The sequence below is a fragment of the Pinus tabuliformis genome, chromosome Q, assembly GCF_031772625.1.
Source record: "Pinus tabuliformis cultivar Carrire ecotype Pingquan chromosome Q, CPIR1, whole genome shotgun sequence".
NCBI lineage: Eukaryota > Viridiplantae > Streptophyta > Pinopsida > Pinales > Pinaceae > Pinus > Pinus tabuliformis.
The window spans coordinates 1,069,301,472-1,069,363,920 of NC_142296.1; the positions used below are offsets into that span (position 1 = coordinate 1,069,301,472).

At 37.2% G+C, this 62,449-nt stretch overlaps 2 protein-coding genes and 2 pseudogenes across 2 annotated transcripts; all 4 read left to right on the plus strand.

Moving 5' to 3' along the window:
• The first annotated feature begins 7,386 nt into the window (after positions 1 to 7,386).
• On the plus strand, positions 7,387 to 9,578 carry LOC149223220 (boron transporter 1-like; annotated as a pseudogene).
• A 21,990-nt stretch (positions 9,579 to 31,568) lies between these two features.
• LOC149223221 (proline-rich receptor-like protein kinase PERK1) lies at positions 31,569 to 32,599 on the plus strand. The gene is made up of 2 exons (XM_089385785.1): positions 31,569 to 32,160; positions 32,289 to 32,599. The coding sequence occupies exons 1-2, from the start codon at positions 31,938 to 31,940 to the stop codon at positions 32,582 to 32,584; spliced, it is 519 nt and encodes a 172-aa protein (XP_089241911.1). The 5' UTR covers positions 31,569 to 31,937; the 3' UTR covers positions 32,585 to 32,599.
• Positions 32,600 to 32,623: 24 nt separating this feature from the next.
• On the plus strand, positions 32,624 to 34,192 carry LOC149223222 (protein kinase STUNTED-like). The gene is made up of 6 exons (XM_089387836.1): positions 32,624 to 32,630; positions 32,754 to 32,869; positions 33,022 to 33,098; positions 33,190 to 33,337; positions 33,440 to 33,589; positions 33,796 to 34,192. Exons 1-6 carry the CDS (start codon positions 32,624 to 32,626, stop codon positions 34,066 to 34,068), a joined length of 771 nt encoding a protein of 256 aa, XP_089243962.1. The 3' UTR covers positions 34,069 to 34,192.
• LOC149223223 (boron transporter 1-like) lies at positions 34,165 to 60,604 on the plus strand (annotated as a pseudogene).
• Positions 60,605 to 62,449: the final 1,845 nt, after the last annotated feature.

A 62,449-nucleotide genomic window follows, 5' to 3' on the forward strand; every position in this document is an offset into this window, starting at 1 on the left:
AAAGTTGGACTAAGATCATCAATATAGAAAATACTGAAATTTTTTTGACGTTTGATGAAAAAGGGATACTATGTATCACAGTGCGTGGGTATATGGTTCCCTTTCATTATATTAGTAAGACAGGACGAATCACCAAAGATTGCCCCATGTCAAGAGACCAATTTGATAATATTGTGATTTCAGTGAGACAAAATTTGATAGAAATTGCAAGATCATTATCATTAGAGATAAGAGAACGATTTCCTCGAGATGAATTGTTGGAGGCCATGTGTGTGGTATACCCTCAGTATTGGAACAATTGTCAATGTCCAAGAACTTTAAAAGCTGATTTAAAAAAAAAAAAAAAATGTTTAGTAGACCATTTTTGCAAGAAAGTCTCAATACATGGAGAACAAATTGAAGGTATTTTAGATTCATCAAAATTGTATCAACAAGGTGGACGCTTTGCTGAAACAATGTGGAAGCAATATCCTTTTTTGGAGAATCCTAATGAAAATGGTACTATAACAAGATTATGGACTACTTTAAGTGCTAGCCAATACCTGCAAGAAAACATATTATAATATTTCAAATTAGCAGATTTGTGTCAAACCATGATTTTGGGATTAGTGGAGGATGAGAGAATGTTTAGTGCATTATCATTCTTGAAGTCAAAGTTAAGGAACAAGCTTGATAAACATGTGGATACATGTTTAAGATTATATGTAACAAAGTATGACATTGAAAATTTTCCATATGAAAAAGCGCTAACTCTTTGGCGATCAGATTGTGATAGAAGGGGAGAAAACAATATAACAAATTTCTCTAATGAACTTGATATAGAACATAATGTTTTGGAGGCTCATAATGACAGTTCATTTAGAGAAGATCATGTTCACAAATTAGAAAATGAGGACCAAGATGAGAACTGGGAAATTGAAATACGCTAGGACTCTTATTTTGGTAACATGTTCCATTGATCATGCAAGATTACTATATGTCAACTTCAGGTAAAAATAGGTTCTATATTTGTATTTTTCATTGTAACATTGCAGCGATATTACTTTGATGTGTGTTATTTTAAGATTGATGTTTCATATTTAATCATTACATTGTTTGTTTCTTATTTGTGACAAGAAATAAAGCTAGATTTGGTGAGGTTGGGACCTATTTATTTTCACATAGATAGTGTCTGAATATTATTAAATGATAAATAACAAATTTAACAAGACTTTCAAGTCATTTGTTAGCCTTGTTTTCAAGTCTTTCAGGTACTAAGTTGTTCGGGTCCCCACATGTCCTTAGGACCACTAAGGGATGAGATAACATGAGTCAGTCCAACTCATGCCCCGAATTTACTTTTTACCTATTGATGTAAGTGTTTTGTTACCACTTATCACCAACAAAATTCTACCATAACATAAACCAACTTGAAGACAACACTTCTCGTCTTCCTTTTACATAAATGCTCTATGGATCTCCCTACTATACTTTCCCGAGACCAACGTCCCTACTTGGTAGGTCTCTCCACCATACCACTAATCGCACAATAGACACACAGTAGTAACTACCGCCTTCTATAAATCTCTCTAGTCTCAATTATTGGTGTCCCTGTCACACTTGACCAATGCAATCTTGCAGGTCTATTTTTTATCATATATTTATTTTCTGTTATTTTGTGTATTTAACTTTAGCATCATTCAAGAGTAACGAGTTAGTGTCCTTTGGATTTGATCTTTGATTGGAAATGAAATCGGATTTGATGAAGCTGGGACCTATTTCTTTTCACATAGACAGTGTCCTAGTATTAAATGATAAATAACTAATTTAAGAAGTCTAACGCTAAGCAACAATGGGCTTATTCAAGTACATGAAATTGCGTTGATGTCTAACTCTGATATCTTAGAAAATTTTAGTGATTTGTTTACTCGTTGTTTAAAGGATTTTGTCAAGTTTGAAATTTTTGGTTTGTTTTGGTCAGATTTTTTTAGTTGCTTGACTCATTTCATGCATAGATCGATAGATCTAGTTTTATTTTATAATTATTGTTGTTTTCTTTATATATTTGGTGGTTTGAGGAAAGATATTTGATTTCCTTTCACTTTGTGGCATGATTTCAACATCTTCACCTTTTAGAATATAGTAAAATATTATTCTTATTTTATTTTTTCTTGGAAAATAATTATTGATATTTGGAAAGGGAAATAAGCCCTAGGTAGCTAAGTGAAGAGAAAAATGGTCTATATACTAGGTTCCTACGCATTCATCGTAGGAGACCTATTGGCATGAGACCGACATTCCTTTTATGCAATTACACTTTGTCAAGGCGGAGCTGAGTTCACTGACTTGGGAAGAACACTGACAGCTGATCATAATGCTAAGGAGATTATAATGTTGGTTTCAAAAGCAGGATTGTGAAAACTGTTTGCACTAGTTCTTCTTTTGGTCATATTTACTACCAAATTTGTGCCTTGCTGATTTTTTACATTTGTAATGACCTTTGTGCAGAGTTGGTTTGAAGAGCCCGATGTTAGAGTGAGAAGACCCTCTACAAACCACAAGGACTACATTGTCTTGGAGGGCACTCAATGTTCTTGGTGTTGCTGAGTCTCTTCGCTCGAAGCATAAATTGATACAATGGTATGGCCATAACATCACTTAATTTGATCCTCTTTACTAATCTCCTAATATCATTTCAATACATCAAATTGTTTTGTTTTCATGGAATTCAGAGATACATCAGGAATGTTATTTTGTCTTGGAAATACTAAATTATTTCGTTTTGATATCACCCAGTTTGAGTTGTTCTTTGCAACTACCACTTGATCATTTAACAAGCATTTGAAATTCAAAGCGTAATAAAGCTCTTTTAGTTTTTTCCTAGAAGAAGATTGCTACAAGCCAATGAATATTATTGTGATTAAACTAGATGTTGCACTTGGTACCATAGGCCTTGTAAAAGGGTTGTACTCCATTTCAGTCAATGGAAGTAGATTGATTTATAACTGCTCCATGTACCCACATATGATATAATATTTTTCATTTTTGGCTCGCTGAATATACAAAGAGAAAATTGCTTAACAATATTGCTTAATTTGACAACAGTTTTACTTTTATCTGATACAAGAGTGGAGGTAGTCTTAGATTTTACCTATTTCTTAGTAGTTGTTCTCCTTCGGCAACAACATCATCCTTCAACAAATACATTCCAGCTTGTACAGAGGAAAGTTGATGTTTAGTAGAGGGCCCATAAGAGATCCTCTAATGGAGGCGCAGTAGTTTAGTAGGATCACTGGATGAGGCACATGTATGAATGTATTGTCTTCAATTAGGAAGGCACAGTTACCCATCCAGGGGAGGGCATGCATGAATGTCTATTTTGTGAATGGTGTAGTTTTCTAAGTGTGTTGGGTGCATGAGTTCATGCATTTAGTCTACCCTACTGAGTCTTGTATTTGAAGTAGTGTTATCCACACGTGATGGTGATATCCACTAGGTTCATTAGGGTTAGGGATATCCGATGAAGCCATATTCAATGGTTCAAGTCCTATAAAAGCTAGATTGAGGAATTACAAAGAAATGATTGGACACACATCTTACTCAAAAACGACGACTCAAAATCCCTATGGAACCTTGCGATATGTTGTTATGGATAGTGCTTACCTGTGACTTTATACCTCTACAACTTCAGCCGACTTCTGTAGGGGGGAATTATAATTTCCCTTAGTGCTAATTCCCCCTACTACTTGACCTCATGGAAGATCTTCTCAGATAGTGGAGCGCGAGGCTTGAGGTGGGGTGAGGTGCTTTTTATGCACACATGTGAACCCTTAAAAATGTCATTCCTAGGCTAGGGCAGAACACTGTATCTAGAATAGGTTTCTTGCTAGTTTCACACACTTACCTCATGCTATTCTCAGCTCGAGCTGCCATTCTAATCCAAACAAGAATCTCCCACATATATTTCACTGCATGTATATCCTAATATTGGAAGGTTAACACTCCTCACAACCACCCAGTCTAGCCCCAATTTACAATTTTTTTTTTCGGAATATATATCCTGGCGCTTCCTCTCATTCTGAGGATGGTATCTAGGGTAAACCCAAATTATTTGGGGTACGGGGCAATCAACAATAAATTCATTAAGAGGTCAACATGTCAGTTGTGAGAATTGGTCCCGGGTGTGGAGGGATAACATTCCCCTCAATTTCTTGGGCTAGACCCAATTGACTAACATGCTTTTTGCAAAATATATCCTGAGAAAACCCAGGGAACTTTGCCTCATTCTGAGGATGGCACCCAGGCTTAAGAAAACTCCTTAGGGCCAAAGGCCGTATCAACATGTCATTGGTGGGAATAGAACCATTGTAGGGAGGATAACAATAATTCCACCTAACCAGTGGAGCTAGACCCAATTGACATCAGATGTGTTTGCAGTTAGACAAAGTCGTAGGAATTTTGGAAGTGAGTTTTTTGGTGTTTTTGGATGCATCACTGCTTGTAGTGCTCAGGAGCACAAGTATTTCAAAGATCTAGGTTTTGTACCCTGACCTGTATATTAGTTGTGGGAATAAAAATATTATTGGCCTGTTGTAGTGTAGCCTGCATCATCTCACCAGTGAGTTTCTCTTTGGATACTGGTAAAATAGATGGAAACCTGTATAAGTAACATGATCAAGTATACCATGTTTTAAAAAAAAATATTTTGCCACATTTGCTAAGGATTTGCACCATTGGTGTAGCTGGATTGTGGTGGTTCTAGTTCTTCAAGACTATTGAACAAAACTTTATTTGGAAATTAATTTGTTTACGATTGTCAAATATGACTGATCATTTGAAATTCTTTGCCATCTGTTGTTACTGATAGGGTATTTCATAATATTGTGCAATATGGTTTTCTATGCTTTATAGCGCGAGTATTTACTTGTTATGTTGATGTGTAGAGGATATGATATTCAAGTTGTTTTTGTGTTGGTTTTGATGATAACATCTCAATGGTGATGGAACCCTTGCTTTGAATCATGCAAGGTTCTAATGGTGAACTGTGAAAGAGAACGCTTATTTTGGATTCTAACCACGAAAATTTTCTCAAAAGTCCAACCCATAGAAAAAGGTGAAATGTTGTATATAAATGATGTTTGTTTCTGAGCAAGAAGTCTTGTTAAAATTTGCAATATGATATATACTAGTGACTCTGTTTTTGAAGCACGTTTTTTGATTGTGAGGCATAGTTTTTTTCCAGTTATATTTCAAAATTTAAACCTGCTTGTTCTTGATGGTTTTACAAAGGCTTTTAGTGACATTGTATCCTTTTTGAATTAATGCTAGGGGTGCCTTGTTGAGAATAAGGGTATATTCTATGATATTGATGTCTTTTCTTCAATGGATTTCATGCACCATATGTTTGCATTGATGATGAAGTAACTCTGTGATTATCTTGATCTACATGGATAGCTCATTGTTGGTGTTGTTTGCTCATGGGTAGCACTGCATTTTTGAACTCTTTGGATTAATGATGGAGATGATCCCTGCTCATTGCTTCATGTGATCCTGTGCTTCTTCAGAAGAGGTTGGCTAAGTAGTTGATCATTGTTTTGCCACCATAGATGTAGCATTCTCTTGTTTGTGTAAGAAATTATGCCTGAATTTAGGTTCTTACATTGTTTCATTGGTGATTGACATGTCTTCTTGCTAAAGTTGTTTTGGTTATGATCAAGTTTTGTGAAGTTTTAACAGCGTTGACCCTCTTAGTTGCTTTGTGGTTAGGTGCATGTTCTAGGTCTTGAGCCAACAGGAATTGATCTTCTCTCGGTGAGGACAAACATTATCTTTTTTCTTTGGAATATGATCAAAGGATGTCTGGTAACAATTTTTCTTAATGCTGACAACTTTGCTGTTTGTTTCTTTGTTTTTATGCCACCATGTTCCCTCCCAGAAAATGCTGTGCCTGGAGCCCAGTAGATGCATCACTGCTCGTAGTGCTCAGGAGCACGAGTATTTCAAAGATCTAGGTTTTGTACCTTGACCCGTATATTGGCTGTGGGGATAAAAAGATTATTGGCCTGTTGTAGCGTAGCCTGCATCATCTCACTAGTGAGTTTCTCTTTGGAGACTGGTAAAATAGATGGAAACCTGTATAAGTAACATGATCAAGTATACCATGTTTAAAAAAAAAATTGCCACTTTTGCTAAGGATTTGCACCATTGGTGTAGCTGGATTGTGGTGGTTCTAGTTCTTCAAGACTATTGAACAAAACTTTATTTGGAAATTAAGTTGTTTACGATTGTCAAATATGACTGATCATTTGAAATTCTTTTCCATCTGTTGTTAGTAAACATCAATGTAACAAAGAATAGATCCAAGCAAAAACAAGAGAGCACTTACTTTTTAAATCATTCCATCTGCCCACATCACTTCAATATCCCCATTTTTGAGACCTATAATATTCTCAATCGAGGATAAATCTGATTCTTCGGTATCCATACCTACTTTAGCCTTACACCTTCTTGAAGACCCTTGTTGGAAAATTTGCTCTGTAATTTTGGTCTCATTTACACATTTTGGCTTCAGTTCAATTTCTTTATCATCACTAGATTGATCCTCAAAGGCCAGACTAGCCTTAGCTTTTTGTCTTTTTCTCAAAGATCTCTATTCTGAAGATAGCTCTATTCTAATACAATACTCAGGTTTTGGCTCCATTTCACAATCTTTCTCAATGTTTGAATCAATTTCTGTTTTCATAAAATTCTCAAGCGATGAGATGTTTTGACACACCTTATCATCAATTGATGATTCAACAACACCAGACACTTCTAGTAGCTTTGCAACAGATGCCAGTCGATTAACAATGTCCCCAATACAATAATTGTAATTTGGGTGCTCAATTAGCTCAATTGTAATCACAATGCTAAGTTTTTATCTAAATTCAGTGACTGCAAAAAAATAGAATGGGTGTGGATGGTTTCTAAGGTTGAAAAGGAGATGTCAATATGGTGTAATAGATGGTTATCATCAAGGGGGGTAAGTTAGTGCTGGTGAAATCCCTACTTGAAGCCATTCCTGTGTACTGAGAGTTTTTTTCCTTTATTCCCAAACGGGTCCTGGAACAGGTAAGAAGACTTGGTTTCAGATTCCTATGGGCTGGGGACAAAAAAAAAGAAGAAGAGAATATTCCTCGGGTCACATGGAAAAAAACTATTGTTCCTAAAGAGCTGTGGGCATGGGACATTTAAAATCTCCATTGCTTGGAAAGAGCCCTGGCTGCTAAATATGTCTAGAGAATTATAGAAGGGAAGGGCTTATTGAGAAAGGTGGTGAGTTGGAAGTACATACAGCCTCTGTCTACTGAGGATTGTATAAGATCTCCAAATAAATCATACAATAAATCTTCGGTGATTTGGAAGGCGATGGTGTTGGCCTTTCCGCTAATTGGAAGACAGTTGGTTTGAACTTTGGAAGGTTGGGGGTGGCAACAACACAAGGCAGGGGGATGATCCTTGGCTGCTTATAACCCATAATCCTTCTTTATATTCTCCCTTTGACATAAAATGCGTGCTCCCATAGCCCAAACATGATAAGGCACTGATCTTGCCTTTCATCCACCACCTCAAAACATAGAATCCATTTTTTTTTCCTTTTTTGTTTTCGTTTCCATGCAATAACAGTACTTATTTTTCCACACAGGAAATGCTTGATGTGCCATTGTTATACATTTTTGGAGCTTTCATTCCGGAAACAATGATTGCAGTGCTTTATTATTTTGATCACAACGTTGCATCCCAACTTGCCCAACAAAAGGAATTCAACTTAAGAAAACCTTCTTCATACCATTATGACTTACTTCTCTTAGGATTTTTGGTATGCAAATTACCTCAGTATATATATATATATATATATTATTTAGAACTATGTTGTAATTTTTGTCAGAGTTCATGTTTAGGTTCAACTGTCACTGGCTACCCTATTCTGGAAGAGCTCTTGCTCTCCTGAAGACATCTTGATCTAACTCTTCATTCTTTGTTTTCACCTCCATAAAAAATATCTAGTGGATTCATAAATTTTCCTTTTATTGTGGCAGACTATTTTATGTGGTCGTGTTGGCATACCTCCTTCAAATGGTGTTGTTCCTCAATTTTCCATGCACACGAAAAGTTTAGCTACCCTCAAACATCAGGTACCAATATATTGGAATTATCAATTGCAACTTCTCAAGGCAAAGACACAATTCAAACATTTTATAGATGAGTAACTTACAAGTACTTTTGTTACAGTTGTTGCTTAGCAAGTTAGTGACAACAGCCTGGAAAAGTATGCTGAAAAATTCAACCTTAGGGCAATTATACATAAACATGCAAGAAGCCTATGAGCAAATGCAGACCCCACTAGTTTATCAGCCTCCACCTGCCTTGGTAATGGTCTTATTTTTGAGTTTGGGTGTTTCATTTTATCTAATTTTCCTCTCCCTTTATTTATTTTTCTTGTCATGTCCCAACCATTTGTGCAGGCACTTAAGGAATTGAAAGAGACCACAATTCAGTTGGCCGCAAGTACTGGGAATATGGATGCCCCAGTTGATGAATCAATTTTTAATGTTGACAAGGATGTGGATGACCTGCTTCTTGTTGAGGTGAAAGAACAGAGATTGAGTAATTTGTTGCAATCTTTGATGGTGGTTGGCTGCCTTGCAGCAATGCCCATCATTAGAAACATCCCAACTTCTGTGCTTTGGGGTTACTTTGCCTTCATGGCCATAGAGAGTTTGCCAGGAAATCAATTTTGGGAAAGGATATTGTTTCTTTTCACTGCTCCAAGCTGTAGATACAAGTATGAACTTTATTCAAACTATAATGTGATTGACTTTAATGCTTGTAATATAGTTTTCAAAGTTGATCAATGTTGAATTGATGGTTACAGAGTACTTCAGGAGTATCATGCTACATTTTTTGAAACGGTGCCTTTCAAGACAATTTCCACTTTCACCATTTTCCAGACATGTTATTTGCTGGCATGTTTTGGTATCACATGGGTGCCTATAGATGGTGTTCTCTTCCCACTACTGATCATGTTGTAACTTGTTAGTCCCAGCGAGGCAGCATATCCTTCCCAAGTTTTTCAAAGGAGCGCATCTTCATGAATTGGATGCAGCAGAGTATGAAGAAGCCCCTAGAATGCTATGCAATATAACAGTGAGTGCAAGACACATATCAAACAAATTTTAAAAATATTACTCAATTCTATTTCATAATACTTCAAGCTCGATTTCCATTACATTTTTTTACTAGGAAGCATGGGGACAGGTGCAAATGATGGCGAAGTTTTGGATGAGATGATTACATGAAGTCACGGTGAGGTCAAACACACATATAGTCCACAGATAACTAGCTCAAGTGATTGCACACCAATTCATGGATCCGAGTCTGCATTAAGTCCCCAAATTGCAGAAGCTAAACAAATATATAGCCCCCGTATAAGTGAGATCAGAAAGACACATATCCCTCACAGAGGGGAAAAGCATTCTGGCATTCCCTTGGTTAGTCAAGGAAAAAATATGAGTCCAATTGCATCTGGTTTGAGGCCACATAAACCAACTTCCAATTAGGTGTTTGGAGTCTAAATCCTCGGCTAGTAATCTTTCCCTTCAGTGAGCATATCTTATGTTGAATAGTACATATTTTGTTGGCTTATCATTATTTAATCATTGTGCCATAAATCACTCAGTTGTATTTGGTGTGTCTTCACAAAGAACCTCTGTCCATCTCAGAGGACAGGGTAGACCATATAGTGCGTGTAAAAAAATGTAATGGAAGTCGAGCTTGAAGTATTTCTGTTTTCTTGTAGCATGAAATCTATTATGTCAGTCTTGTGGTTCTGTAGACCCTGGGCATGCCAAATAAGCATGGTGGTATTAAAGGGTCCTGTGAGTGGTTTGAGCTTCATAGAAAGTCATCCTTCTTCTACCAGTTGGATCTTAACCACAAAGTTTGCAGCCTTTAATGTTTCATTGAAATAAAAAATGTGGAAATTAAACTTGACAAATGAAAGGGAAATGGTAAGGCTTACAATATTAGAACTTCTGTAAATGTTTAGCCATTACCTTTAAAAACTAACGAAGGGCAATGTCAAATGATCAAGGATATGTTGAGATGGAAATATCTATTTTTCATGACAGTAAAACATTTGGATAATGGAAATAAAGAATATGTGCATTCAAGTTAAATCAGATTTATCTTGAATGGTTGGGAAGATTTGTTATTATCTTTAATAATTTAAGTCTTGTAAAGCAAATTCAGATTCCACATTTTATTTTGACATATTTAATTTTCTTTGCAATCGTAAAACATTACAAATTTTATTCAAAATATGTGCAGTTACTATTTCAATGTTATATATCCATGCTTTCAATGAAGTTCCTCCATGATTTATCTCTGGTCTATGTGGTCGATGGCAACAAACTTGAAGAAAAACAAGGAATATGAACCCTGTGTGTTACATTAATTTATGAGTAGTTTTATGCTTTGCAGTATAATCTGTGAGAAAATTGGCTACAATATTCAACACACAAGACATTATGAGTTTCTCAATTTGTGCTATTATATGCTATGGATTTTCTAACCGATATCTTGAAAACGTGGTCTGCACTTGCCATCTATGCCTGTGTTCTGCTGCGGTTTGTTACTTTCAAGCCATGCCTAATGTCATATTGTTTGTTGCAACTTTAACATAGAGAGCTAACCAGGAAGGCATTGGGTCATTCATAGAGGATGCTTAGGCATGATTCCAGGCTTTTGAAAATAATTGTGATTTCCATCACTAGTCATAGCACTTGATAGAAAGTTGGGATATTCATGAGTGTGAATTTATGTTTGTATGTTTACATACTTTCTTATGAATTAACTAGTCCTCAGTAGCAGTAGACATTGGACAAGTATATTTGTATACTTCTGTTTTAAACTGAAACAAATCCAAGGCTAAAAGGAATGGATTGATTGCACTAGTTATCCTTCTATAACTTTCCAACATAGGCTGGAGTAAACAGATTGTAATTTGGGTAATTTTTCTAACTGCAAATAGGAACATACTTGTGTATTGGCAGGGTGGTTACGAGGTCCCTAGAAGTGATGAATTTGAATTTTTTAGGTTTTTTTCTCATGCTTTCTGTGAATGACACGGGTGAATTTTATCCTACACCCACTAGGTTATCGATATGTAATTTCGGTAATTTTGATTTCAAAAGATATTTTAAAGAAATGCAATGATTTCATTTGTGTATTCAATAAACACAATATTCTAATGGAATTTTTCATTTGTGGTTTACCTATACAGATTCCATGGAGAAGTATTAGTGGTGTGACATCAATTGTCTTCAAGCAGAGGCTTTAGTTTTACTCTTTTCTGGAAGCAAATACTTTCTTCCAGTATTTTTGAGTTCCATGAAAAATTTGGAAGTCCTAATAGTATTCAATTATGGGTTCAAGAGAGACATAGTATTCAATTATGGGTTAAAGAGATCCACACTGAATGATCTATCGGCCTTATCTTCACTTAGTTTAAGACTATTCACTTGGAGAGGCTGCATGTGCCCCCACTTCAAGAGCATAGTAAAGTCATGTAGAACTTAGAGATGCTATCTTTAAGATTTTAGTGAAGATTGGAAAAATGTCTGGGTTCAATAACACCCAGTCGAGCATTAAGCTTCCAATAATGCTAGATTTTAACCTGGAGCACTTTTGTGATTTGGAGGAGATGCCCCCTTGTATTTGTGACACATCTTCAGTTATGAATTGGACTATTACTAACTGTCATTCTGATGACTTGGGGAGCCTCAACTCTTTAAGAATGTTAAGGAAGGAAAGAAAGTACATTATGCTAAGTTCTCTTATGCTTTTCAAGCTTTTCTTGGATATCTACAATGTTTCAGGTAGGAAAGTACATTCTGTTAATGAAAATTTGTCTTGATAGAAAGTCCCAATTTCAAATTCTAATGCTTTCAAAAAACGTTGTATAACTGTAATGTTTCTAAAAGGAAAGCATATTTTTTCAATTTTAAGTATCATGATCCCATATTCCAACTTATTTTTCAGTAACCCATTAGGCTTTGTAGATTTGAATAAATCCATGTCTTTTGATAAGATCCTCTTCCAAATTAGAATGCAGTTTCCTTTTGGCAATAACCACATACAGTGTCTTGATTTTGTTATTGAGAAAACAGAGGTTGTGAAACAAGCTCGTGCCATACAAGGACTTGATTCATTGATTATGTATCAATTATGGCTCTTGATGTAACAATGTCTTGATTTTGTTGCTTGAAAATAGAGGTTATGCTTTACTATTTCACAGAATTTCTTACAATCTTTCCATAAGTATTGATTTGTAATCTCAGTAACTGAGGGATGACAGTAATGACAAAGGTAATATTCCATGGTTTGAAGTTCCCATCTTACTAAATATTTAAATATATCACCACAATTTAATTGTTAATTAAAGGAATTGTATTTGATTTGTAAACAATTCATTGCTTGATTTATAGATTTTTATTTTTTCCCATTTTTATTTTTTTCTCAGATTTGGTATGAGATATCTTCCAAGAATTGGGTTCCCTAGTTTCCCCACCATACCTACGAGGTTCAGATGCTATCATTAAATATTCTCGGAACGTTACAACTTACAACTTTTCTAGTAAGTGTGCTTTGAAACATTGTTGTTGCTTTTCCATGGTGTTAATGCAAATAAGCACTGCAACTAGTGCCATTATTTAGATTAAGTGCCGAAATCTAGGTGGTCTTGTAATGACACAGTGATTGTTTTCTAGCTACTAAGGCCATATGCATTTTTATCTCTTATGTTGTCCTGAGATATTCAAATTCAGAATAAGAATTGAGGTCTTGTTTCCACTGTAGATTACAGTCAGTTTCTTGAACATAATATATAGTAGATTATCTTTTATTAATCAACTGTGGATGTGATCCCTCGTAGGAAAGGAAATTCAAAGTGACTTTGATTTCACATTGATTTTTCAAAACATCCACACATGAAAGGAGATTCAAAGTGACACTGATTTCACACTGATTTGTCAAAATGGAGGCAAGAGAAAAGGAAACTTTGTATTCAACAATGCTCTTAATTTCATATGTACATGCATAGACATATTAGTAGAAATTATTGAAGGGTTGCCTAAGGAATATTTTCCATTCCACTACATTCTTTACAGCTTGTAATTAAATAACTCGGAACAATTCATTACACTACTTGTTATTCTTTATTAATCAGTGGTTAAGATTTTGATATTGAACTGGCTAAGATTTTTCTTCCTTCTATGAAATTGTGTGTTCTATAATGCTTCTTTTCCATTCACTATGTATAGCATATAAAGTGTGTCTAATGGAGTAGGAAGATTGGAAAGTCTTGTGATCCTTGAACTATGTTACAAGGCAGGGTAGGTGCATCCCGCAAAGGGGTCACAAATACCAAAGTTGGTATTGGCTAGTGCCTTGAGCTAGAAAATTTCCTTTACCCTTATATTAACAGTGAGTCTGGAGAGGATTCTAATATTATCTTTATAAGATTTATATCAGTTAATATTGATGAATAAAATTCATGAGACATGAAATAGGATGTCCTTGCAAGATGGTTATTGATTATTGGAAGCTATGATGGCCATTATGTCAAGCCAGGTGGTCGCACTCCCTTGATGGTGAGCACGATTGTGATCAAGATGGAAGACTTCATAGTCTAGATTGATTGTTTAGCAGTGATAGTTAGTGGGCTCATTCACAAAAGCTTCTATTTCACTAATCCTTTTTATAGAGTTGTCAAATTCAATTTCCAAAGGTTTTAATTACACTATAGAGTTGAGTTCTAAGAGAGTTGTGATTCACAGTGTTAAGTATAGCAGCTATGACACTTGAATGAAGACAAGCATAGTAGAGGTATCAGACTCTGGTATAAGCTTACTTGCATATTATAAGGGACTTGGTTGGCTTTTTAATAATTTTATAAACAAGTTCCATTTCATGGAAATGTGAAAAAAACAGTGATATTGCTACCATGTGGCTCTTGTCATATATGGTTTTAGCCACGAGGATCAATACCCCTCCAGGCCCAACCACACTAGCACTGCATGGTGCTCTACCTAGTTGTCACACGCAGCCAACCAGAACCCCAACTGCCAAGAGGGATGAATTTCCCACAAACCCAAGGCACCACACTAACAAGCCAACCAAATGCCCTCCTGGTCACTCAAATTCCAAAATTCCCACTTCCGCAAAGACGACCACCCTTCGACCTCCAATTAGTACTAATCCAACTACCCCACTCTACAAACCTATACCACCTACAACAACACCCCAAGCTCACACTATGACAAACACCCCTCTCTAGCAGTAGACATCCAAACCTCTCCCTATGAAATGAAATACCAAGAGCTCCCAATACACTTATGCTCTGCCACTCCAAGGGCTAATGACAATATTGAAGAGGAGTGTGAGCCAAGATTGTGCTTCTGCCAATTTCAATGGCTACCCTATCCAAACCCCAAAACACTTCGAACACCACCATAGAGACCCAACCACAACAAAGAAAGAAGAACACACAAGGAACTATTACCTATCTCAAAGAAAACAATAATATCTCTCTCATCATTGTGAAGGCAACCCTGACACCAGAGAAACCCACAGGCTCCAGCACAAGAAGCCTCCCTACGACCAGCACTGTCCACAACTAACTAGGGTCCCAAATGGTTATGAATGAAACCTTCTCACTTATGCAATTAGCAACATTGATCCCTGAATTTTAGCTCAATTTTGACCTTGCAACACAAAGGGCATGGTATATATGTAATATATAGCCCCCCCTATTCTTCAAGAACACAACTCTCCTCTAAAGACTTGCCTCCCATCCTCTGAACCAATCGTCAAGGTCCTCTGTCCACCAAACTACACAAATAACTAGCTTTGCTTTCAAAAAATTCTTATCCTACTTACCAGTAGAGGTTTTACCAACATGCCACCCCATTCAATTTCCACTTGTGCAGGGAGTAAATTCCCCCTCTTTAACCCTTTTCACATTAGTTAACACCCCCATTGGGGACACATTTGATGGATTTTAGATTGATTTAAAAAAAAATTATGCTTATGTTCAAGTAGTATATTTATTTTTTTAAAAATTATGCTTAGTGTTACAGTTCTATTTGGGCACATCACTCCCATCATTCAGATCGGTATTTTTAGGGCTCATCAAACCCTAATTCAGTTGCTACATTCCCTAGACAAGTCATCACATTGAATGCTATCATTCCTGAGAGTTTCCTGGCCTGAAGACATCCTGAAATGACTCCTTGAGGGACCAACGCAGCCTTGATCAGGGGTAACTGCGCTTCAGAGCACTTAGGCCCATTCAAGCCTGCTCTACAGAGCACCTAGGCCCACTTTGACCTGTGCTGGGCGAGATTGAGCGAAATCTTCATAGGGTTCTAGGAATATTCCTTCATTCTAGATCATTCTAGAAGATTCCCACCTCTTATCCTCTCCTATGAGCTCGAAATTGGATAGGGAATGAATCAAATAACCTCCTATCCTCTCATCCCTTCCTCCATGGAAACTAACTCCCAAATTGGAAAGCCATTCAATGCCCAATTTATGACAAAACCACCTCCATTTCCTTATAAATTGAGCACTCATCATAGTTATCAAGGGCTGGACTTTGATAATTTGTAAGGAGATACTGTTGGTTTGAGGTTTGAGATTGTAACCAAGTATTGTTATGCCGCGAGAGTGTTGTGCTTTTGGTGTGATGAAGGATGGAACTCAAGTTGGATGAGTGACATGGGATCAGACTTCTTTGGTTGTAACTCTTCCTTCTACTTAATAAAGTTGTTTACACCTTTTCCCATATTCTTGTCTTTATGTATGATGATTATATGTGTAAATGCTTTCGATTCCATTTGCTTATTGTTAGCATTATGATACAGGTATTGTCCTTGATGGAAACTCACTCAGATGAAAGATCATAGTATAGCAGGTAAACAACAAATAATTACAGATCAGTCTTCACATAATGAAGAAAGAGAGGTATACGCAGGTTCATCATTGACCAAGTTGTGTATATATGCAGGGTCACTGTATACAAGTCGCGTATACGTACATACACACTTTCACAGAAGGAAAAGCGTGTATACCTTGGAAAACTAAGTTTTTGGTTCGAAGTATTTGGTCCATGGTATTTTGATCCATGGTATTGGTCCAAGGTATCTGGTCCGAGGTATTGACCCTAGGTATTTGGTCCAAGGTATTGGTCCTAAGTGGTTTTGGTCCATGGTATTGAGAAAGGCCTAAAACTATAAAAGGAGGAGAAGATCATTAGGCCAAAATGTGTAAGTATCGAATATCTGATGAAGTGTGAGATCTAGTATGCAGGTTATTGGGTTATGGTGCATTGCTGGATCTGAACCAAGGATGAACCTTAGCGGATGATTAGATCTAATGATGGATCGGGATCTTAAGGTGTAAAATGAACTATCATTATGTGTTTTTGCTCATGTATATTCTAGATCTGAATACTGACGCATATATTATTCTATAAATGATATGATCTGGGTATAACTGAAGTCTAGAATAGCTGCAGAATTCTAAATTAATATTTGCAGATGTATACGATGGTTGGCTTTGAGAAAAGCGCGTATACATGTAGGTTCGACACATGGAAGTAGCGTATACCTTATAAAATATGTTTTAGTTGCTTCTGTTTGCTGTTGCAGAGTTCTGGGTTCTGGTTTGGGTTCTGGTTACTATATTCTGGTGACAGTATTCTGAATGATCAGATTGATGGGTTGTCAAAGTGATTGATTGATTTGGTTGTGGTTGGTTCAAAAAGTGATTGGTTGATGCAGATGTATTTGATGATTGAATTACAGTTATGATGTTGTTGATGGATCCAGTCTGAAAATTTATGAAACGTGGTCCCTGGAGGAAGAGAGAAGGTCGTAGCCTTCTGTAGGTTGGCGCCTACGTACCAGCAAACATATCAGCTAGTACAAGAGCTAGGGGGTTGTAGCTCCCTTCCAGTAGTAGCTGGAAAACGAGAGAAGGTTGCAGCCTTCTACAGGTAGAAGCCTGCGTACTGGTATAAGTCTGCACCAGTACAAAATTGTAAACAGATTTTTCTTATTATTAAAAGAAGACAGAGACGACAGCAGCAGGTGGTTTTTACCCACATTGGGTTTCCACCTTATATCTTGGTGTTCATGTGTGATGCTTATGTGTAATGCTTTATTCTGCTTTTACTGCACTGTCTAATTAATATCTGACATACTGGTTAAAGTTCAATGCATGATAAATTGGGTAAATCAAAAGTTCTCTGCATATACATTGGTTTCTTTAATAACAGTTGCGTGTACACGTTGGTTCACTTAGCTAAAGTAGTGTATACAAATCTGCCTATGGAAATGAAATATTATTGAGTTACAAATACTGATTCACCCCCCCTCTCAGTATTATTTCCAACAATTGGTATCAGAGCAGGTCCTTCAGAAGAAGCTTGATCGCTTGAAGGAAGATCCATCATCATGAGTAATCAAGAAAGCGGGGGATCCATCAGACCGCCAATATTTGATGGGAGAAACTTTGTTTATTGGAAGATAAGAACCACAACCTATCTTCAATCACTTGGAACAGATGTATGGGAAATCGTGGAAGGAGGATATACATTTCCATCAGCAATTCCTACAGATACGACAGGTAAAAAGCAATATGAAACCAATGCCAGGGCTGTCAATACATTATTGGGAAGTCTGTCACAATCAGAGTTTGTCAAAGTTATGCAGCTCAAATCAGCCAAAGAAATATGGGACAAAATCATTCTAAGCTACAAAGGAGACTCTCAGGTAAAACGTGCTAAACTGCAAACTCTCAAAATTCAATATGAAACTCTTAAGATGCACAATGATGAAAGTATAGCTAGTTACTTCTTACGTATATATGAGGTTGTTAATTGCATGAAGAATCTGGGTGAAGAGATAAAGGAAGTTACCTTAGTTGAGAAAGTTTTAAGATCCTTGTCTGCTAAATTTGAATCAAAAGTATCTGCCATAGAAGAAAAACAGGATCTACAAACTATTACTATGACACAGCTTCACAGAATCTTAACTACCTTTGAGATGAGAAAAGGAGGTCCATCAGATATGAGAGAAGCCGCATTTAAAGCTTCAGCAAAAGGAAAAGAAGAACTCAATGAATCAGGACATATTTCAGAAGAAGAAGATGAAGTAAACTTTGTCAAGAAGCTTCAACAAGGTTTCGGAAGATTTAGAGGTAAACTACCTTTCAAATGTTTTGCCTGTGGTAGAGTCAGTCATTATGCTGCCAAATGTCCTCATAAAGATAAATATGATAAAGGGAAGGAATATGCAAAATGGAATAGAAAACAAAGTGTAAGTAAAAAGAGTTACTATACTCATGAAGATAGCGATGGATTATCAAATAGTGATGAAGATGAAAATAGTAATGACTATAGACTTCTAATGGCTTATGAAGATGATAAATTTTTGGATGCTTTAGAAGAAGATGACCTTCATGAAGAAATCTCTAAACTCAAAATCTGTTTAGAAGAAAATAATATGATTATAGATACCTTGACATATCAACTTGCTGAAAGAGAAAAACACAATGAAAAACTAGAATGTGAAATTGTGGGTCTAAGAAAGGATCTTGAGAAAACAAAATCTCTCAATCTTAGATTTGCTAAAGGATTAGAAACCTTAAATGAAATTATCAAAGTGTAGCGTTCTCCTCTGATAAAGATAGGTCTTGGATATACTGAAGAAGCACCTCAATCACAGAAGCTGTCAACCTCCACTAAAAGCTATCTTGATGCAGCAAAGAACAGTGAACAATATGACAATCGTCAACAAAGGCATAAAGCAGATCACCAGGTAAATTAGGCTCAATTTGCTTCAAGGATGAACAGAAGTCACAACCAACCTCAGGTAAATCATACTCAATTTGCTTCAAAGATGAATAGAAACTACAATCACCAGGTCAATAGATTCGATAATCGCAGGAACTTCTTCAATGGTCAATGTTTCTCATGTCATAATTTTGGACACAAAGTTGCTCAATGTGTTGCTTACAAAACCATCATGACTAGAGAAGCACGAAATCAAAGGAATGTGATAGGGATCAAGAAAAGTTCCTATAATAACTTTTCTCTTCTTGAAAATGAAATAGAATGCTCAATCTGTAACAACTTTGGCCATGAAGAATCTGAATGCAAGAGTAAATTTCGGCAAATATCTCAAAAGGAGAAAACTACATTAAATCCCTAAATATGGAGAAAGAAAGAACCGCAAATAGAAAGATGTGGTATAGCTTTGTATGCAGAAGGACAAGAAAACCAGTGGTACATCAACTGTGGATGCTCAAAACACATGACAGGTGATAAAGAAAAACTACACTCATATAATGCCTTAGAAAAGGAAAAGAATGCCTCATTTGGAAACGACACTCATGCTGTCATAAAAGGTAAAGGCTCTGTTTTCTTGAAAGAAAAAGTTAAAGCTGGGAATGTTATGTATGTTGATGGACTAAAGCATAACCTGTTGAGTGTCAGTCAAATGTGTGATTAAGGAAATGAAGTGGTGTTTCGCTCAAACGGATGTGTTGTTCGTGAGCTTGATACAGGAGAAATCGTGATCAAAGGTACAAGAACTCCAAACAACTTATACATAATCAAGGGAGGAAAACAACAGTGCTATCTAAGCAAAAATCATGAAAATTGGCTATGGCATAGAAGATTGGGACATCTAAGCTTTTCTCAAATAAGAAAAGCATGCAGATTCCAAGTTGTTCATGATCTTCTAGATATCAGCATTCCTGAAAATACAATATGCAAACCATGTCATTTCAGTAAGCAAACCAGATCTCACTTCATTGAAAAAGAAGGGTCAGCTAGTAAGCCTCTTGAACTTGTTCATACTGATTTATGTGGACCATCAAGGAAAAAGTCACCTCGTGGAGAAGAATACTTTATATTGTTCATTGATGATTTTCCCAGAATGTATTCGATAGGTCTTCTAAAGCATAAAGATGAAGCATTTGAAAAGTTAAAAGCCTTCAAAGCTTTGGTTGAAAATGAATCAGATCGTAAAATCAAATGTCTCAGATCTAATCAAAGAGGGGAATTTACCTCGAATGAATTCTTTGACTTTTGTGAACAACATGGAATAAAAAGGCAGTTCTCCACTGCAAGGAATCCTCAGCAAAATGGAGTGGTAGAAAGGATGAATAGAACTGTTCAACAAATGGCTCAATCTATGCTAGATGAATCTGGAACTCCTGCAACCTTCTGGGGTGAAGTTGCATTCGCCGCCGTCACTATTCTCAACCAAGAAAATGTTCAGGTAAACAACACTCAAACTCCACATGAAACTTTGGTATGGTAAGACTCCTACTGTAAAATACTTCAAAGTTTTTGGAAGCAAATGTTACATCAAAAGGACTGATGAAAAACTTGTTAAGTTTGAACCCAGAGCAGATGAAGGTATTCTTCTTAGTTACTCTTCCCAAAGTAAAGGATATAAATGTTATAATCAAAGACTTCAGAAAATTATTGAAAGTATTGATGTTGTGGTTGATGAAGCATGCAAAAATCCAAAACAGATAAAAACCGAAGATTATGACAATGAAGAAGATGAGGATTATTTTCCCACATCAAATCCTGATGATTCTGAAGAAGAAACCAATGAAGCACCAGAAGAAGAGATAACGGTAGAAGAAAAGACTTCGTCCAGGTATGTTCAGAAAAATCATCCAGAAACTCAAATTTTAGGAGAAAAAGAGGCAGGTGTGCAGACAAGAAGAACTATTACAGAAGCCTCAAGCTATCTAGCATTACTATCTTCCACCGAACCTAAAAATGTAAATGAAGCATGCAAAGATGAATGTTGGGTCAAGGCCATGAATGAAGAACTTGAGCAAATTGAAAAGAATAATACTTGGGAATTAGTTCCTAGACCTCATGATAAGAATATCATAGGAACTAAATGGATATTCAAAAACAAGCTGAATGAAAATGGACAAGTTATTAGAAACAAGGCCAGACTTGTTTGTAAAGGATATGCTCAACAAGAAGGTATAGCTTTTGAAGAAACTTTTGCACCTGTTGCTAGACTTGAAGCCATAAGGACGTTTCTTGCTCTTTCTAGTTTTCAGAAATTCAAAGTATACCAAATGAATGTAAAATCCGCCTTTCTTAATGGAGACTTAGAAGAATAAGTCTATATTGAACAACCAGAAGGATTCATTCTTGGAACTGATGCAAAACTTGTATGCAAACTCATAAAGGCTCTCTATGGTCTAAAACAGGCTCCAAGGGCCTAGTATTACCGTCTTGACAAATATCTCCACCAACAGGGTTTTTCAAAGGCGTCAGCAAATAGCAATCTATATACAAAGATTAACACTGATAAATTGCTAATAATTGTTGTTTATGTTGATGATATCATTTTTGGTAGCAATGAAGAATCCTTGAGTCAAAATTTTGCTTCAGTAATGCAGCAAGAATTTGAAATGTCCTTGCTTGGTGAGCTTACCTATTTTCTTGGTATACAAGTTCAACAAAATAAAGATGGTATTTTTCTTTCACAAACCAAATATCTCAAACAGATCTTGAAAAAGCACGACATGGAATATTTTAAACCAGTATGTACCCCAATGGTAAAAAGATGCAGTCTCAGCTCAAATGATGAATCAGCAGCATTACATCAACCAACTTACAGATCCATGATTAGCAGTCTACTTTATCTAACAGGTACCCGACCTGAAATCATGCATGCAGTAGGAATAGTTGGAAGATTCCAAGCAAATCCAAAGGAATCACACCTTCAGACAGTCAAAAGGATTTTCAAATATCTTCAAGGAACATAAAACTTTGGTTTATGGTATCCTAGAGATACAGATCTTACACTTCATGCATATACAGATGCAATTGGGCAGGAAGTGTTGATGGTAGAAAAAGCAGTAGTGGTGGTGCATTCTATATGGGTTCCAGGTTAGTGTCTTGGTTCAGCAAGAAAAAAAGTTCAATTGCATTATCTACAGCTGAAGCAGAATATGTGGTTGCTGCATCTTGCTGCACACAACTACTTTGGATGATGAAAACTTTGCAAGACATTTAGATCACATGTACTCCACCCATCTCCATTCTATGTGATAATACAAGTGCCATCAATATTTCAAAGAATCCAGTGATGCACTCCAAGACCAAGCACATACCCATCAAATATCATTTTCTACGTGAACATGTGCTTGAACAAAAGGTCAAATTGGAGTATGTTCCCTCCAAAGATAGGTTGCTGATATATTCACTAAACCACTGCCCAGAGAGACATTTGAATATCTCAGACAAAAGCTGGGAGTAGTTGCTGCATCATCCTGCTGTTAAATCCTATTTTTTCAGAGAAAGGTTGTTATACACAAGTTTCATGAAGCGTAGTTGCGTACATATGCGGGTTTCTGTGGGTACAGTCGCGTATATGTTGGTTTGAAGAAAAGCAGTGGGACAGACTAAAAGAAAAAGGGGTCTGCTGTGGTTCTGTCAATTATCTGCTCTGTTTGATGATGCTTACAATTTTTTGATAACATGTGGAAATATATTGGTCCTCATAAAGTTGTTGATAACTTGCTGTATATCTGATTGATGATGATGTTTTGATATCTCTTACTATCATATGCAATGATCAGATCTGACAATGAACAGGTGGAACAGGTTCAGAGGGAGAGCATGGTATGCTTCTAATAAAGCATTGTTGGCATTATGTCTAGAAGTCTTTGGTACCTAATCAATGATGATGAGTTCTTACTTTATGATGATAGGTTGATACTCACATATGTTGATTATCATGGTTGATGATATGGGATGTTCCCTAGTGATGATATAATGAAGGTTCTTGTGGAAAGATCATGCAGTTCTTGATAATGATGTCTATGGTGTTTTCACATACATATGATATGATGTGCATGATTTTGTGCTACTGCTTGGAGATATGACATATGCTTAATTGATTCATGGAAGGTTATGATAAGGGAATGAAGCAAGTTGATCTTGATGAGATCAAGTGGATGAGTTGATATATGTCGACATACTTTGACACAGGTTGATGATATTTTGGGAACTAATGATGGACATATATAGGTTGTTGGTCTGGATGTTGTTGACATATGCTGTTGATGATACAGATCATATGATAGTTGCTGATGACTATCATGGTCTTGTTTAAGATATTTGGTCTCTGTTATATATGTCATTTAATGTAAAGGTCATGAAAAGACCTAATTTGTAACCCCACTATGCATGGGATGGATGATGTAATGTTTCTTGTTTTTTTCATGTATAAACAATTGGTATATCCCCACTTGGTTGGGTGGATGAGTCAAATTTGGTATATCCCCACTTGGTTGGGAGATGGATGTATGTATGAGTCATTGGTGTTAGGAAGGTCATTGGTATAGAGTCATGTCCTTCTTTTAGAAAATCTTTTTGCAGACTTTGCTTGTGCTCAGGGGGAGCATGGACTCAATCACAGGAGCTCAATTAGTACACTTCAGCATATCAGAGAATTCAACATGTACTTAGGGGGAGCATGACCCTTTGCCCTTGATGTCAAAGGGGGAGAGTGACTTGGTGTGGTTGTTGCCATCAAGTCCAAAGGGGGAGATTGTTGGCATTATGATATAGGTATTGTCCTTGATGGAAACTCACTTAGATGAAAGATCACAGTATAGTAGGTAAACAACAAAGAATTACAGATCAGTCTTCACAGAATGAAGAAAGAGAGGTATACGCAGGTTCATTGTATATAAGTTGCGTATACGTACACACGCACTTTCACAGAAGGAAAAACGTGTATGCCTTGGAAAACTAAGTTTTTGGTCCGAAGTATTTTGATCCATGGTATTGGTCCAAGGTATCTGGTCTGAGGTATTGACCCTAGGTATTTGGTCCAAGGTATTGGTCCTAAGTGGTTTTGGTCCATGGTATTGAGAAAGGCCTAAAACTATAAAAGGAGGAGAAGATCATTAGGCCAAAATGTGCAAGTATCGAATATCTGATGAAATGTGAGATCTAGTATGTAGGTTATTGGGTTATGGTGCATTGCTAGATCTAAACCAAGGATGAACCTTAGCAGATGATGAGGGATTAGATCTAATGATGAATCGAGATCTTAAGGCGTAAAATGAACTATAATTATGTGTTTTTTCTCATGTATATTCTAGATCTGAATACTGACGCATATATTATTCTGTAAATGATATGATTTGGGTATAACTAAAGTCTGGGATAGTTGCAGAATTCTGAATTAATATTTGCAGATGTATACGCTGGTTGGCTTTGAGAAAAGCGTGTATACATGCAGGTTCGACACATGGAAGTAGCATATACCTTATAAAATATGTTTTAGTTTCTTCTGTTTGCTGTTGCAGAGATCTGGGTTCTGGTTTGGGTTTTGGTTACTATATTCTGGTGACAGTATTCTGAATGATCAAATTGATGGGTTGTCAAAGTGATTGATTGATTTTGTTGTGGTTGGTTCAAAAAGTGATTGGTTGATCCAGATGTATTTGATGATTTAATTACAGTTATGATGTTGTTGATGGATCCAGTCTGAAAATTTATGAAACGTGGTCCTTGGAGGAAAAGAGAAGGTCGTAGCCTTCTGTAGGTCAGCGCCTACGTACCAGCAAATATATCGGCTAGTACAAGAGCTAGGGTGTTGTAGCTCCCTTCCAGTAGTAGCTGGAAAACGAGAGAAGGTTGCAACCTTCTATAGGTAGAAGCCTGCGTACTGGTATAAGTCTGCACCAGTACAAAATTGTAAGCAGATTTTTCTTATTATTAAAAGAGGACAAAGACGACAACAGCAGTTGCTTTTTAACCAAATTGGGTTTCCACCTTATATCTTGGTGTTCATGTGCGATGCTTATGTGTAATGTTTTATTCTTCTTTTACTGCACTGTCTAATTAATATCTGACATACTGGTTAAAGTTCAATGCATGATAAATTGGGTAAATCAAAAGTTCTTTGCATATACGCTGATTGCTTTAATAACAGTTGCGTGTACACACTGGTTCACTTAGCTAAAGTAGCATATACAAATATGCCTATGGAAATGAAATATCATTGAGTTACAAAAAATGATTCACCTCCCCCCCGCTCTTAGTATTATTTCCAACAAGTAGATAGATTTATTGCTTTGATTGGTTTTTTGTCCTCTATTTATGATTGCAGGTACTTATCGAGCGGATTCAGTTCGAGAAGGAGTGACGGTAGCTATTCAAAGGAGACAAAGGGAAGAAAAAGATAACAAGTAGGTCCCTTGTCTTACTTATCTTCTATAGAAAAAGGTTAAACTCTTTAAATCTGTTGTTCTAGGTGTAGCTACCAACCTAGGGAAGTTGTGTTTATCCGTAGATGCAAAATTCCACATAACAAATTGGAGACTCTGTTGGGGAATTATCATCATTCCGGGTAGTTTATATTCATCCTATTACACCCTAGTAGGCTTTACTTGCCTCCATTGATCTTATTTCAGCCTTTTTGGTAAAAAATTGTGCTTGAAAGCCCCTAGAATGGCCTCTCTGGCACCAACGCAGGCTTGGTCAGGGCACAGAGCGCTGCAGAGCACCATTGGCTTGAGGACAGTGCTCTGAAGCCACATTTTCTCCCATTCAGGGCTGTGTTGATCCTCCTTAGGTAAAAAATCTCACCTTTGACTTGATTTTTCCCAAATTTCCTTCTTTTTTTGCTTGCTGAAAGATCAATGATTGTTGTGTCTCTGAAATCAATTTGTATTTCTCTTCCTAGCCCTACTTTGGCCTTGATTTTTTAGTGTTTCTCAAATGATTTCTTTATCATTATCAGTTCATTGTCAAAGTTAGATTATAGTCGATTAATCTTTGCTGAAAAGAAAGTGTCGTAAAAGTCTTCACTTCTTTCGAAAAGGAATTGTCGTAAAGTCTTCGTTCTTGCAAAAAGATTGATTGATTGTATGTGCATTAGTTTCCTTTTGTTCATCTTAGCATTAAGGGAATTGAAAAGAAAAGCTTGCATCGTGCATTGAAAAAGTTTGTGTGTGCTTATAGGAATAGTTTAGGGAAATTGCATTAGATGTGCTCTTTGTTCTTTGATTAAAAGAATCTGATTTCTCTATCCCTATTAGCTAAGGTTTTCAATGTTCAAATTGAATGAAAATAATGCTTATCATATTAGTTTCATTCTAAGAATTTCAAAGCCATCACGTGGTGAACCTTGAAAGGAAAATTCTTAATCAAGATCAACTTAAAATTAATCTCAATTAACCTAATGGAGCATTGTCACCTAACGCAAAACATTTAGAGGTTCTAGCCTAGAGAAGTGTTCCAGCATCGTAAAACATAGCAATTGTCACTAACTTATCTACGATACATTCTGAGTGTGATACCTCATTCCACATACGTCAGTATATCATAGCTCATCCACGTACCTTCAGGTATATAGGGCGGCGTTACAGTACGTAAAGTATAAAGGAATGTTCTCAGTATGCGGTTTCGCATTAGACAGCGCTAACATGGATTGGGCCTCCATGTACTTTCAGGTATATATGAGACGACTACATTAGGTTGATATCCATCCTTAGGTAACTGAGTCGGCCGCCTTGTACACTGTGATACACCAAACACAACATTCGGGGAGATTGCCTGCACGTATGTTAAGTCCTTGGTTTACTGAGACAGTACATTGTTGTTCACAGTTGCTTGGTAATCCTTTTGCCCAGATTATCTCTCTTTTGTTTTGTTATGTTATTTTGATTAAAATAAAATTAATTGACCATGGATAACATCCTCCACGCTCACTCCTTAGTTGATCTTATGTTGAGACATATGGCAACAACTCCGGAGTCCACCGATCAGGGAATTCCTTTTGATGGGAATCCTAGTCCTTTTCCTCCTTTCGAAAATATTGGTGCTCCTTATATGGCTACATTGTCCCTTCCGAGATTTACCATTGGCTTGCTAGTATGGTTGCAAGGTTAATTTTAGGGGCGAATAATCGCCCAAAGGCGAAATTTAAGGCTTTTTATATTTTAATGGGGCGAATTTTTAATTAAAATAATAATTTTTTTTTTATATAATTAGCCCATATTTTATTTAAAAATTAATTTATTTTTTTATTTTAGCCCAGGGCGGATAAACTAACCTAATGGTATTTGATCAAAATCGCCCCATTTTGATATTTGCGGAATCGTATTTGATCAAAATCGCCCCCATTTTGATTTACAGTTTGGATTTTCTGGTTTGGGAGTGGTTTGTGAGGGTCGATTTGGTCCCGGGAGTGGTTTGTGAGGGTCGATTTGGTCATGGGATGTTAAATTTATTTTGAAATGGAGGGCGGAGCGAGGGCGGCTCCCTCTTTTGACGGATTCAGCCCGCTGTTTTGGTGTATATGGCTCCCTGGGTCCCTGTATAAAAATGGTTTTGAAATAGGCTTTTTCATGCTAGTTCACAAATCTAGCAGCAGCAGTTTCGGTGGGATATTCTTGCATTTTCAGATTTCAATCCGCTTATTCTTCTCTGGTTTCGGTATCCATTGTTTCTTGGATTTGAACGGCTCATGCCACTGCAGCAGCAACAACAACAGTCGGTACTTGACCGAATTGTTGGCTGAGCGCGAGAAATTAGGCCCCTTTATTCTCATGTTCGTGTAAAAGGTATATTAACTCTGCTGATATTCAAGCATGGGATAAGTAGCCGTGATCTGCTTACTCTTTTTATGATTGTCTGTGTCCTACCTTTTGTTGTGTTGTTGAGCTGGAAAGTTATCAGTACTTACCCTAAATATTACAGCGTTTGGATGTTTGCAGTCTGCCAGTATCCCAAGATGAATATTGTGATGGAGAAGGCAACTTCCTGCTTCTGATTCCCATGTATTGTTCGTGTTGGTTTAAATAATATTTCTGCACCATTTTTGCAGTAACTTTCTGGTCATTGCTGTTTTATCTGTTGCTTATATCACGCCTATTTCGTTAAATGCCCGTTTCTTTTTCCTTTGGTTTTCCCTTTCATTCTGTTAGCTTTCTTATAGCTGTAGATTGTGCTCATTTTTGTGCAATCCAGATGTGTTCTTGGGTGTTTAAGGTCAAAATACGCGGTCATTTTTATTTTCAGGGTTATTTTATCAGATGATAGGTTAATTTCAAATTTCAATTCGCTGAATATGTTGTGCTTCTTTGGCACAGTACGTCATATTGTTTCTTGCGGTGATAAGGGCCAGAGCAGTTGGTGCCGGCAATGATTGTTGTATTGTTCATATTTTTCATTCAGCTTGATCTCGGTACAATTGTCTCAAATGTCTTTTATGGTGAGAGGGAGCGTTATAGTCATGTTGCCAAGTATGGGCTGGTTCATAGGGTTGAGTGGGGGAATTGGGTGTTTTCTTGCCTGAGTCATGGGTCAGTTAGCACTATTTATATCAAATGTGGCCTGAATGCTGTTTGAAACTGGAGATACTGATGACCTCAATGATGTGAAAAATTGGAGATACCGTATGGCCTTAATGGTGTTTGTAATCAAAATCTGGATTGAACACAGTGTCTGTATAGACTGTAGTTCAAGTTTTGTATAGACCTTTTGAAAAGTTTTCGAGGCAAGAAATCTGTTGTATTAATATTGTCTGATTTGTAATAGAGAAACTGCTATGAGGTGCTTTGGATTACTTGGGAATGAATTTTTGTCTCAGATGTCGATAGTCTGTACTGTGGTAGACAATAAGATGATTTCTTTTCTCAGGGATTGCAATTGCTTTCCGGAAGATGGGGTATACCTGTTCATGGTACTTCTTTCGACATCAAGTTGATAAACCTTCCCTTAGACTTGAGTTTTGTTTGGTTCTTGTTCGTTGGGTGATGATAAAAAATGTAATATTCATTTGTATTTGTTGATTTTATACTCATGGAACTTGTTTCTTATTGTACTCAGTTCTTTTGATGCAAGAAAGAACAACAGACTAGTTTGAGCTTGAGGTACTTGAAGCGGCAGCAGCTCTCTTCTCAAGCGGTATGTGTTCTAGTTCTCAAGTGTAATATGAGTAAATTTAGAATGTACTGCCGTTTGACAATACTTGTAAGCACTTTGAAGCAAATGTGGCCTGAATGCTGTTTGAAACTGGAGATACTGATGACCTCAATGATGTGAAAAATTGGAGATACCGTATGGCCTCAATGGTGTTTGTAATCAAAATCTGGATTGAACACAGTGTCTGTATAGACTGTTGTATAGACTGTAGTCTAATTATGTATAGACTGTTGGTCTTAAGAGCATGCGATCATTGATCAAGCCATCATGACCCATGGCAGCTTTGAAGGGATAAAAGGAAGACGTGTTGAAGCCAATGCTGCCATTGGAGTTTGATTCTTGAATATCATGGAGATTAAGAAGAATTATGTTCCATGCTCAAGGTTAATTACATTAACGTTTTATGTGCTTACTCTACAAATGAATTTGAACAAGTTTTTCATGGAAACCTTTCGAAAAGAGAAAAAAGACCTTGCATTATAGTTTATTGGTGGATTCCTATATTTTCTTGGTTGTTGTTACATGTTGACTATTGGAAGATCTGTTTATATTACTGAGAATCTTTCACCTGAAAATGGAGCAGTAAAGGACATATTAACTATTATACGCTTTTGATTTTTCTGCCTTTGAGAACCTTGTGAGTTGTATGTCATTGAAGGGTGACTTGGTTTGAATAGTTAGCTTTGGAGAGCAGTTAGAGGAAGAAATAACTCAAACCCAAACTCAACAATGGAATTTTTATCAATGTGTCCATTCCAATAGATTATTATTCTAAATCTGGATGATGTGGCAACAATAATTATATATTTTTTGGAATGTACCTCAGTGAATGATCACCTTTTGTAATATTTTAAGTGCCGCTACATAGAGATGTTATTTCTATGCTTAATTAATTGCATTGATGTGCCATAGAGCAATGCAATGCATCTGGATACTTGAAGTCTTGGAATTGCAGAGCAGCATTTGCTTGATTCCTTGGTAGCTGTTTGAAGATCCTAACCAAACTGATGTTTCTTTCAGAATTGTGGTTCTTTGTCATAGTAGTATAGTACGTTGTACCTGAGATTACCTTTGGTTCTGTTCTGAGATCTGTAGAGAATTGTTGAGCAAGGGGGAGGATAGCTTCATCTTAAAGCATCCCTCTACCCAACGTTAAGCTTGATGGGAAGAATTATCCTATCTTCAAGTGAAGGGTGCTAAACATATAATTGAAGAATTGATTGTTAAGACTTGTGGAGGGTAAGAAGACAAATTGCACTGTTGCTAAAGAATTAGTAAAGCTATAAGACAAATTGCACTGTTATATAGAGTGTCTATACAACAGTCTATATATTACAACTAAGTACAATGAGTCTCTCTTTGTGGTTAATTGTACTATACCTTGGGTGCCAACATTCATAATTCTTGTTGTTGAACCAAGCTCTCCAGTTGCAGCAATAAGCTCGACACCTTTGTCTTATTGATTGCATTCTTTGAACAATGTTACTCAAGCCAATCCTTAAACCTTGGATTGATCAACCGATCTCTAAAGAACATTGCATCATGATGTTGTTCATCCCCTCTTCTACAATTTCTCTCTTATAGATGCATTCTTTGATTGTTCAAGGCCTCCTCCTTAATGACATTTGAGGGATAATTTTGCCTCCTTCCTTGTCTTAACATAAACTTGGTTTTGTTATCCATCTTTCACATGGCTGCTAGGATCCATGGTCACTTCTGAAAATTGCTTGCAAGGTTATCTTGGCTTCATTATGCATTGTTTTTTCCTTTTGGAAACTCATCCTTCCTTGAGGATTGTCTAGCATCTACTACCTCAATTTGGATTTCTTGGATCAATTTAGTGCTCTCGTTCTCCTTTTGGACCAGTTGTCCATTCTCCTCACATGCAAAGCATGCATTCACATAAAATTCACCAATTTTAAAAATAAAAGGTTACCTGGCCTCTTCTGATGCCTCCAACATCAAATTTTGTCTTCCTTCCATGCTTTAGGAAGGTACTCCTTCTCTTTCTTCTATTCTTATGACAACTATGAATGATTGTCCCTCTCGAAAATCCTTATCATCTGCATCTATACACATAGCATCAGTATCATAATCACCAAGCTCTTTAGCCCCATATGGTATATATGTTACGAGCACTTCTAGCTAACCTCCCATGAGACTTTCATTTATTGTCTCATCGACATCCTCTTTGTGGAGCTCCCTCTACTGTTATGATGCTTTTTCCACCATATCTTCTATCAACAAATCCATATGTTGATTTGAACTCTTTATGCAGTCCATGAGACTCTCTGATAGTCTCTCTTCAACATCTTCCTCATCATCAAGGACTATTCCTTGCTCTGGTTCAAAATAGTGAACTAATTCAACTTTAGGCTCAACAGGTGCTTCATCTTCCTCCCTAGCTTTCTAGCTTTAGGGGGCTTCCTCTTAAAATCTTTTTTCTGACAAGTAATTTGGCTTTCTTCCTTAGGTCCCATCTCTACCTTTGGTATTCTCTTTCAAGCCTCATTTTGACTATGTTGAATCTCTCCTTCAACTCATAAATCTCCTTTTCAATTTCTTCTTTACTCATGCCATTTTCCTTGGCATGCTTCTCCCTTTTGTTATGGCATCCATGAGAACTGGTTAGTAGTGGGTAGTTCTTAACCAAAAGGTTCCCAAAAGGGCGACTTCGGGACTGATTACAGAGAAAGGAGAATCAGTACCTGGATGGCCCCTCTTACGTGGAGCCGATTCACTGACCAAGCTTCCTACTCCACAGTCTACATCAAAACAAACATCTGTAGTTGAATGGGCACTACAGTTGCCAAATAGGCTTACACAGGCAACTGGAGAGCTTCATTTGAAAGGACAGATTATGCAGAAGGTTTGCAACTATGAACATGAAGCTCGGTCTTCAAATGAGGTAGCACCAATTGAAGCATGCTCTAAAGACAAAGGGTTTCCTTGCAGTCAGCAGAATGATTCTGATCGAGAAGAAAATTGTTTGGCAAGGAGATTAGAGTTCCTTTGTCAAAGTAAAACCTGCAGGCATTTTACATATCAGGAGTTGCAATCTGCTACTTCTGGTTTTTCAACAGGTTGCATTTGTAGTTTTCCTCATGGAGTTTTTCATTTCTGTGCTTCTGTTTTGAATGGGAAATTTCCCTTGAAATGTATATTAACCTTGTGAACTCAATTCAATTATGTAACATCCTTATTCTTGCAGGGAATTTTATAGGAAGAGGAGGCTGCAGTAAGGTGTACAGAGGATTTCTTCCTGATGGACAATCGGTGGCAGTGAAAATCTTGAATTCATCATCCAAAACAGAGCAAGAGCTTCTTTCTGAAGTTGAGATTCTTACTCTATTGAAGCACAACCATGTCATTACACTTATCGGTTACTGTGCAGAAGGCCTTAACTGCCTTCTGGTGTATAATTTTGTATCCAGAGGAAACCTTGAAGAGAATCTCCATGGTATATACTCAATAGTATTGCATTTTAAGAATCATGAAATCGTGTAGAAATATTAAGCAGTAGTACGTTTTAAGCATCATAGTGTTATGTATTGTATGGCAGGGTCTTTCATTTTCTCTTTTCTGAGATTTGATTATAGTCCTAGCTATTGACTATGTATATATTTTTCAGGAGGAGAGGAAAAGCCAATACTTCCTTGGAAAGTGCGATTAAAAGTGGCTGTAGGAGTTGCTGAAGCATTAGATTACTTGCATAATGGATTTTCTCAATCTGTCATTCATGGAGATGTAAAGTCTTCCAATATCTTGCTTTCTGAAGAGTTTGAACCACAGGTATAAATCTTTTTACTGCAAGAAGAATCAAGACTAAATTGCACAATTCGGTATTTGAAGAGATCTTAGTGATCTAGACTTGTAAACTGAAACTTGGAATTCTGCACTAATGAAAAATTTCAACAGAATTAATGTGCGTGTTATTATAATAGTTGTTAGATTTTGGGCTAGCAAGGTGGGCACCAACATCTTCATATATCACTTGCAGCGATGTTTTAGGAACATTTGGGTATGTAAGCATCTTCCCAGTTTCGATTGGCCATTTTCAGATTAAAGCTATCCAATTTGTAAATTCACTAATTGTGATTGTAGTTTGACAGGTATCTTGCTCCAGAATACTTTGTTTATGGAAAGGTTAATGAGAAGACGGATGTGTATGCATTTGGTGTGGTCCTTCTTGAGCTAATAACTGGAAGGAAGCCAATTGATACAGCAAGTCCCAAGGGTCAAGAAAGCCTGATTATGTGGGTAAGTCCTGGTTTTTACAGTTGACTCTCTTCTTCATGTTTATTTATATTGATTATCCTTATTAGGGGCTCATGTTTAACCTTCTGTAAATGTTGAAACCAGGCAAGACCACTCTTACAGGATGGGAATATGGAAAGTCTTGCTGACAAATGTTTGCAAAATGTTTATGATACAAATGAAATGCATAGAATGATGCTTGCTGCTACGCTTTGTCTAAGGGAAACATCTCATTACCGTCCTTGCATGAGCCGAGTAATTTATCTTCCTCTATTCATTTCTATATGCTTCAGGGGCTTGTTTTTACTACCTCGTGTGTTTTTTGAGGGTATTCTTTACCTGCAAAAATTACTTTAGGGTGCAATTTCTCTTACATTTTCTTTTAGCTATAAAACACTCTATGTTAACCACATCTGTTCATCTCTGCTTACTCTTTAATACCAAGATATGATTAATGGCAGATTTTAAAACTACTACAAGGAGAAGATGAGAGGACTGACTGGGCGTGGTGCCAGAATACAATGATCAAGGATATGGATACTTCAGATGAGGATGACATTGTAGAAAATCAGGGGGGGCATGATATACAAACCCATCTCACCCTTGCCATGCTTGGGGTGGATGATGATACGGTATCACTTAGTAGCACAGATCATAGTGTGGGCATTTTGCCAACAAACAATTCTTTGGAAGATTACGGACTGCGCCGATGTAGCAATTCATCAAGCTTTTAATTCAAGATTAAAAGAAGTGAGTTTTGTTGCCAGCAATACATTTGTTTATGGTTGCTTTATAAGTTTCCCATGGCCACAGTGGTTTCATATTCTTATATGGCCAGGAATGTGACGTATTATGCTAGACCTCAAAGAATAGCTAAGGATTGTATGAAAACTAGGGGATTGAACAATAACATTGACTTCGTTAAAGCATTCCTTGAAGTTAGAAGCAAGCTCATGGGCGGAAAGGAAGATCAAGATGTCAGTACTCCATTATCTTGGCTGCAGATCTGAGCAATGTTTGACTAGTTGGCATCTTTTGTTCGCATGCTGATTTTTTCAGTGTCGTGTCCACATTTCTACTTTTTACTGTCAATCTCATGTAAATAGTGAAAATGGATCTACGGTGTTCATTACACTTCTCTGGGTAGACAAGTACCAAGAAGAGTAACTTTTTGGTAATGCTACTATATTGTCAATTCAGAAGTGGTGGAGAGAACCGTAGAAAGAACTACCCACTACTAACCAGTTCTCATGGATGCCAGGTTGATTGATCAAATGGATCAAATGTGCTGAAGCTTGAGATCCTTCTTTGATGCGCCATAAGGGCCATGCCTGATGCGTTTTTGGTCTAACAAAAGGACCAAGGGTTCAAATAGTTAATGGTTAGCATTCACCAACTATTAAAACAGAGTAGCCATGTCTAATTTTCAAATTTCATTTATAACACTAGCAATTTTTATTGCATAATATCAGGAATGAACAGATGCAGGGTTTTCAAGATTCAGGTTGAATATCACAGAAGACAATGCAAAGGTGTACCGGTGAATACTATGGTATTAATGAGAATCAAAAGTTAAAAGCTACACAGTAGAATGCATTTATTCATCTTCAAGGATATCACAGCACACACCACACTGCATTTTCACTTTTCATCCATAGAAATGTTTCCATCGATGGAAGGATTTATGGTTAACAATAGCAATAACTAAAGACCTTGTCACCATACTAATGTGCATATTCATCACTTATTGTAAAGGACTGAACCTAATTCCTTTTTATTTAATTACCAAGCCATAATCATGACAATATCCACAAAATTCAATAAGAATGGTTTAGGTTGTGTAAAATTCCACCACTATATGTTCGTGGGTCATATTCCTTCCATGGTACCATTTTGCTACATAATAACATGAAGAGACAGGTACCATTCTGCTGACTTAACAACATACTAATCTCATCACTAAAAGAATAATAATTGTAAGAATCTAACAGATTTTGCAAATATATGAGCTCAACTTATAATTATATAGTATTTATATTTTGGCAATTTTTTATTGCCATGAAACGCTGCTTCTCGAGTTCAGGTAATTGCAAAGCTGTTCTATAACATTACACCTTAAAAAATTCAGCCTTCAAATCCAAAACATTAAAACTATCCTACATCTCTAACTTCAAAATTTTTAATGCCTACACCTTTTGTAGGGAAAAAAGAAAAGGCAAGAAATACAATATGAAACCCAAAATTTGTTCAAGAAAATAAAGCTATAATCAATAAAAAAAAATAAAGCGTATGGCATGGTCTGCTGAATCATCTGAGGTGCTCAATTATCCTCAGCAGCTTTGGAAGTCTCAAATGCCTGTAATTCACCATCATTTTCCAGCTTTTGGACCTTATTTGATCGTTCATCTTTGGCAGATCCATCATCCTCTTCAAACCGTCTGTGTTTCTTCTCTATGCTGGTACCATTCCCCTTTGTAAAGGGCTTTCGACTGTTAGATGAGTGCCTGCCTCCTCTACCACGGCCACCTCTGAAATTAAGGGTGAATGGTCCCAAGTAAGTAAGTTATTTTAAAATCAAGTCATCATCAGGGAAAACTCTAAAACTCCTACCATTGAAACCCAATATAGAGACAGTTTTTAGGAAAATATTTTGATGGACAGCATTGTGGCATGTCATAAATAAGCATCCACATGGACTTGTTCTAGGGTAGTTTAAAATAACTTCTTGTTTCTTTTGAATAAATCTTCTTGTAATACTAGAGAGGCCACTCAGTTTTGGTGATATTTTCAGTGCTTTGTTTAGTTATGTGAATTCGTTAGATGCAAAACAAGTATTGGTTAATTTCATGAAAACCAATCTGCAAATTGGAAATGTAAGCATATGTGCATGAATGTAGTAGAGAAAGGGGTACTGTTCTAATTGAAGTGAGAGTGAAAGAGACCTTTTGAAAATGTTATTGTTTCAAGCAGTTGGAACGGTATCAGTAGGAATCAGTATGCAGAAATTAAACAGAATAAATGGGAATCAAGGCGAATCAAGCATTGTATTGCATATCAAATCTAATAAAGTACCAATGATTCTACAGCTCTGGTTAAGTACTCAATAGTGCTTCCAAGGTTGTAGAACTTCAATCTACAGTCATAGATATTGAATGGGTGTTTGCAGTTATATTGTTCCTCTGCCAAGAACTTTGCTCTTTTGGACCTCAATTCCCCTCAAATAAAAATGTTATGTTTAATTGGAACTTATTTACATCCTAACATGCAGGTCGATTTCTCCAAGAGAATGTACCTGGGCAACAAATGATATCCAAGTTGAAATCTTAACAATGGAATTAACTAATTATTTTCAATCGATTTCCTTCATTGTTGCTAGTTGATTTTTCCTGGGATTATCGACATCTCATTTATTGGGTTCACCTCACCCTGATTTGAACTTCTTTCATTTGAATCAACTTCATCTCTGGTTAGAACATTTTTTGATTGATTTCATTTTCCAACAAATGTGGTATTTAAGTTACTTTCTTCTTGCAAGTTGATTTTACCGTTATTAGTACACTGCTAGTAGATTTGTTTGACATGATCATTTTCTTCAATTTCAGGGTCGACTAGCTTAATGATAGTGTCCTTTTGCTTCAGCTCATGTTCATTCATCAGTTCTCAATTGATTCTCTCTGTGTTCAAAATGGATTCAAGTAGCTTAGGAATTACATCGATTTCCATGTTCATTCATCAGTTCTCAACTGATTCTCTCTGTGTTCAATAGATTCAAGTAGCTTGGAAATCACATCAATTTCCTTTTATATTGTATTAAAATGTACAGGAATGTCATAGTGGAATTGCTTTCCACAACAATACTTCTTTGTAACTATGGACTTTATCTCAACTCAACTGGATTTCATTTCTAACAAGAGATTTCCTTAATAAATTCCTCTTGACAAATTTTTCTGTTATAAAACTTTGCAAAAGCATACCCTTGGTATAGCTCACTACACAAGAAAATTCATTTTTGAAGCATAATTCTTATACTTGCAACTTTCATTTCTCTGTATAGACTTTCTAGAAAATAAATTGCGTGTAAAGAGTCTATATTCCACTCTTGGATTCATTTTGTTGGAGAGTTATGTGAAGGACTAACGAACCTAGTAGTCACAGGACGAAACAAACCCTGAGGCAGTAAAAATTTGTACATGGGTCCACATTTGCTCCCGTTATGGTCCTTACAGAGAGTGCATTGAAGGTAGGTATGTTGCAGTTGGTAGAATATGACGAATGTGCTCCCTTCATGTTCTCTAAGACGACAACTTACAGTTATTTGACAATTTCCTCATCCAAATGATTTTGAATGAGTAATTTCATCTAAATTTAACTGATTTTCAAACTGGGATTTAGTCTTCTTAATTTAACTGATTTTCAAACTGAGATTTAGTCAGTGTTATTGAGGAGTGAAATAGAAACTGATTTTCTCTTGCAGAGAATAACAAGGATTGGTGTGAGCTTATACTCTGCCTTATAGACCTTCAAATACAAATAAGCTCTTGTATCCCTATTTCAATCACATAATTTAAATGAATATAATGTCATTTTATTAGAAAAATGCAATGAGTATGAAATAGATCATCAGAATGGCCACTGTAGCCCAGGCTGGTGAGAACTTGAGTATTTTATATCTGACTAAACACATGCACATGAAAAGAAACATCACCTGACACAGACATGAACAAGATAGAATCTAGATATTAGAATTTTGGGGAAAAACAATTGCGCCTTAACAGAGAGCTTCTTATCCTACACCACACATTTCACTCTTTCAAGGTGGAGTTACAAACTGAACATGCAATGACTGAGCTGCATGGTCACCAAAGTTGTAACACACCCAAAAAAACAATGCTTCATATCGGCTTCTCAATTATGTGTGTTTAGCATTAGTGATATAGTCTCTTCTGAACTTTTATTTCAAGTAGAAATTTGATTAAATTTCAGAAGTGCAAGAAATCACAGAAAACCCTCCGGCAGTAAATTGATAGGAGAAATCTTCAAAAAAACCTGGAAGCTATCCTGTTCATATTGTCCTGGACTTTTCAGCCAAGTTAATATGTCTGTAAAGAATACTATTTTATCCTGAGAAAAGATTGACACTTTGTTTATCACCAGATGAAAATAAATTAGAAGCAAAACATCAGGTTGGTGACAAATCCAAAACAAGTTGCAAGACTGTAACCCAATCTGCAAAACATCAAAAAACTGATTGTCCCAGAGTGGGATGCACTATGGGAAGCTGTGCTGTCCCATCTTTTACTAGTGTCAGCTTCATAGCACCTGCTTCCATTTCCAGCAGCTCTGTCTTTAAGAGAGCATCGGCCTCTATCTTGATAGTGTTGTCATCAAGAGATTTGTAGCTGATTTCCATTTTTAATCTTTATGGCAGCTGTTTATAGTCCTGTAGGACTGAAAGTATGGATGTTGCAAAGCTTCATTAGCTGTTATTCTTTTGTTTCCATCCACTTGTAACATTTGTTTCAGCAAATCCACACCTTCTAGACACCCAACATTTTTAACAAATCTTGTGAGGGATGGGAAAGGCTTTCCCGGATTTGGAAATATGATATCCAACTGCTCCTTTACAGATTGCCCACGAAATAGCGGCTCACCGATGAACAATTCTGCCGACATGTTATTTGTTGCTTTTTTCTAGACTAGCTCTCACAAAGCATTTGAGTTGTTCCTGTTCCTGGTTGGTTTTTTTATAATTTTATAGACAAGTTCCATGTCGTGGAAATGTGAAAAAAGATAGTGATATTGCCACCATGTGGCTCTTATCATATATGGTTTTATACTTCTTCAAAAAAATTCTCTAAGAGTTCACAATGCTAAAATTCACTAGGACTTTACAAAGTTTTATTATTTAGTGAAAGACTTGCCAAGTTCTTACAAGATTTTATAATTGAGTAAAATATTCGCCATGCCTGGTGAGAGATTCGCCAGAAAATTATATATACATATTATATTATTGATAAAATCACCTTCCATTTTTCCTATATACCATGGAGATTCGCCCAATTATTATATTTATAAATTTGGGGGGGGGTTCTTAAAATTTTCCCTGTGCTTAAGCCAAGAGGGACCTACAACCCAAGTTTTTTGTGGTAGAATTTATCATCTGAACCTATTTTTGTTGCCTTATTGTTTGACACAATGTTGGACAACCTATCTGAATCCACTCTTGTTGCCTTTTTCGCGTTAGACTATTCTGTGCTCAAGCCAGCAAGAACCTGCAACCCAAGTTTTTTGTGGTAGAATTTATCATTTATGTTTTTAGATGTAGAATTTGTAAGAGATTGTTAACTAGTGCTTGCAAGATGTGCACCTTCAACATTTATGATCTCCTGGACAAAAAAATGCAATAAAGTTGTTTTCCCATCTGTTCTTTTGACATCTACTAGTTTAAGAAGTGTATCAAGCTTTTGAGAATCCCTATAAATGGTGCCAACAATTCCCACAAAACAGGAAATGCTAGCTAGCTTGGGAGGAGGGGACCAGGTCCTGAATCCTGTCAACCACCTTCTGTAGGAAATTAGGAATAATTCAAACAGAGGAGGATCCTCATATTTTCTCTATGATTAAGGTTGAATTGAGGTCCTCCAGGTCCATGTGCCAATTCAACATGACTGGGGGATTTCCAACAGACTGGTTGACATCATGGTAAATTTTAGGGGTGAATTATAGCTCAAAGGCGAAATTTGAAACGACATATAATGGCTTGGGATTCAAAGGAGGTGCAATACTCATATGTTTCTAGCATGTCTAAGTTTAGGTTTGGGGTGTGGTTCAATCACTCCACTATGTATGGGTTTGGGGCAGTCCCTCTGTTAACGGGAAAAGTGTCTACTCAGAACGCCCCTATCCCACTAAGGTGTGACAGTACCTTAGAAACAAACAGAGAAAACTACTTTCGTATTCTTATTTATGAACTATAAACGAAGAGGAATAGGATGAACCAACCTGTGTCTTGCGCTAGTCCTTTGATCCAATCTCTCTCCTCTTTGACAGCTTCCAGCCACCTTCTCCCTCACTTGCCCAGCTTCACCAAGTTCCTACAAGATCATAGAAAAGGAAAACTACACAAATACATGGATTTATATTCATAAATAGCTTAGGATCATATTTAAGCTAAACATGCAAATATAACAAAACATCATTGATACACAAGCATGTAGGAGAAACTCAAATAGTTTTATTGATATGACAAGAAGGTCCAGAAGGAGTTACAACCGATGATTCCTGATCCAGCATCAACCCCCCAGCAAAGGAATCCCCTCTTCACCTCCAACAAAGCATAAATCACCCAATACTCTGATCTCTATCTCAAAACCAACAGCAATTCTCTGCAATGTACAAAATTCTAGCCTCTGGATCTCTTGGTGAGGGATCCATATATAGATGTATGCAAAGAGGATGAATCAGCTCATGAATTGATTAGTGGCCTCTCTCTGTCAGTTCTTGCTTCCACTTGGAGACTGAGAGCCTCTTACTCATCACCGGTCGAATTCAGTGAGGCAAGTGTCATTGGAGAAGATTCTGGAAGCTTCCATTGTCTCTCCACCTCGTGGAATGACTCTGCCACTTGTCATTTCCCGCTCAACGCACCATGGTAGTGCATTCAAGTGCGTTGCAACGCACCTAGCCAGTGTATTTGGGTGCTTTGCAATGCAACTAGCTAGTGGAGCAGCTGAAATGATCCTGATTTGACTAGTTCTGAGCAGTTTCTTGTGGAGAACTTCTGGGAGAAGCTATAATTTGTTGACCTTGTTTCTTTAGGAGCTAGAAAAACACCTTTAGGGACTTAGGATCCCTTGGTTTATGGACATTTCATGCTTAGAGCTGTAAGGCACAAAAATGTCTATAACAGTTGCCCCCTAAAGTATGAGGCCGTTTATCGGGTGAAATGCTTTATTAGGAGGATCCGAAGTTCTTTCAATGCTGGGAGGAGACCTGTAATAAGATACAATACAATACATTATCTTCATACTGTTTTCATGATCTAGCTGAGGCGGGCATTCCCATGCTCAGCTTTATAAATTCATTTTCATGTACATAGGACAGACAATCGTCTGATGGTAGACTGATGATTCTGATGAAGTCATCATCCTTTTGGTAGGATGATTATCTGTGCTGCAATGCTATACATTTCAATGTCTTTATTTTTCCTGAATATATATCGCAGCCCGGATGGATGAAACTAGATTCGGGGTTTTCAATCTCGTCCGATCTTCACTCGAAGTACAAGTCGATCCATGTGAGAAATGTTTTGAAGTCGAACATGGAAAGACATCGCTTGATTACCAGTCAATGATGTAAACTGTTAACAAGCGCGAGAGGAATCACCGATAATGATAATGACCCTCAAGGTACTGCAGTACAATTCACGTGGTGTGAATAAAGGACTTGGCATCAAACACCACGTAAAATCTTTCGATCGAAGGTCATTGATGTATACCTGTCGCCGGAAGTGAGAAACTTGCCATTGAGGCATGCAAGCTTCAAAGTACTGAAGGGGTGTTCCTAGATCAACTTCTTGGATAATGAGCTGATGTCGACAAGAAGCGATTCGTCAAAGGAGGGCCTTGATGAATCCCACATCAATGACATGGAACGGAGCAAATGATTTTGATGGGGGTGAAAACGATCTGATGATATATGGTTCAGGATGGCGGTCATGAAAGAATGAAGTATAATGTATGGTAGTGGATGGGACATGGATGACTTCTCTGGATGACTTCTCTTGAACATGTCGGCGACACTTATGTGATGGATTGGTAGCATTTACCCCAAATGTGGATGGTATGGTGTGACCATGGTGATGTGACCGGTGAATGAAACAACCCAACCCGACTCAGGCACGAAGTGGAAGTGTCATGTTCAAGAGCGACTTGCTACCAATAAAGATTCTTTGAGTTTCTTCCCAATTTTTCCCCAGTCATTGCTGACCAGTACCTCTTTATTTTTGTCAAGCTTGAGGAGGATAACATATGCTTGTTCTATAATTTTCCCTTCGGGCAAACCCATCGCTATGTTTTAACGAGCCTAGCGATAGTGAAACTCGTTCTTGTCTAAAGACAAGTTTGTCGCTATTAATCTTTTTAACAAGTTTAACGACAAAGATAACTCAGTCTTTTTCATTTTTAGAGAGTCTGAAAAGGTACGTAAAGGTAACTCCGAAATTCCTTTTTCGTCATCTAATCCCTTAAGTCCGAAAAAGTATAAAACAATACAGAAGGGATGAATTTTCGATAGTTTTAACGAGCCGAACAAAACAAGCGCTCGATCTTTTTGTGCAATAATCTCTCAGGTCCAAAAAGATTAAAATCTAGAGGAGGGATAGCACTTCTGGTCGCTTTAACGAGCTGGAAGGCCAAAACTCGGCAATATTTTCATATTTTACGAGTCAGTTGAAAAGAGCTTAAAGAAGACTCGTCTTTTGAGGAACGAGTGATAAAATGGGTAGCAGTTGATTCCAGGTAAGGGTTGGAATTTTCCAATCACGGCAGTGTCACAAGGATGGCTAGTGAAATCACTCTTCGCAGTTGTTCCTCAAAATGGGTAAACAATCAAATGGATGTGAATGATCGACCAATGAAAAGTGGAGGTGACGGTGCAAACACGACCAAGGCTTTAATGGCTGAAATGCTTCATTCACGGTGGTTATTTACCGGGGAATAGTTCATTTTTTAACAAGCTTAAACGTGGGTGGAAACATTTGCTCATGTCTTATGTTTATTTTTTAACGAGCTTGAACTATGTGCTAAAACTGCTCGATTAATCCAGTCATATGATAAGAATGTCTCATATAAAAACGACAATCTTTCGAGTGTTGCCCCACATCCTTTCTTTATGCAAGTTAGGAAACGACCAATCTAAAAAACAGATAAATAATCGCTCTTTGCTTGCACTCCAAAAGGTTTGCATGCCCCCAGGTATAAAACAGAGTTTCAAGGTTACCTCTACTTCTTTCCGCCAAAACATTTGTTTTACCGAGAGAGGCCTACCTCTTACAGGTTACCCAAATATTGTTCTTTCTACGACGTAAACAAAACACTTCTTCGGCGATGTTGCTCGAAATAAACAAAGGTGAGTGACGATGCCCGCCAACTCACATAACTTTGACAAGAGAATTTTATTCTAGAATAACCCCTCTTCCAATCACGGACGGGGTACAGACTAGTCATATTCTCCCGCGGAAACCTACCCTATACCCGAAGTTTTCCTGCCGAAGCAGACCAGGATGCATGCCCCCTGGGTTTCAGTCATATCCCTCCGAATTACTCGCGCTCATCGGGAGGACGGACTGGGAACTGAGACATTTCTTGCGTGAAGAGACCATTTAGGGATGGTATATGACTATTTTCTATGCGTGATCTAGGAAATGAAAGCTGGTCCATGAGCTTGACCATTCTTCCTTCGTGCGGAAAACACATTACTCTAAAGAGTGAGGAGACAACGGCTCCCATGAAATAAATATAGTCTCGTCCAAGGAGTAGGTTATAATCCAAGGGTCCTTGAACGACCATGACGTTCATGCGAACTGTCTTCCCTCTCAATGTTATGGGTACATCGAGAAGGATCCCTAAAGGTCGACTGGTTCCTTTATCAAAGCCTGTCAGGTTTCTCATTTCAGGCAACAGCGATGGCGAACCAAGCGCTTTCCAAGCAATAGAGGAAAGGATACTCACAGAAGCCCCCTCATCTATGATGGTACCAGCCATGACCATTCTATATATTTGAATGATAATTCGGAATGGTATGCTTGCTGGCAAACGGGGTCTGCCTAGTTGATTCCAGTCGAAGGATACAACTAGGTTGTTTGGAGGTGGGACTGAGTAGACGGTCGGGTATGGCTCTGATGAACTTCCTTCCTGCGGTAAAGGAATGGGTGGATTGCCCCCATGTTCGTCGGAGTCTGTGTTGATGAAGAGAATTTGGACGGTGTCATCCTTGTTCTCTTCAGTGACTGTATCATCCGAAGATAAAACCTCTGAAGGCAAGACCGGGTCAACTGCCGCCTCGACCTTTTGACTTTCGTCTGGTATGGATTCAGTTGGTTTATCTTCAATGATAGGCGCTTCAGCCGACCACCTGAGCGGGCCAGCTGGGTTCTCAACTAGTGACGGACTCGGCAAGAGTTTTTTATATCCAGGAGGAAGTCGTAACGGTGAAACCGGACGATCATCCAAAACTCTTTTAGCCTCGTCTAAGAAGGGACAACGGTGGAGGGCATGGTCGCCTTCGCACAGTTTACAAGGAAATCTAACTTTCCCTTTTCGTCCTGGGGCTTCACTTTCACTAGTTGACGGTGTGCTTTCAACATGATCTCCAGAGGTTGATGACACCGGATTGTGCAAACGAGGAGACTAGTCCCTTAGTATCCGGGGGATGCAAGGACAATCTCTGTGAAAGTGGTCTCCTCTACAAATGACACATGGCGATTTAGGCCTGGTCGGTGCTGTGTGTGGATTTTCGTTAGACGACACTCATTTTCCCCCATTCGCCTTTGGTTCCTTCTTCTTTTTCTCTTTCTTCTTCTTCTCCTTCTTCTCCTTAGGAACTTGGCTTTTAGCTTTACCAGTCCCGTCAATTGAAGAAGAAGGAGGAGAGGAAGAATTAGAGGAAGTAGAAGGCTGGTGGGTAACTCTGGACTCGTCTAATTGCTGATTCGATTGTTCAGGAATAGTGGTGTTCTGAACGACATTAGTTGAAAAGAGCCATACTGGCAAGCCAATTGTCAGTCCTGGAAGCGACAATGTGGCCATATGGGGCGCACCAACATCTCCCCAAGAGGAGAAGGGACTAGGATTTCCACCAAAGGGAATTCCTTGGTTGGTAGGCTCCATTTTCTCAACCCAAAGATCAACGTAGGAAAAGGGGATGAATATTCCGTTTAAAATAAATTTTAACACGCTTTGACACAACTTGTTTTTTCAGTTTTTAAGAGTCGAGAAAAAACAAAAGATGACTCTAGTCTCCTTCGATTTTTAATGAGCCTGAAGTGACAAGTGCTCAGATGGACCTTTTCTGTTAAGGAGTCTGAAAAGGAACGGAAGGGACTGCTCTGGAGGTCTAGGTAGAGGGAGTACCAAACCAATCGCAAAACTGCAGAATACTTTTTACGGTACGGCAGTCAATCTTCCCGAATGCTGTGTTCGGTGCATTGTGATCAGTAGGGCGACCGACACGGCTTCCTATGGATAAAAGGTTTTAAGCCTATAGGGGTCTCCCAATATATACTCGACGGTACGTGGGAGCACAAGTCCGTACTGGCACTTATCGTCTCAAAGTGGAGGAATCACCCAACCATCAGTGAGGACAACAGTTACCAGGCTTTATGACGCCGGAATACGTCTCTAGCCTAGACCTCTAGATGTTGCGCGTTAAGTTACAAAGCGTTGTTAAGTTCATTGAATTCATTTTAGGTTGATCTTTCTTATGAAGTTTTCCTTTTGGGTTCACCACGAGATGTAGATGTAATTCCTAAAATGCAATCTAAAGATGATAAGCAAGCTTTTATCTCTTTTCAGCAATGAAAATCCTAGCTACAAGGGGAAAAGAAAGACACAATCTTTTCTCAAAGAGCGAAGAGCACACTGTAAATGCACTTTTCCTAAATCAAGCCAAACAGACTGTCAATATGCAAATGCACATGTGCATGTATTTGTTTTTCACTTTCTTAATATTGATGCCTAAAAAGAAAGTTTTTGTACAAATTTGAATTCGTTTTCAAGTGAAAAACACAAACAAGCTTCTTTTCGAAATCAAAAGGTAGAGACGATTATGACACTTTATGATTTTGAAGTAAACACTTGTTTCGACACTAGAAATTCACAAATTCAAGCCAAAGGCAAAAGTAAAAGCATAATCAACTGTCAACAACAAATAAACTTTCTCCTAAGATCAAAATCGACACTTACGACAGATCTAAATCAAAGGACGACAGTATGGCTATTCTACTTTTGCAATGGTAAACTGTAAATGAAGCAACAAACACACAAAAACAAATACAGTTTCTTTTATACAACTGAGGTGGAATTAAGGCAAAGAAAAGGGGTTTTTAAACATACACATACACTAACCACAGGCTGCAAAATCAGAGACAAAACTGGAAAAAATGAGCAAAGAACCTCAGCTGCACAGGGCTAAGCTGATCAACGCACCTGGTACACAGAGAAACTGGATTGCAACGCAGGTTGCCCTCTCGGGAACTGCGCTGAAATGCAGAAACTCTTCACAGCACCTGCGCTGGGGCAGAAACGAGAATTCTATCCGGGTTCTGGGTCATGGTTTGCAGTTTAATCTATGGTTTTTGGCCGAGTAAAAGCAATCAGTAATGCACAATCAGAGGGTGGATTTAAAGGAGGTCTAAGAGCTATCACAAAGGGTAATCAGATCATTTGTGAATCAGCTGTTCAAATCATAAACAAATCCAGTGAATGGATTGAAGTAGCAGGTGTCTACTTTGCATTTGATAATGGAAAATGCAGTTCGATTGCTACTCTATGTTTATGAAACAAACAACAAGAGAAACACAAACTAACTAACTAGACACGATCCCCAACGGAGTCGCCATTTTGTTAACGGGAAAAGTGTCTACTCAGAACGCCCCTATCCCACTAAGGTGTGACAGTACCTTAGAAACAAACAGAGAAAACTACTTTCGTATTCTTCTTTATGAACTATAAACGAAGAGGAATAGGATGAACCAACCTATGTCTTGCACTAGTCCTTTGATCCAATCCCTCTCCTCTTTGACAGCTTCCAGCTACCTGCTCCCTCACTTGCCCAGCTTCACCAAGTTCCTGCAAGATCACAGAAGAGGAAAACTACACAAAGACATGGATTTATATTCATAAATAGCTTAGGATCAGATTTAAGCTAAACATGCAAATATAACAAAACATCATTGATACACAAGCATGTAGGAGAAACTCAAATAGTTTTATTGATATGACAAGAAGGTCCAGGAGGAGTTACAACCGATGATTCCTGATCCAGCATCAACCCCCCAACAAAGGAATCCCCTCTTCACCTCCAACAAAGCATAAATCACCCAATACTCTGATCTCTATCTCAAAACCAACAACAATTCTTTGCAATGTACAAAATTCCAGCCTCTGGATCTCTTGGTGAGGGATCCATATATAGATGTATGCAAAGAGGATGAGTCAGCTCATGAATTGATTAGTGGCCTCTCTCTGTGAGTTATTGCTTCCACTTGGAGACTGAGAGCCTCTTACTCATCACTGGTCGAATTCAGTGAGGCAAGTGTCATTGGAGAAGATTCTGGAAGCTTCCATTGTCTCTCCACCTCGTGGAATGACTCTGCCACTTGTCATTTCCCGCTCAACGCACCCTGGTAGTGCATTCAAGTGCGTTGCAACGCACCTAGCCAGTGTATTTGGGTGCTTTGCAACGCAGCTAGCTAGTGGAGCAGCTGAAATGATCCTGATTTGACTAGTTCTGAGCAGTTTTTGGTGGAGAACTTCTGGGAGAAGCTGTAATTTGTTGACCTTGTTTCTTAAGGAGCTGGAACAACACCTTTAGGGACTTAGGATCCCTTGTTTTAGTGACATTTCATGCTTAGAGCTGTAAGGCTATAACACCCTCCCTGTTTGGTTGGTTCTGTGACTGATTTTTTCCCTTGAAGTATATTCTTGAATGATTGTCTCCCATTTGCAGGTTTCTACTTTGTTCTTGTGTCTTTTGCAAAGCTGCTTCCCCCTCCCCCACTTGCATTTTTGGGTCTATTGGGTGTCGTCGCTCCTCCCTTGAGCCTCAGATCGAGTATTATTGTGGAATCTGATAGGATATGATAATCTTGCAGGAGATGATTATCCTGTGGTTGTAATATACTACCTATGTATAACAAAAAAAATTTGTTCATAGGGTATCCAGTTTTTTGCGTGATACATTGTTTCTGAATCATCACACTATCTGCTTTATTTACCCAGAATATAAGTGATGTCCCAACAGGGGGCTTTATGAAAATTTGAAAGCAGGGGGTACTTACTAGCCTCTTAATTTCAGTACCATCCTTGAAACTAGAGGACAATACTGTTTCGGGTATGCCTTTCCCGGAGCTTTGATTGAACTGGAGGCAGGGAGCCTGTGACTTGACCACCGCTGAGCCGAGATAGATTTTCCTACCCAGAGAAACCCAGCCAGAAACGACCCTGCATATGCCTTCAACAAAAGCTGTTGCCGGAACAAGAGCAACCCAGGCCCGCACTCCCCTGTGGGAAGCAGAGGCAACAACCCCAAGATGCCCATTCTGCAAAAAAACATCGTGGACCAAGAACAAGAACCCTAACTCCACACCATTAATGATCAAGGAATCTGTCCGGGGAGAAAAAACAAGTGTTTCCGTAGCAGGACCAAAACCCCCATCACCGAGGAGCTCCCTGGTCTTCCGTTGAGGTAAAGATAGAGAAAAATCCACCTGAAATGGCACAATACTGCCCCATACGTTACACAATCCACTCCGAAAGGAATTTTCGCCTTGGACACCGTCCCTGCATGTCGCGGCAAGGAACCCCAGCCTCGCGGCGGCGCCATTTGAGCAAAATCCAAGCCAGGGAGCAAAAACCTATTTTGTTCTCCGCCCTGAAACATTTTTCGTTCCGATCGCATAAGTGATGTTGTTTCAATGTTATACAAATAAATTATTATATTTTATGTCTTAAAATTTAATAACTTCCCATTATCATTGTTAAATCATTTTTGTGAAATTCCATTTTGCCTCAAAATTCAATTTCCGATATATGTTCTTTTAATGTTGACTCAACAATTCTTTTGCAAAGTACAATTCTATTTTCTATGAACAAGTGAATTTATATGAAGCATATCTCAACGCTTGGAAACTGTTGATGCAAGTTTGCAGATCGATTTGAAATTTTACTTGTGGAATATTTAGTGAGATGTCAAAATATAATCATGGGAAGAAACCATCAAGGAAAACATATGTATTATCATACTTTCAGAAGGCTCCATCCAAAAATACACATTCTCTTCATGATTCAAGCTCCTTTGAATAAGCTGTTACTGAGAGAGAGGTTAACTCTTGTGGAAATGCATTTGATATCCATACGATGGATGAAATAATAGGTTCCTCAAGTTGTCAGGGTGAGATAAATGCAGTTTCAACAGAAATTGGTGATGAAAATGTTAAAGATTTTTCCTTGGAAAGTGACACAATCCATTCGCGGAAAAGGAAAAGAGGCCAGTGGGCCATAGGGAGACGATTCCAAGAAAATTGGGTCTCAAGTTTTCCATTTATTGAAAAAATACCTCCTACCAAATGAGAACGAGGTTTTCCGACAAGTTAGATGCATTTGCGTGTAGTTGGAAAACTCAAAAGGTAGTGAAATTTCAGATGAAGCTAGATACGGTACAAAAGCATGCAGGAAAGGTGTATGAAAAGAAAATTGTAAATGGTAAAGAGAAATCTATTGTTAGATGGAAATCTTCTGAGGAATGTCGACATGTTGAATATGCAGAAGAATATAAAAAATATTTATTAAGTAAGAGGAAACTTGAGGCAGACAAAGGAACCATAATATCTCTATTTGAAAAGACGATGGAAAGAAGTTTGTTATCCAAGACTATACAACTGGGCACTGTATTTCACATCTTATTTAAAGGCCATCCTCTAACAGATTATCCAGATCACATGAAATTACTATCTTTTCTTCAAGTGCCAAACTTTCCATCTTCTCATTGGTCTGTAACCAGTGGTTGGGGATGGGTAGGATATCTAGCTCAAGTAGAAAAGGATGATTTGAAAGAGAAGATTGCAAATGTTAGTTTTTTGGCATTGTCTTTAGATGAGGTTACGGCTATAGATAATAATTCATGGAATTGCATGAGAATTTATATGGTTAATGACCATATTAGGAATTCCTATCTACTTGAGATTAATAAGATGAGAGAGACTTCTACAACTGAAAATATTTATGAACTTGTTCTTAATGGATTGAAGGAAAGTAGTATGGATCAATTAATGATTGCAAAAAAGTTGGTATGTGTTGGAGCAGATGGAGCAGCGGTAAAGCAAGGACAAAGGAATGGCCTTTGTGTTAGGCTACAACTATCAACTTCATCATATATGCTTAATATTCATTGTATGGCTCATAGGATGAATCTAGCATTTAAAATAGTAAGCAAGTTTACATCAGTTTCAAAAGTTGAAGATCTTGTATGTGAGACTCATGCATACTTTTCTCGTAGTCCCAAACGATATTTAGAGTTTCAACAATTTGCAGATGGTGTTACGGATGGAAAAAAACTACTGAAAGATGTTGATACAATATGGATCTCATTAAATGGACCAGCTCAAAGACTATTTAGTGAGTTCAAATCTTTGGTAGGGTTGATGTATGAAAATCGCTATAATGTAGACAAAGCTCAAGGTCTTCTTTCTCGACTAACTAATATAGAGACATTATTGACATTGGCTGGAATTCTTCCTATGCTACATGAAATGAATGTCCTCGTGAAAATGTCTCAGAATCGCACAATGTATATTGCGGAATACACAAATGCGAGAAAGTTAGCATGTCTTGCATTGGATAATTTGTATATGATGCCAGAGTCTTTTATTGGTCCAGAGTTTAAAAGTTGGACTAAGATCATCAATATAGAAAATACTGAAATTTTTTTGACGTTTGATGAAAAAGGGATACTATGTATCACAGTGTGTGGGTATATGGTTCCCTTTCATTATATTAGTAAGACAGGACGAATCACCAAAGATTGCCCGATGTCAAGAGACCAATTTGATAATATTGTGATTTCAGTGAGACAAAATTTGATAGAAATTGCAAGATCATTATCATTAGAGATAAGAGAACGATTTCCTCAAGATGAATTGTTGGAGGCCATGTGTGTGGTATACCCTCAGTATTGGAACAATTGTCAATGTCCAAGAACTTTAAAAGCTGATTTAAAAAAAAAAAAAAATGTTTAGTAGACCATTTTTGCAAGAAAGTCTCAATACATGGAGAACAAATTGAAGGTATTTTAGATTCATCAAAATTGTATCAACAAGGTGGACGCTTTGCTGAAACAATGTGGAAGCAATATCCTTTTTTGGAGAATCCTAATGAAAATGGTACTATAACAAGATTATGGACTACTTTAAGTGCTAGCCAATACCTGCAAGAAAACATATTATAATATTTCAAATTAGCAGATTTGTGTCAAACCATGATTTTGGGATTAGTGGAGGATGAGAGAATGTTTAGTGCATTATCATTCTTGAAGTCAAAGTTGAGGAACAAGCTTGATAAACATGTGGATACATGTTTAAGATTATATGTAACAAAGTATGACATTGAAAATTTTCCATATGAAAGAGCGCTAACTCTTTGGCGATCAGATTGTGATAGAAGGGGAGAAAACAATATAACAAATTTCTCTAATGAACTTGATATAGAACATAATGTTTTGGAGGCTCATAATGACAGTTCATTTAGAGAAGATCATGTTCACAATTTAGAAAATGAGGACCAAGATGAGAACTGGGAAATTGAAATACCCTAGGACTCTTATTTTGGTATACATGTTCCATTGATCATGCAAGATTACTATATGTCAAATTCAGGTAAAAATAGGTTCTATATTTGTATTTTTCATTGTAACATTGCAGCGACATTACTTTGATGTGTGTTATTTTAAGATTGATGTTTCATATTTAATCATTACATTGTTTGTTTCTTATATGTGACAAGAAATAAAGCTAGATTTGGTGAGGTTGAGACCTATTTATTTTCACATAGATAGTGTCCGACTATTATTAAATGATAAATAACAAATTTAACAAGACTTTCAAGTCATTTGTCAGCCATGCTTTCAAGTCTTTCAGGTACTAAGTTTTTCAGGTCCCCACATGTCCTTAGGACCATTAAGGGATGAGATAACATGAGTCAGTCCAACTCATGCCCCGAATTTACTTTTTACCTATTGATGTAAGTGTTTTGTTACCACTTATCACCAACAAAATTCTACCATAACATAAACCAACTTGAAGACAACACTTCTCGTCTTCCTTTTACATAAATGCTCTATGGATCTCCCTACTATACTTTCCCGAGACCAACGTCCCTACTTGGTAGGTCTCTCCACCATACCACTAATCGCACAATAGACACACAGTAGTAACTACCGCCTTCTATAAATCTCTCTAGTCTCAATTATTGGTGTCCCTGTCACACTTGACCAATGCAATCTTGCAGGTCTATTTTTTATCATATATTTATTTTCTGTTATTTTGTGTATTTAACTTTAGCATCATTCAAGAGTAACGAGTTAGTGTCCTTTGGATTTGATCTTTGATTGGAAATGAAATCGGATTTGATGAAGCTGGGACCTATTTCTTTTCACATAGACAGTGTCCTAGTATTAAATGATAAATAACTAATTTAAGAAGTCTAACGCTAAGCAACAATGGGCTTATTCAAGTACATGAAATTGCGTTGATGTCTAACTCTGATATCTTAGAAAATTTTAGTGATTTGTTTACTCGTTGTTTAAAGGATTTTGTCAAGTTTGAAATTTTTGGTTTGTTTTGGTCAGATTTTTTTAGTTGCTTGACTCATTTCATGCATAGATCGATAGATCTAGTTTTATTTTATAATTATTGTTGTTTTCTTTATATATTTGGTGGTTTGAGGAAAGATATTTGATTTCCTTTCACTTTGTGGCATGATTTCAACATCTTCACCTTTTAGAATATAGTAAAATATTATTCTTATTTTATTTTTTCTTGGAAAATAATTATTGATATTTGGAAAGGGAAATAAGCCCTAGGTAGCTAAGTGAAGAGAAAAATGGTCTATATACTAGGTTCCTACGCATTCATCGTAGGAGACCTATTGGCATGAGACCGACATTCCTTTTATGCAATTACACTTTGTCAAGGCGGAGCTGAGTTCACTGACTTGGGAAGAACACTGACAGCTGATCATAATGCTAAGGAGATTATAATGTTGGTTTCAAAAGCAGGATTGTGAAAACTGTTTGCACTAGTTCTTCTTTTGGTCATATTTACTACCAAATTTGTGCCTTGCTGATTTTTTACATTTGTAATGACCTTTGTGCAGAGTTGGTTTGAAGAGCCCGATGTTAGAGTGAGAAGACCCTCTACAAACCACAAGGACTACATTGTCTTGGAGGGCACTCAATGTTCTTGGTGTTGCTGAGTCTCTTCGCTCGAAGCATAAATTGATACAATGGTATGGCCATAACATCACTTAATTTGATCCTCTTTACTAATCTCCTAATATCATTTCAATACATCAAATTGTTTTGTTTTCATGGAATTCAGAGATACATCAGGAATGTTATTTTGTCTTGGAAATACTAAATTATTTCGTTTTGATATCACCCAGTTTGATTTGTTCTTTGCAACTACCACTTGATCATTTAACAAGCATTTGAAATTCAAAGCGTAATAAAGCTCTTTTAGTTTTTTCCTAGAAGAAGATTGCTACAAGCCAATGAATATTATTGTGATTAAACTAGATGTTGCACTTGGTACCATAGGCCTTGTAAAAGGGTTGTACTCCATTTCAGTCAATGGAAGTAGATTGATTTATAACTGCTCCATGTACCCACATATGATATAATATTTTTCATTTTTGGCTCGCTGAATATACAAAGAGAAAATTGCTTAACAATATTTCTTAATTTGACAACAGTTTTACTTTTATCTGATACAAGAGTGGAGGTAATCTTAGATTTTACCTATTTCTTAGTAGTTGTTCTCCTTCGACAACAACATCATCCTTCAACAAATACATTCCAGCTTGTACAGAGGAAAGTTGATGTTTAGTAGAGGGCCCATAAGAGATCCTCTAATGGAGGCGCAGTAGTTTAGTAGGATCACTGGATGAGGCACATGTATGAATGTATTGTCTTCAATTAGGAAGGCACAGTTACCCATCCAGGGGAGGGCATGCATGAATGTCTATTTTGTGAATGGTGTAGTTTTTTAAGTGTGTTGGGTGCATGAGTTCATGCTTTTAGTCTACCCTACTGAGTCTTGTATTTGAAGTAGTGTTATCCACACGTGATGGTGATATCCACTAGGTTCATTAGGGTTAGGGATATCCGATGAAGCCATATTCAATGGTTCAAGTCCTATAAAAGCTAGATTGAGGAATTACAAAGAAATGATTGGACACACATCTTACTCAAAAACGACGACTCAAAATCCCTATGGAACCTTGCGATATGTTGTTATGGATAGTGCTTACCTGTGACTTTATACCTCTACAACTTCAGCCGACTTCTGTAGGGGGGAATTATAATTTCCCTTAGTGCTAATTCCCCCTACTACTTGACCTCATGGAAGATCTTCTCAGATAGTGGAGCGCGAGGCTTCAGGTGGGGTGAGGTGCTTTTTATGCACACATGTGAACCCTTAAAAATGTCATTCCTAGGCTAGGGCAGAACACTGTATCTAGAATAGGTTTCTTGCTAGTTTCACACACTTACCTCATGCTATTCTCAGCTCGAGCTACCATTCTAATCCAAACAAGAATCTCCCACATATATTTCACTGCATGTATATCCTAATATTGGAAGGTTAACACTCCTCACAACCACCCAGTCTAGCCCCAATTTACAATATTTTTTTTTCGGAATATATATCCTGGCGCTTCCTCTCATTCTGAGGATGGTATCTAGGGTAAACCCAAATTATTTGGGGTACGGGGCAATCAACAATAAATTCATTAAGAGGTCAACATGTCAGTTGTGAGAATTGGTCCCGGGTGTGGAGGGATAACATTCCCCTCAATTTCTTGGGCTAGACCCAATTGACTAACATGCTTTTTGCAAAATATATCCTGAGAAAACCCAGGGAACTTTGCCTCATTCTGAGGATGGCACCCAGGCTTAAGAAAACTCCTTAGGGCCAAAGGCCGTATCAACATGTCATTGGTGGGAATAGAACCATTGTAGGGAGGATAACAATAATTCCACCTAACCAGTGGAGCTAGACCCAATTGACATCAGATGTGTTTGCAGTTAGACAAAGTCGTAGGAATTTTGGAAGTGAGTTTTTTGGTGTTTTTGGATGCATCACTGCTTGTAGTGCTCAGGAGCACAAGTATTTCAAAGATCTAGGTTTTGTACCCTGACCTGTATATTAGTTGTGGGGATAAAAATATTATTGGCCTGTTGTAGTGTAGCCTGCATCATCTCACCAGTGAGTTTCTCTTTGGATACTGGTAAAATAGATGGAAACCTGTATAAGTAACATGATCAAGTATACCATGTTTAAAAAAAAAATATTTTGCCACATTTGCTAAGGATTTGCACCATTGGTGTAGCTGTATTGTGGTGGTTCTAGTTCTTCAAGACTATTGAACACAACTTTATTTGGAAATTAATTTGTTTACGATTGTCAAATATGACTGATCATTTGAAATTCTTTGCCATCTGTTGTTACTGATAGGGTATTTCATAATATTGTGCAATATGGCTTTCTATGCTTTATAGCGCGAGCATTTACTTGTTATGTTGATGTGTAGAGGATATGATATTCAAGTTGTTTTTGTGTTGGTTTTGATGATAACATCTCAATGGTGATGGAACCCTTGTTTTGAATCATGCAAGGTTCTAATGGTGAACTATGAAGGAGAACGCTTATTTTGGATTCTAACCACGAAAATTTTCTCAAAAGTCCAACCCATAGAAAAATGTGAAATGTTGTATATAAATGATGTTTGTTTCTGAGCAAGAAGTCTTGTTAAAATTTGCAATATGATATATACTAGTGACTCTGTTTTTGAAGCACGTTTTTTGATTGTGAGGCATAGTTTTTTTCCAGTTATATTTCAAAATTTAAACCTGCTTGTTCTTGATGGTTTTACAAAGGCTTTTAGTGACATTGTATCCTTTTTGAATTAATGCTAGGGGTGCCTTGTTGAGAATAAGGGTATATTCTATGATATTGATGTCTTTTCTTCAATGGATTTCATGCACCATATGTTTGCATTGATGATGAAGTAACTCTGTGATTATCTTGATCTACATGGATAGCTCATTGTTGGTGTTGTTTGCTCATGGGTAGCACTGCATTTTTGAACTCTTTGGATTAATGATGGAGATGATCCCTGCTCATTGCTTCATGTGATCCTGTGCTTCTTCAGAAGAGGTTGGCTAAGTAGTTGATCATTGTTTTGCCACCATAGATGTAGCATTCTCTTGTTTGTGTAAGAAATTATGCCTGAATTTAGGTTCTTACATTGTTTCATTGGTGATTGACATGTCTTCTTGCTAAAGTTGTTTTGGTTATGATCAAGTTTTGTGAAGTTTTAACAGCGTTGACCCTCTTAGTTGCTTTGTGGTTAGGTGCATGTTCTAGGTCTTGAGCCAACAGGAATTGATCTTCTCTCGGTGAGGACAAACATTATCTTTTTTCTTTGGAATATGATCAAAGGATGTCTGGTAACAATTTTTCTTAATGCTGACAACTTTGCTGTTTGTTTCTTTGTTTTTATGCCACCATGTTCCCTCCCAGAAAAATGCTATGCATGGAGCCCAGTAGATGCATCACTACTCGTAGTGCTCAGGAGCACGAGTATTTCAAAGATCTAGGTTTTGTACCCTGACCCGTATATTGGCTGTGGGGATAAAAAGATTATTGGCCTGTTGTAGCGTAGCCTGCATCATCTCACTAGTGAGTTTCTCTTTGGAGACTGGTAAAATAGATGGAAACCTGTATAAGTAACATGATCAAGTATACCATGTTTAAAAAAAAAATTGCCACTTTTGCTAAGGATTTGCACCATTGGTGTAGCTGGATTGTGGTGGTTCTAGTTCTTCAAGACTATTGAACAAAACTTTATTTGGAAATTAAGTTGTTTACGATTGTCAAATATGACTGATCATTTGAAATTCTTTTCCATCTGTTGTTAGTAAACATCAATGTAACAAGAATAGATCCAAGCAAAAACAAGAGAGCACTTACTTTTTAAATCATTCCATCTGCCCACATCACTTCAATATCCCCATTTTTGAGACCTATAATATTCTCAATCGAGGATAAATCTGATTCTTCGGTATCCATACCTACTTTAGCCTTACACCTTCTTGAAGACCCTTGTTGGAAAATTTGCTCTGTAATTTTGGTCTCATTTACACATTTTGGCTTCAGTTCAATTTCTTTATCATCACTAGATTGATCCTCAAAGGCCAGACTAGCCTTAGCTTTTTGTCTTTTTCTCAAAGATCTCTATTCTGAAGATAGCTCTATTCTAATACAATACTCAGGTTTTGGCTCCATTTCACAATCTTTCTCAATGTTTGAATCAATTTCTGTTTTCATAAAATTCTCAAGCGATGAGATGTTTTGACACACCTTATCATCAATTGATGATTCAACAACACCAGACACTTCTAGTAGCTTTGCAACAGATGCCAGTCGATTAACAATGTCCCCAATACAATAATTGTAATTTGGGTGCTCAATTAGCTCAATTGTAATCACAATGCTAAGTTTTTATCTAAATTCAGTGACTGCAAAAAAATAGAATGGGTGTGGATGGTTTCTAAGGTTGAAAAGGAGATGTCAATATGGTGTAATAGATGGTTATCATCAAGGGGGGTAAGTTAGTGCTGGTGAAATCCCTACTTGAAGCCATTCTGTGTACTGAGAGTTTTTTTTCCTTTATTCCCAAACGGGTCCTGGAACAGGTAAGAAGACTTGGTTTCAGATTCCTATGGGCTGGGGACAAAAAAAAGAAGAAGAGAATATTCCTTGGGTCACATGGAAAAAAACTATTGTTCCTAAAGAGCTGTGGGCATGGGACATTTAAAATCTCCATTGCTTAGAAAGAGCCCTGGCTGCTAAATATGTCTAGAGAATTATAGAAGGGAAGGGCTTATTGAGAAAGGTGGTGAGTTGGAAGTACATACAGCCTCTGTCTACTGAGGATTGTATAAGATCTCCAAATAAATCATACAATAAATCTTCGGTGATTTGGAAGGCGATGGTGTTGGCCTTTCCGCTAATTGGAAGACAGTTGGTTTGAACTTTGGAAGGTTGGGGGTGGCAACAACACAGGCAGGGGGATGATCCTTGGCTGCTTATAACCCATAATCCTCTTTATATTCTCCCTTTGACATAAAATGCGTGCTCCCATAGCAAACATGATAAGGCACTGATCTTGCCTTTCATCCACCACCTCAAAACATAGAATCCATATTTTTTTCCTTTTTTGTTTTCGTTTCCATGCAATAACAGTACTTATTTTTCCACACAGGAAATGCTTGATGTGCCATTTTTATACATTTTTGGAGCTTTCATTCCGGAAACAATGATTGCAGTGCTTTATTATTTTGATCACAACGTTGCATCCCAACTTGCCCAACAAAAGGAATTCAACTTAAAAACCTTCTTCATACCATTATGACTTACTTCTCTTAGGATTTTTGGTATGCAAATCACCTCAGTATATTATATATATATTATATATTATATATATATATATATTTATATTTTATATATATATATATAATATATTTATTTAATTATTTAGCTATGTTGTAATTTTTGTCAAAGTTCATGTTTAGGTTCAACTGTCACTGGCTACCCTATTCTGGAAGAGCTCTTGCTCTCCTGAAGACATCTTGATCTAACTCTTCATTCTTTGTTTTCACCTCCATAAAAAATATCTAGTGGATTCATAAATTTTCCTTTTATTGTGGCAGACTATTTTATGTGGTGTGTTGGCATACCTCCTTCAAATGGTGTTGTTCCTCAATTTTCCATGCACACGAAAAGTTTAGCTACCCTCAAACATCAGGTACCAGTATATTGGAATTATCAATTGCAACTTCTCAAGGCAAAGACACAATTCAAACATTTTATAGATGAGTAACTTACAAGTACTTTTGTTACAGTTGTTGCTTAGCAAGTTAGTGACAACAGCCTGGAAAAGTATGCTGAAAAATTCAACCTTAGGGCAATTATACATAAACATGCAAGAAGGCTATGAGCAAATGCAGACCCCACTAGTTTATCAGCCTCCACCTGCCTTGGTAATGGTCTTATTTTGAGTTTGGGTGTTTCATTTTATCTAATTTCCTCTCCCTTTATTTATTTTCTTGTCATGTCCCAACCATTTGTGCAGGCACTTAAGGAATTGAAAGAGACCACAATTCAGTTGGCCGCAAGTACTGGGAATATGGATGCCCCAGTTGATGAATCAATTTTTAATGTTGACAAGGATGTGGATGACCTGCTTCTTGTTGAGGTGAAAGAACAGAGATTGAGTAATTTGTTGCAATCTTTGATGGTGGTTGGCTGCCTTGCAGCAATGCCCATCATTAGAAACATCCCAACTTCTGTGCTTTGGGTTACTTTGCCTTCATGGCCATAGAGAGTTTGCCAGGAAATCAATTTTGGGAAAGGATATTGTTTCTTTTCACTGCTCCAAGCTGTAGATACAAGTATGAACTTTATTCAAACTATAATGTGATTGACTTTAATGCTTGTAATATAGTTTTCAAAGTTGATCAATGTTGAATTGATGGTTACAGAGTACTTCAGGAGTATCATGCTACATTTTTTGAAACGGTGCCTTTCAAGACAATTTCCACTTTCACCATTTTCCAGACATGTTATTTGCTGGCATGTTTTGGTATCACATGGGTGCCTATAGATGGTGTTCTCTTCCCACTACTGATCATGTTGTAACTTGTTAGTCCCAGCGAGGCAGCATATCCTTCCCAAGTTTTTCAAAGGAGCGCATCTTCATGAATTGGATGCAGCAGAGTATGAAGAAGCCCCTAGAATGCTATGTACAATATAACAGTGAGTGCAAGACACATATCAAACAAATTTTAAAAATATTACTCAATTCTATTTCATAATACTTCAAGCTCGATTTCCATTACATTTTTTTACTAGGAAGCATGGGGACAGGTGCAAATGATGGCGAAGTTTTGGATGAGATGATTACATGAAGTCACGGTGAGGTCAAACACACATATAGTCCACAGATAACTAGCTCAAGTGATTGCACACCAATTCATGGATCCGAGTCTGCATTAAGTCCCCAAATTGCAGAAGCTAAACAAATATATAGCCCCCGTATAAGTGAGATCAGACAGACACATATCCCTCACAGAGGGGAAAAGCATTCTGGCATTCCCTTGGTTAGTCAAGGAAAAAAATATGAGTCCAATTGCATCTGGTTTGAGGCCACATAAACCAACTTCCAATTAGGTGTTTGGAGTCTAAATCCTCGGCCAGTAATCTTTCCCTTCAGTGAGCATATCTTATGTTGAATAGTACATATTTTGTTGGCTTATCATTATTTAATCATTGTGCCATAAATCACTCAGTTGTATTTGGTGTGTCTTCACAAAGAACCTCTGTCCATCTCAGAGGACAGGGTAGACCATATAGTGCGTGTAAAAAAATGTAATGGAAGTCGAGCTTGAAGTATTTCTGTTTTCTTGTAGCATGAAATCTATTATGTCAGTCTTGTGGTTCTGTAGACCCTGGGCATGCCAAATAAGCATGGTGGTATTAAAGGGTCCTGTGAGTGGTTTGAGCTTCATAGAAAGTCATCCTTCTTCTACCAGTTGGATCTTAACCACAAAGTTTGCAGCCTTTAATGTTTCATTGAAATAAAAAATGTGGAAATTAAACTTGACAAATGAAAGGGAAATGGTAAGGCTTGCAATATTAGAACTTTGTAAATGTTTAGCCATTACCTTTAAAAACTAACCAAGGGCAATGTCAAATGATCAAGGATATGTTGAGATGGAAATATCTATTTTTCATGACAGTAAAACATTTAGATAATGGAAATAAAGAATATGTGCATTCAAGTTAAATCAGATTTATCTTGAATGGTTGGGAAGATTTGTTATTATCTTTAATAATTTAAGTCTTGTAAAGCAAATTTAGATTCCACATTTTATTTTGACACATTTAATTTTCTTTGCAATCGTAAAACATTACAAATTTTATTCAAAATATGTGCAGTTACTATTTCAATGTTATATATCCATGCTTTCAATGAAGTTCCTCCATGATTTATCTCTGGTCTATGTGGTCGATGGCAACAAACTTGAAGAAAAACAAGGAATATGAACCCTGTGTGTTACATTAATTTATGAGTAGTTTTATGCTTTGCAGTATAATCTGTGAGAAAATTGGCTACAATATTCAACACACAAGACATTATGAGTTTCTCAATTTGTGCTATTATATGCTATGGATTTTCTAACCGATATCTTGAAAACGTGGTCTGCACTTGCCATCTATGCCTGTGTTCTGTTGCGGTTTGTTACTTTCAAGCCATGCCTAATGTCATATTGTTTGTTGCAACTTTAACATAGAGAGCTAACCAGGAAGGCATTGGGTCATTCATAGAGGATGCTTAGGCATGATTCCAGGCTTTTGAAAATAATTGTGATTTCCATCACTAGTCATAGCACTTGATAGAAAGTTGGGATATTCATGAGTGTGAATTTTGTTTGTATGTTTACATACTTCTTATGAATTAACTAGTCCTCAGTAGCAGTAGACATTGGACAAGTATATTTGTATACTTCTGTTTTAAACTGAAACAAATCCAAGGCTAAAAGGAATGGATTGATTGCACTAGTTATCCTTCTATAACTTTCCAACATAGGCTGGAGTAAACAGATTGTAATTTGGGTAATTTTTCTAACTGCAAATAGGAACATACTTGTGTATTGGCAGGGTGGTTACGAGGTCCCTAGAAGTGATGAATTTGAATTTTTTAGGTTTTTTTCTCATGCTTTCTGTGAATGACACGGGTGAATTTTATCCTACACCCACTAGGTTATCGATATGTAATTTCAGTAATTTTGATTTCAAAAGATATTTTAAAGAAATGCAATGATTTCATTTGTGTATTCAATAAACACAATATTCTAATGGAATTTTTCATTTGTGGTTTACCTATACAGATTCCATGGAGAAGTATTAGTGGTGTGACATCAATTGTCTTCAAGCAGAGGCTTTAGTTTTGCTCTTTTCTGGAAGCAAATACTTTCTTCCAGTATTTTTGAGTTCCA

Coding starts and splice junctions, on each gene's coding strand:
- LOC149223221 (XM_089385785.1), top strand. CDS start 31,938: ATGCAGAAGGTTTGCAACTATGAACATGAAGCTCGGTCTTCAAATGAG. Junction 32,161..32,288: donor TACTTCTGGTTTTTCAACAG/GTTGCATTTGTA, acceptor TTATTCTTGCAG/GGAATTTTATAGGAAGAGGA.
- LOC149223222 (XM_089387836.1), top strand. Junction 33,338..33,439: donor AAGAAAGCCTGATTATGTGG/GTAAGTCCTGGT, acceptor TGTTGAAACCAG/GCAAGACCACTCTTACAGGA. Junction 33,590..33,795: donor ACCGTCCTTGCATGAGCCGA/GTAATTTATCTT, acceptor GATTAATGGCAG/ATTTTAAAACTACTACAAGG.